At 41.9% G+C, this 72,089-nt stretch overlaps 4 protein-coding genes and 1 pseudogene across 4 annotated transcripts; 2 read left to right on the forward strand and 3 right to left on the reverse strand.

Moving 5' to 3' along the window:
- Positions 1–303, reverse strand: part of LOC115790111 (olfactory receptor 142-like) — a 929-nt pseudogene extending 626 nt beyond the window's left edge.
- A 22,542-nt stretch (positions 304–22,845) lies between these two features.
- LOC115790112 (olfactory receptor 142-like) lies at positions 22,846–23,778 on the forward strand. Its single transcript, XM_030743780.1, has one exon. It carries the CDS (start codon positions 22,846–22,848, stop codon positions 23,776–23,778), a length of 933 nt encoding a protein of 310 aa, XP_030599640.1.
- A 12,339-nt stretch (positions 23,779–36,117) lies between these two features.
- LOC115790113 (olfactory receptor 4D1-like) lies at positions 36,118–42,148 on the reverse strand. Its single transcript, XM_030743782.1, has 2 exons — positions 42,131–42,148; positions 36,118–37,074 (listed from the first exon to the last, which is right to left on the reverse strand). Exons 1-2 carry the CDS (start codon positions 42,131–42,133, stop codon positions 36,118–36,120), a joined length of 960 nt encoding a protein of 319 aa, XP_030599642.1. The 5' UTR covers positions 42,134–42,148.
- An 11,098-nt stretch (positions 42,149–53,246) lies between these two features.
- On the forward strand, positions 53,247–54,188 carry LOC115790114 (olfactory receptor 142-like). The gene has a single exon (XM_030743783.1). The coding sequence runs from the start codon at positions 53,247–53,249 to the stop codon at positions 54,186–54,188; it is 942 nt and encodes a 313-aa protein (XP_030599643.1).
- A 13,224-nt stretch (positions 54,189–67,412) lies between these two features.
- On the reverse strand, positions 67,413–68,766 carry LOC115790995 (olfactory receptor 52N2-like). The gene is made up of 2 exons (XM_030745053.1): positions 67,854–68,766; positions 67,413–67,453 (listed from the first exon to the last, which is right to left on the reverse strand). The coding sequence occupies exons 1-2, from the start codon at positions 68,764–68,766 to the stop codon at positions 67,413–67,415; spliced, it is 954 nt and encodes a 317-aa protein (XP_030600913.1).
- Positions 68,767–72,089: the final 3,323 nt, after the last annotated feature.

A 72,089-nucleotide genomic window follows, 5' to 3' on the forward strand; every position in this document is an offset into this window, starting at 1 on the left:
ACAGAAAACCTGCAGCAAGCACAGAGGAGCAGAAACAGTGTGAACGTCAGAGAGGATCTGAATCAGGAGGGATGGAAACAGCCCTGTACTACCATACAGCTCATTTACAAACAGGCTGCACAGAAACATGTACATAGGTTCATGTAAGCTTCTGTTCATACAGATAACCACAATCAGCAAGACATTGGAAACAATAATGAAAATATACAAAGTCAGAATAATAACGAAACATAAGTAAGTTACACGTCCTGTGTCAAAATAGCCAGCAAGAGTGAAATATGAAACCTGTGTGATGTTTATCATCATTGTTCTTTAGATTTACAACAATAAACTGGTTCACATCAATAAATTATTTGTTATCTCTTGTTATAGGAATGTAAAAAATGTATTTGTTTAAACTTGGACTGGATTGGCACGTCTTGCAACCTATACATCAGACACACTGGGAGATGAATAAGTGTGCTGATACTGAAGAGATTCATATCAGGCAGACAGCTTAACTCAATAACAAGCTTAGTTCAGAAATAATCATGTTTGTGAATTTCATCACCAACCTGTTGTGCTGTGGAGTTTGTCTCAACTGAGCTGAAAACTGAGCTTCAGCGTCTTTGAAGGTTTCCCAGAGAGAGAGAGAGTGTGTGTGTGTGTGTGTGTGTGTGTGTGTGTGTGTGTGTGTGTGTGTGGGGGGGGGGGGGGGGGGGGGGGGGGGGGTGGGGGGTACATGCCAGTCGTTACTGTATATTTTTAAAATTTAATGCAGAAGGCTCTCATAATCATGGGGAAAAAAGACATGTTTATAGGTTTTCCTCTGTACACCACCACAGGGGATTGTAACTTAAAAAAACAATATGTGATTGAGTTCAGACTTTGTTGTTTAAGACTGTTTAACAACTAAAGTTTTTTTAAACACAGTCCCCCCATTTTCAGAGGTCAAAATAATGAGACAAACTAATAAATTTTAAATATAAAGACTCTTTTCAATACTTGGATGAAAAAACAAGTCTTCCTGAAGTCTAGAAAACAATGAACATAACCAAATGTTGTTTCCTCTTTTGAGTTGCAACTGATAGACTTTATTTACAGAGCTGTTTCTTTCTCCCCACTTTTCTCTTCCCAACATTGTAGTACAAGTTAATCTTGGTTTCATCTGCCCAAGCTTTTTCTTTCTTTTTTTTTTTTTAAAGAACTGTGCTGGCTCTTTAGAGGTTTTCTGGCAAAGTCTAATGACCCTCCTGGTCTTAAGTGTAAGTGGTTTGTACCTTGTTGTATATCCTCTGTATTTCCATTCATGAAAGCACCTGCAGCATGTAGACTGACAGTGACACTCCTGTGTCCTCAAGACTGTTCTTAACTTGGTTAGATGTTAAGAAGCTGTTTTTCTTATCTGTGGATACAATTCTGTCATCATGAACTCTCCTGGGCTTCTGTGCTCTTTCAGGCCTTTTGTGTGTTGCTAATCTTGTCAGTGCATTTATTCACCAGATTGTTTATCTGGCCATTTTAAAGTTTTGTTGTCTCTCAAAAAGGTTCCCCTCACTTGCACTAACATCTAAGCCCTTTTTATTGGGCTTAAATGTCCATGTTTAACCCCTTTGGCCATAAGACAAAGAGGCTGATGTATCTACTGATAGATCGCATGATTTGTTTGTGAAGGAAGACACCTGAAACACTTTATTTAAAAAAGATAACATTTAATCTATTAGAAAATCAGAAGAAATCACATGTGGACAAATCTGGTTGAGGGAGAGACAGCAGCTGCCTGTGGCTCCCTCCCCAGGAAGAGCACTGCTCTAAGCTTAACATAACAGTTTTATACTGCCACTATCTACATGTAAACAGAGTCTGGGTGCTGTGAGTTGGCCTTCATCATTGGGTCTTGTCCAAGCTGTTTTTCATGACCCAGACTCCTCTCATCAGCGATAAAGGCAAAAGCACATCTTCTGTCCTGATGTTTCAATTACAGAGCAATCTTGTCTAGATTAATAACAGAACATGGTGACATTGGTGATGTTTTAATTGAACATACTGTGGCCTAACCTCCAAGATAAGATGCACTGAGACTGAAAAGTTAGTCAGGTATCTGTTGCTCTCTGTCTAATGTATTATTTAATTGTTTATTATTTGGTTGATCCACTGTTTATTAATTAATTTCCTGGAATTTACCTTTAAACATTTGTCCATTGTCATTTTATTCTTTGGGTAAAAAATAAAACCCCAGCACTGCACTCAGAGGGGTTTTTCAATGCACAATGAGTTGTGTATTTAACCACCTGTTTTGGGTAGAAGCGTGAACATTTTTAACCGTCTGTCACTGTACTTCAACTGCCTGGAAGCCTGCCAGGCAATATAAAACCACACATAGAGTTTATCTCTCTGATTGATCAAGTTCTACCATTAATTGATGCTTCAGTCTTAAATATGATCATAAACAGCATTAGTGAAGGTTACAAATGATCTTCTTACAGCCTCTGACAGTGGACTCATCTCTGTTCTTGACCTGCAAGACTTCAGTGCAGCTTTGATACTGTTGACCATAATATTTTATTACAGAGATTAGAGCTTGCTATAGGTATTAAAGGTACTTCACTGCAGTGGTTTGAATCATATCGATCTAATAGACTCCAGTTTGTTCATGTAAACGGGGAGTCTTAAAGACATCAAGGCCTGGATGACCTCTAATTTCCTTCTTCTAAATTCAGATAAAACTGAAATTCATGTACTCGGCCCCACAAATCTTAGAAACATGGTGTCAAACCAGATTCTTACTCTGGATGGCATTACTTTGGCCTCCAGTAACACTGTGAGAAATCTTGGAGTCATTTTTGACCAGGATATGTCCTTCAATGCACATATTAAACAAAATTGTAGGACCGCTTTTTTTGCATTAGTGCAATATTTCTAAAATTAGAAACATCCTTTCTCAGAGTGATGCTGAAAAGCTAATTCATGCATTTATTACTTCTAGGCTGGACTATTGTAATTCATTATTATCAGGCTGTCCTTAAAGCTCCCTGAAAAGCCTTCAGCTGATCCAAAATGCTGCAGCTAGAGTACTGACAGGGACTAGAAAGAGAGAGCAGATTTCTCCCATATTGGCTTCTCTTCATTGGCTCCCTGTAAATCTAGAATAGAATTTAATATCCTTCTTCTCACATACAAGGTCTTGAATAATCAGGCACCATCTTATCTCAAAGACCTCATAGTACCATATCACCAATATAAGATAAGGCTAAAAAGCTTATAAATCAAGCTTATAGTTAGGGCTGGATCAGGTGACCCTGAACCCTCTCTTAGTTATGCTACTATAGGCCTAGGATGCTGGGGGGGTTTCCATGATGCACTGAGTATTTCTTTTCATCGACCAATTTTCACTCTGTTTATAGACCACTTTGGATTTAATCATTGATTATTATTACTGTATTTTCCGGACTATAAGTGGCACTTTTTTTCATAGTTTGGCTGGGGTGCGACCTATACCACTGGCAAAGATGGAGGGTTAGTATCGATATTTAAATCCGAAGGTTCACTGCTGGCAACTGTCACCCGTCACCGGTCTTCTACCCCAGCTTTGAGGTGCAGCTTTTGGAAATGAACTCTTCTCCCTCAGTCCTCTGCGCATTGTTGAATCATCTACCTAAATGCATTAAGGAATTTATCCAGGACTTTGGTGACTTACTGGGGAGTCTCATGTCAAAATATGATCGTGTTTTAATTATCGGTGATTTTAACATCCATGTATGTTGTGAGTCTGGACCACTGGTAAATGATTTCCTCACCCTAACTAACTCTTTTAAATACATTTCACTGTGCAAATACATTTCACTGTGCATTGTACTGTGTATAACTGTGCATGTGACAAATAAACACTATCTTATCTTATCTTATCTTTTCATTTCACACAGTGGGTGAATGATCCAACTCATGAAAAAGGACATACGCTAGACCTGGTGCTTTCATATGGCCTGGACGTCTGTATCGTGATATTAAGGACTGTGGGATATCAGACCATTTTATAGTAATTTTTAATATTGTGGTTTGTAACCATGGGTTGAACAGTGAGAGACCTGTGCAGTGTTTGTGCACGATAAATTCTGCGACCGCTGCTCAGTTTTCCTCCGCTTTTATTAAATCTGTCCTTTGTGATGCCAACCTCGATGCTGATCTACACATTGATGAGTTAATTAGTCTTTTAACTCAACATGTTCTGGTATCCTGGATTCTGTAGCTACATTCAGGATCAAAAAAACAAATCATCACATCAGCCCTGGCTGAGTGACACCACTTGCGCTCTGAGATGTGAATGTTGGCGCGCCAAAATAAAGTGGAAGGACAAACTCCAGGTGTCTTTAGGGATCCTGTGTGACTGTTTATCAGAATATCAGAGGACTGTTAAAGCTGCAAAATCTGCTTTTCTGTCTAACCTGATTTCCAGGAAGAGTCACAAACCTCGAGTTCTTTTAAATATTTTAACTCTGTTATTAACCCCTGTGATGCTGTTCCTATGGAGGCTTCATCTGCACTTTGTGATCAGTTCTGGAATCACTTTTTGATAAAATCTCCTCTTTACGTTCTTCATATTCACAGGCTGTTTTAGACCAAGATTCACCATCTAAATGCTGAGCTGTTTTTCAGCAGTGTGAGCCCGTGACTTTTTTAGTTTTTTTTTTTTTTTAAACTTATTTTAGACAGTTTTATAGTCTTACAAAGGTGAACACAACATAAGAATTGAATAACATATAGAACATTGAACAAATGGGTCACCGAGGGGAGAGAGACAGTGGTGTATCACAAAAAAAGAAGAAAGAAAAAAAAAAAAAAAAAAGGGCAAATAATGTTCCAAATAGCACCGGGTTACAGTAAACTTATTGAGGTCCCAAGGGGAATGATGGGGTTGTAGGTTGGACGCAACCTGCTAAGAACGTGGAGACCCCTGTGTGAAAATATTCAGTAATGTCTTATTATCTGATATCAAGTCACCTTTATCACAAAGTATAGCAGAGGGAAAATAGAGCGAGAGAGAGAGAGGTAAGAGAAAAAAACCAAAAAAAAAACCCAAAAAATAAATAATTACTTCACAGTATTTTTACATTTGCATATATTAACCATTTTGACCAGTATTTTTCAGCCTTGTTGCTTTGAAGTCTCAGGGAGTAGGTGAGCATCTCCATATCACATATTTCTTTTACAAGTGGCAGACCATTCTTTCAGTGTTGGTGGGCTCCCACTAAGCCATTTCCTTGTTATTGCTTTTTTCCCTGCTATCAGTAGTATTTTCAGAAGGTATTTATCTGGAGAGTTTGAGTTCAGTTGATAAATTACATAAATATATAGTTTGAAAGTTAAAGTCAATTCCAAATCCAAGAATTATTCTTATCTCTTTGGCTATCTTTGACCAGTAGGATGAATCAGTGGGCATCCCAGAAAACATGAAAATGGTCTGGCATCACATTGTTACATTGTCTCCAACAATGCCCAGAATCAGTTCTGCAGTCTGAGAGTATGTTATTTTGGGGGTTATAAAAAACCTAATGATATTTTCCATGAATATTCCCTCCATAGCCCTGAGCTGGTGGTGGTGGAATTAATTTGGCATATGTTTAGCCACTCATTGTCTGTCAAGTGTTATTTTGGCCTCCTTCTCCCACTTATTTTTAATGTGTAGTGTTGATGTTTTATTGTATGCTTCTAGGCATGCATATATTCTGGATAGTCTCTTCTTATTGGATTTACCCTTATAAGCGTCAATAAAAATATTAGCTAAATCTTATCGTTTCTTTCTAGTATTTTAACATTTTATTAAAGTGATGCCTGAGCTGTAAGTATCTGAAAAGTCACACTTGTCAAGGTCAAATTTTTCTTGTAAATGTTGGAAGCTTTCCAGTCGGTTCCAGAAGAGATCACACCGTATGACGTAATACCTTTTCTGGTCAATTCCTTGAATCTGGAATCAAGCTGTGCGGGTCTAAAGTCCTTATCATATTCAATCCATCTAAATAGCCATGTTCACTCCTCTCTGTGAGGGGGTTGCGGAATTCTCTAAACCAGGTGTTGAGAGGGGCTTTTGTAAAAACACACAACTTTTCTGAATATGTATTCCTTGAGGTGCTTATCTCCCAGCAGGGCTTGAAGGGGGATGTCTGTTTGATTTACTTCTAGTTCTTTCCATTTTGCATCATACCCCTCTTCACACCAATAAGCAGCATACTGGCAGTTGCGCTGCTTGTAGTAATTTTCCAGACATGGGAGTGACATTCCTCCTTTATCTTTTGGTAACTGTAAAGTTTTGTAGCGTACCCTCGGTTTCTTGTTCTGCCATATAAACCTAGAGATGGATCGGTTTCCACTTATTAACTGCTTGGTAGGGATTTCCACTGATAAGGATTGAAAAAGAATAATAGTTGGGGTAATACAATCATCTTTATTATTCTATGCGTTATATAAGTCAAGTGTCAAAGGGGCCCACCTGTCCAGATCATTTTTAATTTTATTAGTCATGGTACCATAATTTGTTTTATATATTTTGTTTAGATTTTGGTAATGTTAATGCCTAGGTATTTCAGGATCTTTGTTTTCCATTTAAATTTGAGCATTTACTTATATCTTCTTGGGGTGAGTAGTTAAAGGAGAGGGTCTGGGTTTTTTCTATATTCAGCTTATAGCCCGAGTGGAGTCCAATTGGTGGAGGCAGGACATGAGGTTGGGTAAACTAAAATCTGGGTCAGATAAGGTCACCAGAATATCATCGGCATATAGACATTGTTTGTATTCTTTCCCTTAAATAGGATTCCCTTGATTTCTGGGTCTTCCCTAATTTTTTGAGCAAGTGGTTCTATAAAAAGTGCGAAGAGAATGGGGCTCAGTGGGCACCCCTGCCGGCAGCCTCGTTCCAGAGGGATTGTATTTGTAAGGCTGCCATTTATTTAATCCGAGCCACCGGCAGATTGTATATTGACTTCAGACAACTTATGATTGTATTACTGAAGCCAAACGTAGTAAGACCAGATATAAGTATTCCCAGCGTACAGAATCAAAGGCTTTTTCTGCATCGAACTAATTGCCAGGGATTTCATATTATTCTTATTCACAATGTCAATAAGGTGTAGTGCCCGCCTCACATTGTCCTGTGTACGTCTATTTTGATGAAGCCTGTCTGGTCTGTATCGATCAGATCAGGGATAATATTTTCCAGTCTGTTAACAATTATTGAAGTGAATATTTTATAATCGGTGTTCAAGACAGAGATGGGGCCGATATGAATTACACTCCGTTTTATCTTTTCCGGGTTTTGTTATTATAGAAATTATTGCTTGTTTCCAGGATGGTGGGTCTCGCCCCCTTTAAGCACGTGGTTAAAAGATTTTAACAGCAAAGGTGTTATAGACTTCCTAAGGTCTTATACCATTCAGCTGGTAGTCCATCTCCGCCTGGTGGTCTTGTTTGCCTTCAGTTTGAGATGGCTTTATCAATATCGTTTGTGTTATTTCTGCAGTTATCCTCTTATTTTTGATCTAGGCCGATTGAGGGCAGGTCCAAAGAATCTAGATATTGCTTTACCGATGAAGCTCGGTTAGTTCGGGTTGACTATAAAATTCTTATAATATATTTCAAAAGACTTATTAATTTCATCCTGGTGTGAAGCACATCTGATTGGTAAACGGGTTTGTTTAATTTTATAAATGGATCTGTCTAATTGTTGCCTTTTTTTGAGTCGCCAGGCCAATGTTTTTTTGCTCTCGGGTCCATTTTGTAGTAGGTGTTGTTTAATATATTGAGTTTAAGTTCCCACTTTGTCATCAAGTTTTCTTATTTAATTCCTCTTTATGGTTGCAATTTGGCTCTAGTAAGGTAGGGTCTTGGTCTCAAATGCTTCTGCTCTATGTGTCTAGTTGTTTAGTCAGGTAATTGAATTGCTCGGATTTTTCCTTTTTCTTCCTTGATGCCCACATTATGCTTTTTCCTCGCAGTACTGCTTTGCAGCGTCCCATAGGGTACTCGGAGACACTTCTGTGTTATCATTAAATTCTACATATTTCTGCGAGTTCTTTTGTTAATGAATTCCTTAAATTTATTGTCATTTAACAGAGCTGTGTTAAGTCTCCATATTGTTGTCTTAGGTTGAACTTCTAAATGTAGTTTCCAGGTATACTCCAGAATGGTCGGAATACATCCCTAGTGCCAATATTACAATCTAGGATTCTGTGTCTGTCTGCTCGGAATAAGAAGAAATAGTCGATTCGTGAGTAGACGGCGTGGGGGGGTGAGAAAAAAAGGTGAACTCCCTTTGGTTGATGGGTGGCATTCCCTCCATACATCAATTAGGCCTATCTTTTGGATCATTTTTTAATATACAATGATTCAGAGTTAATTTTTTTAATTGGGTTTGAGGAGTCCAGGGAGGGATGCAGTTGTATGTTCCAATCCCCTCCGCATATCAAAACACCTGAGGTTTCTGCCACTATGAGATCAAATATTCTGTCAATTAGTGTTTTGTCGTGACCTGGTGGCCTGTATAAGTTGAGTAGAGTTTACTTCCTTGAGTCTAATGTCCCCCTCACCAAAACAAAACGCCCTTCCTTGTCCGTGATCTGTTTAGATAACCTAAAGTCTATCCTATTTGCAATTAGTATTGCAACACCCCTCGTATGTCCATTTGTATGAAAAGAGTAAAATGTCTTTTTAAACCCCATTTTTTAAAAGGTCTCATGGTCTTCTTTTGTTAGGTGGGTTTCTTGCCAGAAGATAATGTGTTGCTGTTCTCTCTTCATCTTAGCTATGAGCTTTCCTCTTTTGATTGGGTTTTGTAACCCATGCACATTAAGAGTTATTATTTTATATTGTTGGTGAAACATAAATCTTTAAATCAAATAGTTCCCTCTATCTTACACATCCAGGGTGACCTTAACATTTGAACATGGATAAAAAATAAAACCAATGAACTTGTAACTTGTGAATGTCCCAAATAAAGATAGTGAAAAAGCGACTTCCAAGACAAAATGACTCGTATGAGAGTCTTGTTGGAGAGAAAAGTCCCCGGAAAATGGGGGGTCTCTCCAGTGCAAACTGGCATTGCTCGGTAATGAGTATAAGCTCAGTGCACAATCAGAGCCTTTAAACAAGCACCCAAAACAACGGTCTAATCTTGTAATCTGTGTGTAACGGTAACTGGCGTCTATCTTGTTAACATTAGCAAAGACAGGGTGAGAGATGGTTAAGGTGAAATCTGACAGTGTCTCTTTATGCAAATATTCCGTTTTTTTTTTTGCCGGCGGTGGGGTTTGAAAGCGGAGACCTTTTTCTTTCAGAAATTTTCTGATGGGGGCATAAGCTTTCCACTTCTTTTGGGTCTCTGCCGGGTAGTCATGGTCAAAGTATACACGTTGCTGATTGAGGCGAATCTCTCCTTTCTTCCATGCAGAGCGGAGCACTAAATCCTTAGTTCTGTATGCCAAAAAATAAATCACGACGGAGCGGGGGTTGGCATTCTGCGGTGGTTTGGGGCCCAAAGCACGGTGGCAACGTTGTATAGCCAGATCGTTATCCTGAAGTGACAGCTCAGCCTTGATAAAACTTTCAATAAACTCCAATAAATTCTCACCCTCTGTGTCTTCAGGAATCCCGTATATACGGATGTTATTTCTTCGTGAGCGTGCTTCTAACTCAGTCAGCTTGGCTTGAATTTTATCTTGATTGCTTGTGGTTTGGGACAGCACCTGTTTCGCCACCGCAGTCCATTCCTCCATTTCTGCAACTCGTTTTAACGACTCCTCCGCTTTGTCTCTGGTCTCCTTCATGTCGGTCGCAATTGCGTTTAGCTTTTCGTTAACCTCCTCTTTGAAAATGGTTAGATCTCTCTTCATGTCGCCGGAGAGGTTGTCACGAAAGCAGCTTAGTTCTCTTTCACGTCTGTGCGAATGGCTACAATCTCTTTGTGGATGGCTTCGATGCTAGCTTGGAGGCCTGCCATAGCCATGTGTTGGTCGTTTACGTCTTCGTCGGCTTTCCCTTTAGAGTCTCTCTCGCCTGTTTCTTGTATCTGGTTTGATTTACAGTTACCTTTTAGTGTCTTTCCCCTTCTCATCATAAATTTATGAATTCAAAAATGTCAATACAGCTTTGGCGTAGGGGAGCTAATCAGCCGTGTGGGAGCGCTCGTTCAGTGCGTCTGTTCACCTCGGTGCCATCTTGGGAAGCCGACTTTTTTAGTTTAAAGTCAAGTCAAGTCAAGTCAAGTTTATTTATAAGCACATTTAAAACAACGACGTTGACCAAAGTGCTGTACAAGATCTGTAACCCAAGGACTATACTAAATAAAAATAAAAATATATAAATAAATAAATAAAATAATAAAATAAAAATAAATAAATAAAAACATTAAGAACAATAAATAACATAAGAAAATTAAAATTAAAACGTTTAAAACAAGTACCATAAAAATACCATAAAACAATCATCTAAAAGGAGGTAGCACTGCAGCCAAATGCCAAGGAAAAGAAATGTGTTTTTAATAGAGATTTAAATGTGTGTATCGTCTGAGCTGTGCGGATATGGAGAGGTAGATCGTTCCATAGCTTTGGTGCTGCTGCTGCAAAAGCTCGATCACCTCTCTGTTTTAGTCTAGTTTTAGGCCTCTGTAAGAGCAGCTGGTTCGATGACCTCAGAGCTCTTACAGGGTGTGACAGTGAAGCAGCTCAGACAGATACAAAGGTGCCAGTCCGTTTAAGGCTTAAAGTAAGCAATAAATCTTAAAATCGATTCTAAAACGGACAGGGAGCCAGTGAAGGGATGACAGGACTGGGGTAATGTGTTCATGCTTTTTTAAACCGGTTAAAAGACGAGCTGCCGCATTCTGGACTACCTGCAGGCGGCGCACAGATGATTGATCTATGCCAAAATACAGAGAATTGGCATAAGGAAGTGGTGTCTCATCTAAGGCCTTCTAATTCCCCTCTAGATATTGTCGCCTCTTGCCTGCTCATAGAAACTCTTCACATGATTGGGCCTAGTATTTTGCTCATACTGAATGCCTCACTTTTATCAGGCTGTGTACCAGTTGCCTTCAAGCATGCTGTTGTGCCTATTATTAAAAAGAAAACCTGGAGACAAATGTTCTTTCCATTATAGGCCAATTTTTAAACTACCTTTTATGTCCAAAATATTGGAAAAGGTTTTTTTTTAATCAACTTCAAACCTTTTTAAATACTCATGGTATTTGTGAAGAGTTTCAGTCTGGCTTTAAATCCCATCACAGCACTGAGACAGCACTTTTAAGAGTTTTTTAATGACCTTCTTTTAACTGTTGACTCGGGTTGTTACGCTGTTTTGGGTCTTTTAAACTTGACTGCTGCCTTTGACACGGTGGATCGCATGGTTGTCATGGTTTAGATCATATCTGTGCGAGAGGTCTTTTTCTGTAGTTCTGGGGGAATATTCCTCTTCCTCAGCCCCTATTTGCTGTGGTGTGCCTCAGGGGTCCATTTTAGATCCTGTCTTCTTTTGTATGTGCTGCCTTTGGGAGAGATTTTTAGGAATACAATATTCCCTTTCATTGTTATGCAGAAAGACATCCAAATTTATCCCCTATTAAATGGGTGCTTTTGTTCCACTGCAGCCTCTGTTTAACTGTCTTCATGATGTCAAGGACTGGTTTAACACAGAATTTTCTTAATTTAAATGAAAACAAAACAGAAACTATTGTGCTTGGAAGTCATATCCCTGTGGACAAGTTAGCTGATATTCTTGGCCCGCTTTGACCTTTTGATAGTTCCTTGAAACTTCAGAAGCAAGTGAACACAGTTGTGAAGACTGGTTTCTATCAGTTATGACTAATTGCCAAAGCTAAACCATTTCTTCCTCCACAGGACCTTGAAAAACTTATTCATACTTTGATCACCTCTTGATTGGACTACTGTAATTCTCTGTATTTGGGTCTCGAATGATCATCTCTCTATCATGTGTAGGTAGTCCAAAATGCTGCGGCACGTCTTGACAGGTACTAGAAAGCATGAACACATCACTCCAGTTTAGCAGGTTTACACTGGCTTCCTGTCCAGTCTTGTATTGATTTTAAGATTCTTTTACTTACTATTAAAGTCTTAAATGGAATGGCACCCAGCTATTTGGCTAAGATGCTCAAACTATATAACCCAAAAGATTAGCCAGATGCTCTTAGCGCAACCAAGGTCTCATTTTAAATATAGAGGGGCTCGGGCTTTTGCAGTCGCAGCCCCTAGACTGTGGAATAGGCAGCCTTACTAGAGCCCAATTAACTGCCCAGAAACCAGATATCCCAAGGTCCAATTTGGGAAAAATCCTGGTATCAATATATATGCTACGCCCACACAGTACAGCCAGGAATGTTATCTTCCGTCCCCATGGGAATCCATAACATAGCCAGCCGGGTATGTAGTCGGGCCAGAGGAAAGAGGGTTCCCCTTCTCCCAATCTCCTTGTGATGAGAATTTGATCATCAACATTCTTGAGAGACCAGCTGACCAGATCCTTCACAAACAAATCTGTTCATCTGCCATACCCCAGTGAGTGTGTGACCCTTGAGCAGGTGACTTAAGAGTAAGGTGTAGTGTAACCAAAAGACAATTGGTTGGGATTCAAGTTTCATGGGTTAAGACTTTATGTAAATTAGGAGGGGTCAAAGGCAAGTGGGCAGTTACCATCTTTAAGATATAAATGACGGCCCGCTCTTTGTCTTGGGCTCTCTTCTGTCTTATCACTTCTGGCTTTTCTCTTTCCTGTCCTCTTTTTCTTCCTGTTTCTGCATCTTCCTCTCTCTCTGTGTTTCCCTCTTCTCTTCTTCTCTTTTTTCTCTTCTCTGTGGTATGTGTGTGTGTGTGTGTATTATATCTTAGTCTCAACTATGTTACTGTCTGTATCTTGGTTTTTGTCTGTGTTCTGTGTAACTATATGTCTGATAAACAGCCTGCACCGGAACCTGCTCGCCCCAGTGAGTTTTGGATATTTTGGGCTTAATTGGGTTTGCATTTTCAGTCAAAAGGAACATAGAGACCCTAAAAAATGTCACCAACACTGTTCTTGCTCCTCTTCTTTCTCAGGTTCCTGCTGCCCAAGGTACTCACTAAGTGCATGATCAGGTGTGGCCATCTTTCTGATGTACTCATGAATCTTTGCTGTTTCATCCAGGGTTGTGGTTCTGACACTCACTAGTCCTCGGCTACCTTCCTTCCACCTAGAATACAGTCTCAGGGTGCTGGATTTGGGGTGAAACCCTCCATGTATGGTAAGGAGCTTTCTTGTTTTTATGTCAGCAACTTCTATCGCCTCCTTTGGTCAGGTTATTAGATAAGATAGTGTTTATTTGTCACATGCACAGTTATACACAGTACAATGCACAGTGAAATGTATTTTGTACCTGCAACCTTATATACACACACATATAAATAAGAAGAATAAAAATAAAAAAAAGTAATTCACACTATACACTATACTCTATATACTATACACTATACACACTTTTTAAATTATAATATTTACACTGTGCAATAATGGTGCAGTTAGGGCTCAGAGTTGAGCAGACGGATGGCTTGTGGGTAAAAACTCTTCTTCAACCTTTCAGTCTTAGCCCTCAGGCAGCGGTAATGCCGGCCTGATGGGAGCAGGGAGAAGAGAGAGTGTCCAGGGTGGCTGGGCTGTTTTAGGATCTTCATGGCCCTCAGCCTGCACTGCTTGGTGTAAATGTCCTGCAGGTTGGGGAGGGTGGTTCTGATGGTCCGTTCAGCTGAACGAACCACCCTTTTTAGGGCCATGAAGTCCTGCTTGGTGCAGTTTCCCATCCAGGTGGTGATGCTCCCACGCATGATGCTCTCGATGGTGCAGGTGTAAAAGTTCCTGAGCACCTTGAGTGGGAGCTTGAAGTCTCTCAGCCGCCTGAGGAGGTAGAGACGCTGTCTGGCCTTCTTCACAGTGATGTTTATGTGATGAGTCCAGGACAGGTCCTGTGAGATGGTCACTCCCAGGTATTTGAAAGTGTCCACTCTTTCCACCTCAGCACCACTGATGACAAGTGGATGGTAGTCCCTCTGCTGCTTCCTGCTGAAGTCCACGATCAGTTCCTTTGTTTTGCTGACGTTGAGCAGGAGGTGGTTCTCCTGGCACCAGTTCTCCAGGCAGGAGACCTCTCTCCTGTAGGCTGTCTCCTCATTGTGAGAGATTAGTCCCACAACAGCAGTGTCGTCAGCAAACTTGATGATGACGTTGGACTCTGACGTGGCCTCGCAGTCATGGGTGTACAGTGAGTACAGCAGAGGGCTGAGCACACAGCCTTGGGGGGATCCAGTGTTGAGGGTGAGGGAGGATGAGGTGAGGTGACCCACTCGTACCACCTGTGGTCTGCTGGTCAGGAAGCTGTGAACCCACCTGCACAGGGATGGGCCCAGGCCCAGGTCCAGCAGCTTAGAGACCAGCCTGGAGGGAACTATGGTGTTGAATGCTGAGCTGTAATCTACAAACAGCACTCTCACATAGTTCCCCTTACCAGTGTCTATGTGTGAAAGGGTCTTGTGGAGGAGGAAGGATATGGCGTCGTCTGTGGATCTGTCTGGCCGGTATGCAAACTGTAGTGGGTCGAGGGTGGTGGGCAGTGAGGAGGTGATGAATGTCTTGATGAGTCTCTCAAAACACTTCATCACCACAGAGGTGAGTGCTATGGGCCTGAAGTCATTGGGGCTGCTGGGGTGTGGTTTCTTTGGGACAGGGACTATGATGGACTTTTTAAAGCAGGTGGGAATCACACACAGTTTCAGTGAGAGGTTGAATATCACTGTAAACACAGGTGCCAGCTGGTCAGCGCAGGTCTTAAGGACACGTCCACTAATACCGTCTGGTCCAGGCGCTTTCCTGGTGTTTACACGTCTAAACGCCCTCCTCACGTCGCGCTCCGTCACAGTGAGTGTCTCCGCCCCTCCGGCCGGGAGCGCAGCGGGCTGTCGGCTTCCCGACTCAAAGCGCGCAAAGAAGATGTTGAGTTCATCAGCCAGAGAAGCGTCGGCACTCACCGGGTGTGTGTGTGGTGCTTTGTAGTCCGTGATGGTGCGTAGTCCCTGCCACAGTCCCCTGGGGGCAGACTGTTGTAGTTGCTGTTCCAGTCTGCGGCCGTAGCGATGTTTTGCCTCTTTCACCGCTCTGCGGACGTTGTATGATGCAACCTTGTAGTCCTCCATGTTCCCAGAGGCGAGGCCGGAGTTGTAGGCAACGGTGCGGGACCTCAGGGCGTCGCGGACAGATTTATCCACCCACGGCTTCTGGTTGGGAAAAGTCCTGATGGTCCTCCTAAGTGAAGTGTCTTCAACAACTTTCCCAATAAATCCCACAACAGTTTCCGTAAACTCCTCGATGTCTCCGCCCGCGCTGCTGCGAAACATGTCCCAGTCGGTTGAATCCAACGCACCCTGCAGAGCGGCCTCTGTTTGATCAGACCACCGTGTCACTTCTCTCACAGCAGGGGGTTCCTGCCTGAGCCGTTGTTTGTATTTCGGCATGAGAAGTACAGAGGTGTGGTCAGACTTCCCAAAAGGCGGAAGAGGCTTTGCTTTGTAGCCATCTTTGAATGGAGAATAGCAGTGGTCTAGGGTCCTCTCTCCTCTGGTGGGGCAGTCGATGTGTTGAATCAACTCCGGTATCAGCTTTTTCAAGTTTGCACTGTTAAAGTCCCCGGCTACGATGAGAGCCGCATCACGCTGGTTAGCCTGATAGGTGGAAATAGCCTCATGTAGCTCGGATAGTGCAGTGTTTGTGTCCGCCTGAGGTGGAATATAGACGGCGCTGAAGATGACCGACGTAAACTCGCGGGGCAGGTAGTGGGGACGGCATTTCAGGGTTAGGAGCTCCAGGTTAGGTGAACATGATTGTTTCAGAAGGACAACATTCCTACTGTCACACCAGTTGTTATTAATCATTAGGCACACACCTCCTATTATCCCAGCAGGGTATCTGATGACTGGCAGGGCATAGTTGTTGTTTGCTCTGATCTTGGTTTTCCTATTCAGCTGACTCTTCGGGACTTGCCTTACTCTCTACAGGTACTTGGTGGTTGCAGCTTTCCTAGGACCCTGTTCATGGTTCCCAATTGTCTGAGAGATTCCAAGGCACTTGTAGTTGTCCTCAATGTCTGGTCAATGTATGAGATGTTGCCTTCTGGTAGTGCAACCCCCTCAGTTCTGACTAACTTCCCTCTTTTTGTTACCATTCGACTACACTTCTGCAGTCTGAATGACATTCCAATGTCATTGCTGTAAATCCTAGTGGGGTGGATCAGTGAATCAATGTCTCATTCACTCCTGGCATACGGCTTAATGTCCTCCATGTACAGGAGGCTTTCAGAGTTAACTTGAATAGTTACTTCCTCCAAACCAGCAACATGTTTATTAGATCTCATTCCTACTAGACTGTTCAAAGAAGTTATTCCAGTTATTGATGCTTCAATCTTAAAAATGACCAGTCTTTATAAGATGGCTATTGACAGGTAATAGGTTTGTTTGTGAAGGAAGACGCCTGAAAAGTTTAATATATTAAAGAATCATAAGAAATCACACATGCATGTGAGGACTCAGGAAGAAACAGGCCTGTGTGTGTGTGCACTCTCTCTCCCTGAGCTCTTGTTCCTCTCTAACCATAACATAACATCTTTATACTGCTGCTATCTAAATGTAAACAATCTGGGTGCCGTGAGTTGGCCTTCATCAATCGGTCTTGTCCAAGCTTGTTTTTCACGACCCAGATTAAGATCACTAGTCCTTAATCCTTAAAGGTCGCTAGTCTGTTGCAGGCCTAATACATAGAGACAGACACTCACGTTCATACCCACGAGCAGTGTAATCAATTAACTTAACTCTACTAACATGTCTTTTTTCTGTAGGAGGAATCCAGAGAGAACACATGCATACACGGGGAGAACATGTAAACTCCACACAGGAAGGCCCCGGCCTGGTTTACTGGAACCCAGGACCTTCTTGTGTGGCAACAGTAGTAAGCACCACACTACTCTGCTGCACACCATCTCTAATCTTAATGAGCTGAACCGGCATGTAATGATGACAATTGGTATTTAATATATGTAAATAATACTTCTGTTTTTCACCAAGTTAGCTGCCTTCTTCACCCCTTTATTTTTCATGCTATCTTGTTCCAGAACTTACTGAATTTTACAAGTACCTTGTCTCGTTGCATGTGCATAATCTTGACCTCAGGAAATCCTTCTCTATTTCTGTTTCGTTGACCTTTTGATTCCCAAATGGCCAGAAGCTATGGAGCTGTCTTTCTCGGAATATCGCAAAAGTACATCTTGTGTTTCTTCTACAATCTCTCTTGTGGGGCTTTGTAACAACAGTCACCTTAAGGCACTTTGTACTGTAAGGTAAAGACTGTAAGGTAAAGAACACAGCGAAAACCCAACAATAAAATGAACCCCTATGAGCAAGCACTTGGCGATTGTGGGAAGGAAAAACTCCCAGTCATATGTCGTGACTGGTTGGGGCTGAGGGGAGAGAAACAGGAAAAAAGACACACTGTGGAAGAGAGCCATAGATTAATAATAACTAAATAAATAAATGCAGAGTGGGGTATAAACAGAGAATGCAGTGAGTGAAGAGGAAACACTCAGTGCCCCAGCAGCCTAGGCCTATTGCAGTGTAACAAAGAGAGGATTAACTATAAGCTTGATCAAAAGGGAAAGATTTAAGCTTTCTCGGAATATCGCAAAAGTACATCTTGTGTTTCTTCTACAATCTCTCTTGTGGGGCTTTGTAACAACAGTCACCTTAAGGCACTTTGTACTGTAAGGTAAAGACTGTAAGGTAAAGAACACAGCGAAAACCCAACAATAAAATGAACCCCTATGAGCAAGCACTTGGCGATTGTGGGAAGGAAAAACTCCCAGTCATATGTCGTGACTGGTTGGGGCTGAGGGGAGAGAAACAGGAAAAAAGACACACTGTGGAAGAGAGCCATAGATTAATAATAACTAAATAAATAAATGCAGAGTGGGGTATAAACAGAGAATGCAGTGAGTGAAGAGGAAACACTCAGTGCCCCAGCAGCCTAGGCCTATTGCAGTGTAACAAAGAGAGGATTAACTATAAGCTTGATCAAAAGGGAAAGATTTAAGCTCAATCTGTCATGGGTCAGGCGGTTGTATTCCTGCCTTCGTGGCTGTGGCCAAGGTGCACACCTGTGGCTTGTTATCAATCAAGGCTGGGACTATTTTGGAATGGCTGAGATGCAGACTCATCACCAGATGGCACAACCTGCATGGTTGTAATTCAACAAGCTAGTCTTTCATCTAGTAGTTTCATTTACCTGCCTGTAACCTTGTTTTCTCCTGCTTCACCAGTTTACTCCTTTTTGCTACATCATATCCTCTGAATCACAGACCAAGTCAGCCTCACCACGGAGCCAGTATTCTCGGCCGCCACGTCTCCAGCCTCCACCTGCCAGTCCCTCAGATCACACCAGTTCCCACTCACCCCTGCCACCAGACCCTGGCAACTCCCCGCCAGCCACAACCCTAACCAGTCTTTGCCCCTAGCCTCTCCGAGAAAGCCCATTCATGTCCCCTTAACTTACTACCACCACGCTGTAGAATGACAGCCTCAACACTGCATTTAATCTATTGTTAGATTCAATTGGCTTCTCTCAAAATGTAAAGGAGCCCACCCACCACTTTAATCATACTCTGGATCTTGTCCTGACATATGGCATAGAAACTGAAGACCTAACAGTATTCCCTGAAAGCCCCCTCCTGTCTGATCATTTCTTAGTAACATTTACATTTACTTTAATGGATTACACAGCAGTGGGGAATAAGTTTTATTACAGTAGAAGTCTTTCTGAAAGTGCTGTAACTAAGTTTAAGGATATAATTCCTTCATTGTTATGCTCTTCAGTGCCATGTGCCAACACAGTGCAGAGCAGCTACCTAAACTCTGCTCCCAGTGAGGTTGATTATCTCGTCAATAGTTTTACATCCTCACTGCGTATAACTTTGGATACTGTGGCTCCTCTGAAAAGGAAAGCTTCAAATCAGAAGTGCCTGACTCCGTGGTATAATTCACAAACGCACAGCTTAAAGCAGATAACCCGAAAGCTGGAGAGGGAATGGCGTCTCACTAAATTAGAAGATGCTCATTTAGCCTGGAAAAAGAGTTTGTTGCTCTATAAAAAAGCCCTCCGTAAAGCTAGGACATCTTACTATTCATCATTAATTGAAGAAAATAAGAACAACCCCAGGTTTCCTTTCAGCACTGTAGCCAGGCTGACAAAGAGTCAGAGCTCTGTAGAGCCGAGTATTCCTTTCACGTTAACTAGTAGTGACTTCATGGATTTCTTTACAAATAAAATTTTAGACATTCGAGAAAAAATTATTCATAACCATCTCAAAGATTATTCTTCATGTTCGGCTGCTTTCAGCACTGCTGGTATTTGTTTTGACTCTTTTGCTCCAGTTGATCTTTCAGAGTTAACTTCAATAGTTACTTCCTCCAAACCAGCAACATGTTTGTTAGATCCCATTCCTACTAGACTGTTCAAAGAAGTCTTTCCAATTATTGATGCTTTGATCTTAAAAATGATCAATCAGTCTTTATTAGTTGGCTATGTACCACAGACCTTCAAGGTGGCTGTAATTAAACCTCTGCTTAAAAAGCCATCACTGACCCAGCTGTCTTAGCTAATTATAGGCCAATCTCCAACCTTCCTTTTCTCTCAAAGATTCGTGAAAGAGTAGTTGTAAAACAGCTAACTGATCATCTGCAGAGGAACGGTTTATTTGAAGAGTTTCAGTCAGGTTTCAGAATTCATCACAGTACAGAAACAGCATTAGTGAAGGTTACAAATGATCTTCTTAGAGCCTCTGACAGTGGACTCATCTCTGTGCTTGTCCTGTTGGACCTCAGTGCAGCTTTTGATACTGTTGACCATAACATTTTATTACAGAGATTAGAGCTTCCTATAGGTATTAAAGGTACTGCACTGCAGTGGTTTGAATCATATTTATCTCATAGACTCCAATTTGTTCATGTAAATGGGGAGTCTTCTTCACACACTAAGGTTAATTATGGAGTTCCACAGGGTTCTGTGCTAGGACCAATTTTATTTACATTATACATGCTTCCCTTAGGCAGTATTATTAGAAAGCACTGCATCAATTTTCATTGTTATGCAGATGATACTCAGCTTTACCTATCAATGAAGCCAGATGACACACATCAATTAGTTAAACTGCAGGAATGTCTTAAACACATTAAGGCCTGGATGACCTCTAATTTCCTGCTTCTAAATCCAGATAAAACTGAAATTCTTGTTCTCGGCCCCACAAATCTTAGAAACATGGTGTCTAACCAGATACTTACTCTGGATGGCATTACTTTGGCCTCCAGTAACACTGTGAGAAATCTTGGAGTCATTTTTGACCAGGATTTGTCCTTCAATGCACATATTAAACAAATATGCAGGACCGCTTTTTTGCATTTGCGCAATATTTCTAAAATTAGAAACATCCTTTCTCAGAGTGATGCTGAAAAGCTCATTCATGCATTTATTACTTCTAGGCTGGATTATTGTAATTCATTATTATCAGGCTGTCCTAAAAGCTCCCTGAAAAGCCTTCAGCTGATCCAAAATGCTGCAGCTAGAGTACTGACAGGGACTAGAAAGAGAGAGCAGATTTCTCCCATATTGGCTTCTCTTCATTGGCTCCCTGTTAAATCTAGAATAGGATTTAAAATTCTTCTCCTCACATACAAGGTCTTGAATAATCAGGCACCATCTTATCTCAAAGACCTCATAGTACCATATCACCCCAACAGAGCACTTCGCTCTCAGACTGCTGGCTTACTTGTGGTTCCTCGGATACTTAAGAGTAGAATGGGAGGCAGAGCCTTCAGCTTTCAGGCCCCTCTTCTGTGGAACCAGCTTCCAGCTTGGATTCAGGAGACAGACACCCTCTCTATTTTTAAGATTAGGCTTAAAACTTTCCTTTATGATAAAGCTTATAGTTAGAGCTGGATCAGGTGATCCTGAACCATCCCTTAGTTATGCTGCTATAGGCCTAGTCTGCTGGGGGGTTCACATAATGCACTGTTTCTCATTCACCTTATTTACTTTGTTTATACTCCACTCTGCATTTAATCATTAATTGATATTAATCTCTGGCTCTCTTCCACAGCATGTCTTTTCTCTCCCCTCAGCCCAACCGGTCGCGGCAGATGACCCCCCCTCCCTGAGCCTGGTTCTGCTGGAGGTTTCTTCCTGTTAAAAGGGAGTTTTTCCTTTCCACTGTCGCCAAGTGCTGCTCATAGGGGGTCGTTTTGACTGTTGGGTTTTCTCTGTATTATTGTAGGGTCTTTACCCACAATACAAAGCGCCTTGAGGCGACAGTTTGTTGTGATTTGGCGCTATATAAATAAAATTGAATTGAAAATTGAATTGAATTGAATCTCCTGCCTTACACCGTCTCTCTTTTCCACAGATCCTCCGTGTTTGCCAGACAGACATTCTGCACTCCCACCAGTATTTACTCCCACTTGTGTTTTGACTGTTTTTGATAAAAAATTTGTTAAACGAGAACTGTCTCCTCTCCATCTTGGGTCCAACCTGCCTGGCCATCATGACACAACAATCTGGCCATACTCTGGACCCAGCAGATTTGACAGTTCTCGTGCAATCATAGGTGAGCACAGCCAGGCGTTATCCATTTTAGTTCAACAAACCGGACAAGTTTCTCACTATCTTTGGCAATTACTGTAGATGCTTCTTTGCAGAAAATTCTTTCAAAGAAATTCTCTCACTCTCACTTCCGCGCCAGCCGCCAAAGCTGTGGCACCAGCCGCTCCTCCCCCAGGTTCCTCTGCCTCTGTAGGGGCGGCTGCCGCCGCGATCCCCAACCTTTCTTCCCCAACCCACAATCATTCTGGGATGAGCCAGGGTCCTGCCAAGATTTTCTGTTGCAATGCTCCCTTCTGTTTAAATGAGCTCGGGGAGAGTCGCCAACAGCTACGTTAAAATATCGCACTTCATTAGTTTATTCTGCGACCGGGCTCTGACGGGGGCATGGGCTTATCTTTCCATAAACCCTATTGAATTGGTTTCTCTCGATAATTTCATCCGAGACTTCAGGTCTGTTTTTGATCATCCTCTCAGAGGCCCATTCCCGTCCCCTTAACTTACTCCCAACAACATGATCCTGAATCCAAACTGGGAGCTGGTTCCACAGGAGAGGGGCCTGAAAGCTGAAGGCTCTGCCTCCCATTCTACTCTAACCTAGGAACCACAAGTAAGCCAGCAGTCTGACAGTGAAGTGCTCTAGTGGGATGAGACGGTACTATGAGGTCTTTAAGACAAGATAAGGCCTGATTATTCAAGATGTTGTACATGAGGAGAAAGATTAAAATTTGGATTCTGGATTTAAAATATCTATCTTGGACTATTGGGGTCTCTTTCATGGAGGAGGGGAACGTGGACATATTGATTTTCTCTCTCTCTCTCTCTCTCTCTCTCTCTCTCTCTCTCTCTCTCTCTCTCTCTCTCATGAAAAGCTTTTAAAGAAGCTAAAGCTCAGTTGGGAAAGGGCTGACAGCGCAGCAGGTTAATGCTCAAAATCACACACCATAAAAGATTTGTTAATTATCCCTGAACTACTGTAAGCTTGTTATTCATTTTGTTGTTTCCCTGATAATGAATCTCTTCAGTATTTTTACACTCATTCATCTTCCAGTGAGCTCAATATGTAGGTTGCAAGTGGTGTCAGTGCAGTCCTGTTTTAAAAAAAAGGTAAACTAGTGATTGATGTGAACCAAAAAAATGTTGTAAATCTAAAGAACAATGATGATAAACACCACACAGGTTTCATATTTCACTCTTGCTGGCTATTTTGACACAGGACGTGTAACTTACTTATGTTTCGTTATTATTCTGACTTTGTATATGTTCATTATTGTTTCCAATGTCTTGCTGATTGTGGTTATCTGTATGAACAGAAGCTTACATGAACCTATGTACATGTTTCTGTGCAGCCTGTTTGTAAATGAGCTGTATGGTAGTACAGGGCTGTTTCCATCCCTCCTGATTCAGATCCTCTCTGATGTTCACACTGTTTCTGCTCCTCTGTGCTTGCTGCAGGTTTTCTGTGTACATTCATATGGGGCTGTAGAATATTTGAACTTAGCTATCATGTCTTATGACAGGTACCTTGCTATCTGTTATCCTTTGCAATACAACACATGTATGACATCTAAAAAAATTGTCATACTTACAGCTATAACATGGTTGTATCCCTGTTTTGCAATGGTTGTCTTGTTATCTTTAACTTCACCTTTGCAGCTGTGTGGAAACATCATTAACAAAGTTTACTGTGACACACACTCTGTTGTCAAGCTGGCATGCTCAGACACCATTGTGATTAACATGTATGGCCTCCTTGCTACTTTTAGCACAATCTTTGGTGCCTTACTTTTTATTCTTTACACCTACATGAAGATTCTGCTGGTTTGTTTTTCTGGTTCTGATCAGACCAGACAGAAAGCTGTCAGTACCTGCACACCTCACCTGGCTTCCATTTTGAACTTTTCCTTTGGCGCGAGCTTTGAAATCTTACAGAGCAGATTTAATATGAATAATGTGCCCAACATGCTGCGCATCTTTTTATCAGTATATTTTCTTACATGCCAGCCGCTCTTCAATCCTGTGATGTACGGCCTGAAAATGAAAAAAATCCGGAACATTTGTAAACGACTCATATTAAATGCAGAGCTTTGAAATGAAGTTTCCCCATCACTGTCCTTATTTCATGAACATTTACTGAAATATTTCAGAACATTAATCCAACTTCTCAGCCTGTTTTAATCTGTAAATACAGGTATCCATAATGCTTATGAAAAGGCAATAAGAAATAGTTGTGTGCACCTTGTCATCTCAGATTAAGACCAAGATGTACTTTATTTATCCAGTATTATTGTTACAGCAGTGGAAATGATAATCAAGATAGCAAGCAATAAGAATATTTATTATTATTATTATTATTATTATTATTATTATTAGCTGTTGGAGGACTCTCATGGCAGTGGAGCTGAATCAGTTTCTTAGACAAAGTGCTCTGGTGCTGTGATGCAGAGGCTGGTCAGGATGAATCATTTACTACCTTCTTCCCAGTCATGCTTTATTTTATTTTATTTTATTTTATTTCCTTTTATTTTTTTAACCTGTCCTGTCTGGCAGCTTAAGCAAGAAAAAATTTTGTCTGCATGCTCTGTTGTGCCAAATATCTTGGTGGGCCAAGAGGAGCTGTATTGTAGGCTCCTCTTGTTGTTATTATGTAGTTATTTTTTCTTTTTATCTTCTTTTCTTTATTTAGCTTTAAATGTATGGCCCAACTACATCAGAACTGACAGGTGAAAGTACTGGTGTGTGTGTGTGTGTGTGTGTGTGTGTGTGTGTGTGTGTGTGTGTGTGTGTGTGTGTGTGTGTGTATGTATGTATGTATGTATATGTATAAATATGTGGATGTGTGGATGTATGTATATCATTCTTTGATTGTTCTTTTCTCCCCTTTGTTTTTTTTCCTTTTGTTTTTCTCTTTCTCACTCTTTTTTCCTACCCTTTCCTTCCTACCTGTCAGGCCTGGTGTAAATAAATTAAATAAAATTAAAATACAAACATTAACAAGAGTAGCCTATTGGAAAACTTACAGAGCTATTCTTGGAAAAGCAAATATGTTTGGTACACCAGAGCATTCGGGTCATATTCTGATTGCAAAAAAAAAAAAGAAAAAAAAGAAAAGGAGAGAAGCACACACTTGTTTACACAATAATGTAAATGATAGAGTGGAGGTAAGATAGAAAGAGGAGAAGGGAGAGTGTGCCTCTAGCTTTATTTTTTATCAGCTCACTCCGTTACGTCTGCAAGGGTGTGTGTTGTGGTATGCTAGGTAAGACTATGTTATTTATTTTGTTACCTTTTTGTTTAGGTCAGATGCCGGATCATGGTAGATTTTAGTTCCTGTTTTGTTTATTGTTTTGGCCTTGGCTCACTTGTTTTCTTGTCTTGTTTATTTTCAATAAACCAACATTAAGTTTGAGTTTTTGTCTGCTGTGTCCTGCATTCCGGGTCCAACCCCCCTGGCCACCAGTGCTGTCAGTAACGCATTACTAAAAAAAAAAAAAAAGTAACGCATTACTTAGTAACAACGTTACTCTAATCTGAGTACTTTTTCTCGGTAACGAGTAATCTAACGCACTACTATTTGCAGTCAAGTAATCAGATTAAAGTTACTTATCCACGTGATTGTATTACTATTTTTGCCATTTTCCTCAGTACAAAGAGATATTTTTACTTTCTTCTTGCATCTCGGGGAGTGACGTCTGGCCGCTGCGGCAATTCAGTCCCGTTTTCAGCACAAACACAATAACAGCACACAGTGAGACAAACATAAATAATGGAAGGAGGAGAGCGATGTGCATTTTCCAGCTGAAATACAGGCACTATTCTGAGTCGGTGTCAGCTAAAGATGACAATATCAATGTTTGTTGTGCACTCTGTGCTGCAACAAAGAGCTATCTAACTTCAAGAACACTACGTCAAATATGAGGAAACATCTGGAGTCATGGCGCAGTCACACTTACAGAGCGAGTCGCAACAGGTGGAGCGAAGCAGAGCTGCGACTAATGTGTGTATGTACCTCTGTCATGGAATGTACTCACCAATGGGGGCAAGAAACTGCAACAATACCCCCGTGATCCAGAGGCGAACAGGGAAGGACCTAGGGGATGCAGCCTGTCCACGGCCCACTAGGAGCTCAGAAGACAGGAGGCCACACATGGCAACTGCTCATACACCCCAGAGGAGGAGGGAGGGAGACCCCAGACGGTCCCCCCCAAGGTCAAATGACAAGAGTCCAGAGAGCCAGAGGCAATGAGCAGCCAACCCCCACCCCCGCAGGCCGGCATCCACTGCACGAGCCGAGAATGCGGCCCCAAGGCCCCAGGCATACGTGTGTGCATGGCTGGACCTGAGTCTGGGCCTTCTTGTGCTTTGCTTCCCAGCTGCTTCTCGTTGGTTGCTCCTGCATCCCCCGCCTCCCCGGGGTGTGGGCGCCTTGGGGTTCCTGGGCCGGGCTGGATGTTCTGGCGTGGGTGTCGACCTGTTCTCCTGCGGACTGTGGGCTGGAGCGGCTTAGGCTTCTCCGGCGTGGGGGGGGGCTCTGTGGTATGTTGGGCGATTCTTGGGCACCTGGGCCCTGCCGCCGGCCTGCATGGCGGAGTAGCCTCTGGTGGGGCTGGTTTCCTGTTGCCTGGAATTCCCTAGGGCCCTTGCTCCTCGACTGGAGGGGCTCTGTCTGGGACCTCCCTCTCCCCTCTGCTGGGGTGGGCATGTGGTTGTCGCTGGACTGTGCGACCACAGGTTTTCGTGGCTCTTGATGGGCTGCGGATGTCTTGGATTTCCTGGGTCCCTCTCTGCCTGCCTCTGGCTCCTTATGGGCAGAGCAGCGGCTTTCCGCCCTCGTTGGTAAGTGCATTTCATGACTTGCCTCTTCTCTTCCTGCTCTTGTCGGAGACGGTCGCACTATCTCTCTCTCCCTGCCCTCCCCATCTCTCCGCTTGCTGCTTGCTGTGAGAGCGTCTTTTTACACACTGTCCGAATAAGAACAAGATTGAACCATGGATCTGGCAAACTGGGCATTCTCCATCATTGATCGAATTTTTTCCACTATGAGATCCGGGACAGGGGAGCCTGCGTGTCCGAGTGGAACAGACCCGGTTGGATACGTCATCGACTCTTGGAGCTCGTGGAGACCGGTGTGCTTCTCGGCCCTTGGAGTGGAAGACGTGGAAGACGCCTACATATTCGGCTTTTTGGTAGCAGTATCTTCTCTGTTTGGGCTCGGTGGATACCTGCTTTACTGGCAAATTAAGAAAATCTGGACGGTGGTTCGACATCTGCAGAGGCTGCCGATCCAGGTGGAAGGGCTGAGCAGAGCCGTACAAACTCAGACTCAAAGCCTGGTGGACCTGAGCCGCAAGATTAGCGAGCTCGCAGGCGAGAGGGGTTAGATCAGGAGATATAGTTCGGTTCTGCACAGTGAGGACGGCAATCAACTAATTTGGAATATTGGATTTTCGAATGGTTTCCCAGTAAGACTGAAGGCTGTTGGAAAAACAAGCAGCCTGTTCCAAAACAACATTTGTTATCAGGAATTCGGCTCCCCTGCCGGCCTTGGGTTGGCAACCATATCACTCTCCAGGGCTCTGTGTGCGGCTGCTCTCTCCCCCACTCCGCGTTGTGATTTGTGAAGCTGGGGCTGGTGTATCACTGGTACAGTGCTCTTTGCGATGAGCACTGTACCAGATGACTTTTTTTTTAACCTAACTTCCCCATGATGTGTTGTTTTCTCCTCCTGCCAAAGGTAGCGCCGCAAGAAACGGCTGCATGACCCAAGGACACATATCCCCCTATGTGTGTTGTGTTTGTGTATTTGGATGGTGTTCTGTAACTGCAATTTCCAATGTGTGAACTTGTTCACCCACATGGCAATAAAACTTCATTCATTCATTCATTCATTCACATAGACACAGACACTAACGTAATCACAGCATAACGAAATTGTTGTTCTTATACAACCATGCTTCATTTTGTTGTGCCTTTTCCGCATAGTTTTGTTGTTTTGTTTTTGTTTGGTATGTTGTCTTTTTTCTTTCTTTTGTAGTTGCAGCATTTGAATTGTTTTGGTTAGTTTAGTGGTGCTCTGTCCCCTTTTTCTGTCTTCTCCCCTTTCTCTTGCTCCTTTTTTTTTTCTCTTTTTTTCCTCAGTCTGTCAAGTGGAATTAAATGTATATGTACACAAATAAATAAAATAAAAACACAAACAACAAGAAAAGCTTATAGAAACTCTATAGAGCTTATTGATGGTTTCGTGGCCCGACACCCTCGTTACCCTTTTAGCAGGAGAAAAATAATCCCAATGGAGCGAAAATGTTCCTCAACAGAAGAACAAGACTCCTTAAAAAAAAAAATCACTGGAGATGAGCAGGTTTTGTTACCAAGGTTTATTAACAGACAAAGTTACAAAAAGCAACAGCAAGCAGAAGCCTCCTGGGAGTTTGTGCCTTAGCAGTTAGCAAGAGAAAAACGAACAACAGCACCCACACCACACGTACACTGCCCCAACTACTGCTACACACCATCTTATATACTCTTTGCCTCTCTTTGTCTAAGCTTTTGTGCATAGTCAGTTATTTATAAGCATACACTAGAAACTGTCATTAATTCTACTGACATTATCTAAAAAGGCACAAACATCCCGGAGCATCTTCAATACATTAACAAGACAGTAAGAAAAATTCATCACAATAAATGTCAAAAACAACCTCCTTGTGGCCATCCTATGGTACTCCTGGAGAAGGATTTACAACTGTCCACACTTACACTGACCAGATGTAGGGGAGAAAGTGGGTCAAAGCTACATGTCCCAAATGTCACACAGACACTTTTATTAACATTCAGCTGCAGATATACATGAGAAATTGCTCAAAAATAAACCACTGGCATTTAAATAATAATGCTCCTCAAATAAATTAATGCTTTTTTCCTCATAACAAAATACTCACGGCTGTGCTATTAAAATGTAACCAGAAAAGATCCAGAGCAAAAATAGCAAAGGCTGACTGATTCTTTAAAAAGCCAGTCTGCAGTGAAGTACACTTCCCCAAAGTGCTTCCTCCTGTGTAAGATAACAAACATGTAAACAGACTGAATAAACAAACTTCCGTCCTTCAGTCAGCAGGATTTGTGAATCCATAGACTTATTTGCTGACGTATCACAGCAACGGCCCCACCCGCCCAATGCGACGTCGTATCCGCTGCCTGCATCACGAGGACAGGCACAGACATATGAGGACATGAACAGACCCACTTCCGCTATTAAGGTCATGTGACTTACGGTACATACCAACAGCCAGGTACTATTGGGGGTCTGGGCGATGCCAAAGGCTCTGAACAGACGCAGTACGAAGGATGTATGTACACAAAACCTGGCGACAGTGGAGGATTTCAGGTTAACAACAAACTCTCCAAACGTCACCAATGTCACCGTGAAAACTCGCTAAATTTGTCGCTAGACACTTTTTGGAAAAAAACTCACTAGGGGGATTTGACAATCTGCTAAATCTAGCTACAGTCACCAAGTTGGCAACAGTGGTGAGGGGAAGAGGGAGGGGTAAAGCTACACAGGTTAGGAAGGGCTACGGAAGACCAAGAGGCACAAACAAGGCAGAGTGCAGAAAGGCATTTCCCCCAAGCAAAATCAATAAACCAATGACAAAATAAAAATAGCTCAGTGAGATAAAATTCACATATACTCAACATAACATGAATTAGAAATAATATATAATAAAGTTAATTTTTAACTCTGTTACATAAGGAGCCAGATAACCCTCCTTTAGACCCAGCTGATGCTGCCATCTTCCTGGACAGGGAGCTTGGGGAGGAGGTTCGGAGGTTCTTCCTGATCTTATCCCGGATCCATGCCTCCACTGACCCTAAGGTTTTTTTGGTTGGATTTTCTGCTGTGCTCGGGATAATAAATAGTGACCCTCGCTTGCTGCAGTCACCTACCATTAACGGCTGGGTTGTTTCAGCTGTCCATATGGAGGCACAGATTAAGGAACTGAATTCATTGTTACCTGGTCTCCCCCACTCTTATCCCTCACCTGCTTGTTTGCCCCGATATGCTGGCACTGAGCTGTGCCTGCAGTGACCGAAAAAGACCTTTTTCCTAGTCAGCAGCTAAGAACTGTGGAAAAGACTGTGGTTACAGAGGTTACAGATACTCCAAAAACTGTTTCTAATAAATCAGCATATGAAGAGACTGTGGGTTGAAAGATTGTAAGTTGTGCTCCTGTGAGGCACGTTGCCTCAGCTCTGCCTGCACCGCAGCCCTCAGAGCCACCTCAGCCTGCAGTAAGGCGTTACTCTAATCTGACTACTTTTTCTCAGTAACGAATAATCTAAGGCGTTAGTCCTGCATTCCGAGTCCAACCCCCCCTGGCCACACAGCACATGTGACTGTACGCACTTTGTGTCATTTTATCTATGATATGAACTGATACAAAGCAGCAAATTCAGCCTTAAGACCCAATCTTATTCACAGCTGTGAAAATTGCTTTGTTTTTCTCATGCGATACACATGTAATATGGTAGAAAACTTTACATTGAGATGGCAGAGTCACGCCCTTCTGCCGCTTTCATTACGCGTTCTTGGTTTGAGACCAGCTAGCCTGCGGGGCCCGAGTTGAACCTGTTTTCCGGCCAAGAGCATTCAGTGAAATGGTTCAAATACTGGCACCGGCACCGGAACCCAGGAAAAGTGGCCTGTACGTGTCTGTCCATTGTAGATGCACATGTGGCACCTACACACCAAACTGACTTTTATCCTGCCTAGTTGGTCTGCTCACATCATGCTCACACATGTTCAATTGTGAGTTGCTCTGTGTAACAGATGACAGTGGTGTTGGAGTTGTATTTGCATTCTGCTGCCAGTGTTTATGGTTTTGCAACACAGGTGTGAAATGACCGAGACTGTATTTTAAGGTTTAACATCAGGTGTGTAGTCTGTTTAGTGACCGAGAATGTGTTTGCTGTTTCACAAAAAAGGGTGGTTGAGTTGCACCAGATGTGTCTTTGTGCCTGATCTTTGTTAGCAGTTTTGCCAAAAGAATGCGTTGAGTTTTCTCTGGAATCATTGTAGGGTCTTTATATTACAATATAAAGTACCTTGAGGGGACTGTTTGTTGGGATTTGGCACTATATAAATACAAGTGAACTGAATTGAACTGAATTGAATGTTATGCATGTGGCAGTGGTGCAATGAACTCAGAAGTCTGCAGAAACATTTTGTCTGTCAGCGTAAAGAAAGATGCAACCAAACTGATTGGGTGATCCTTCATCATGCAGGAAGATAATGACCCAAACCACACAATCAAAAATTCAAAGGAGTTTTGTCAGGGGCAGGAAGTTGAAGGTTTTTAGTAATTGGCTATGTACCACAGGCCTTCAAAGTGCCTGTAATTAAACTGTTACTTAAAAAGCCATCACTTGACCCAACTGTCTTAGCTAATTATAGGCCAGTCTCCAACATCCATCCATCCATCCATCCATCCATCCATCCATCCATGCATCCATCCATTCTCTTCTGCTTATCTGGGGCCGGGTCGCAGGGGCAGGAGCCTAAGCAGAGAAACCCAGGCTTCCCTCTCCCCAGCCACCTCCTCCAGCTCATCTGGAGGGACCCCAAGAAGTTCCCAGGCCAGCCGAGAGATATAATCTCCCCAGCATGTCCTGGGTCTACCACGGGGCCTCCTCCCGGTGGGACATGCCCGGCACACCCGCAGGAGGCGTCGTAGGGGTTGGGTGCAGTGTGTGTCGGGCGGTGGCCAAAGGAGGAGGCCCTGGGGGACTGATCCCGGGCTATCAAGACTGCCTATTGGGACCTTCATTTTCTCTCAAAAATCCTTTAAAAGACAAGTTGTGAAACAGCTAACTGATCATCTGCAGAGGAACGGTTTATTTGAAGAGTTTCAGTCAGGTTTGAGAATTCATCACAGCACAGAAACAGCATTATTGAAGGTTACAAATTATCTTCTTACAGCCTCTGACAGTGGACTCATCTCTGTTCTTGTCCTATTTGACCTCAGTGCAGCTTTTGATACTACTGACTATAACATATTATTACAGAAAGTAGAGCATGCTATAGGTATTAAAGGTACTGCACTGGAGTTGTTTGAATCATATGTAGCTAATAGACTTCAATTTGTTCATTTAAATGGGAAGTCATCTTCAGACATGAAGCTTCTTTATGGAGTTCCACAGGGTTCTGTGCTAGGACGAATTCTATTTACATTATACATGCTTCCCTTAGGCAGTATTATTAGAAACCATTGCATACATTTTCATTGTTATGCAGTAATCAGCTTTATCTATCCATGAAGCCAGATGACACACATCAATTAGTTAAACTGCAGGAATATCTTAAATACATAAAAGCCTGAATGACCTCTAATTTCCTGCTTCTAAATTGAGATAAAAATGAAATTTTTGAACCGGGCCCCAAAAATCTTGGAAACATGGTGTCAACATGGTGCCCAAGCCAACTCAACTGGCTCCTTTTGATGTGGAGGAGCAGCGGCTCTACTCTGAGCCCCTACCAGATGGCCACACTCCTCACCTTATCTAGAAGGGAGAGGCCAGCCACCCTTCGAAGGAAACTCATTTCTGCCGCTTGTATTCGTGATCTTATTCTTTCGGTCACTACCCAAAGCTCATGACAATTGGTGAGGCTAGAACATAGATTGACCGGTAAAGTGCTTTATAAATAAACTTGGCTTGGCTCTGCTTGGCTTGGAGCAGGAGCTTGTCCCTGAGCTGGCGAGAGGGCACTCCACCCTTTTCCAGCTGAAGACCATGGCCTCAGACTTAGAGATGCTGATTCTTGTGCCGGCCGCTTCATACTTGGCTGTGAACTGTTCCACTGTGAGCTGGAGGCCACCACCCGATGAAGCCAACAGGGCCACTCCATTTGTAAAGAGCAGAGACGGGACTCTGAGGCCATCAAGGAAGAAGCCTCCCGTCACCTGGCTACGACTAGAAATTCTGTACATAAAATGTATGAACAGAATCGGTGCCAATGGGCAGCCCTGACAGAGTCCAACACCCACAGGAAATGAGTCTGACTTATTACCGGCTATATGGACCAAGCTCTCACTGCGGTTGTACAGAGACTGAATGGCCTGCAACAACGGGCCAGACACCCCATACTCCTGCAGGACCTCCCATAGGACACCTCATGGGACACGGTCGAATGCCTTCTCCAAGTCCACAAAGCACATGTAGTCTGGTTGTGTGTCAACCAATCCCTACAACATCTAGAACCTTCAGGAACTCAGGGTGAATCTCATCCCCCCCCAGGGGCCCTCCCACCAAGGAGTTGTTTAACCACCTCAGTGATCTCACCCCCGGTGATGGGCAAGTCATCCCTCTCGCTCCCAGACTCTGCTTCCACTAAAGAAGGCGTCAGTGGGATTCTGGAGGTCCTTCCTTCCACCATCCCACTATAGCCTCAGTTGAAGTCAGCTCCACCCATCTGCACTATAAACCATGTGAATGGAGGCTCCCTCGGAATGCTGTCGACGTTCTGCCGGAGGTGGGAGTTGAAGATCTCCCCGACTTGGGCTTCTGCCAGATATTCCCAGCACACCCTCACAATATGTTTAGGTGTGCCAGGTCTGTCCAGCATCTTCCCTCACCACCTGATCCAACTCACCACCAGGTGGTGATCAGTTGACAGCTCAGCTCCTCTCTTCACCCACGCGTCCAGAACATACGGCCGCAGATCTGGTGATGCGATTACAAAATTGATCATCGACCTGCGGCCTAGGGTGTCCTGGTGCCATATGCACTTATGGACATCCTTATGATCGATCATGGTGTTTGTTATTGCCCACATGAGCGTTGAAGTCTCCCAGCAAGACAATGGAGTCACCGGACAGAGCACCTTTGAGCACTCCACCCAGCGACTTCAAAAAATGTTGGGTACTCTGAACTGTCATTCGGTGCATAAGCGCAAACAACAGTCAGGACCCATTCCCCGGCCCAAAGGTGCAGGGAAACACCCCTCTCATCCACCAGTGAAAACTCTGTTGTACAGGCAGCAAGCTGGGGGGATACAAGAATACCCACCCCAGCTCGCCGACTCTCACCGAGGGCAACTCCAGACTGGAACAGAGTCCAGCCCCTCTCTAGGAGACTGGTTCCAGAGCCCAGGCCATGCGTTGAGGTGAGCCCAATTATATCTAGCTGGTGTCTCTCAACTTCACGCACTAGCTCAGGCTCCTTCCTCACCGGAGAGGTGACATTCCATATCACAATAGCTGGTCTCGACAGCTGGAGATCGGTCCACCAGGGCCTCTGCCCTTGGCCACCAGCCGACACACACTTCACCCGACCCCTACGATGCCACCTGTGGATGGTGGGCCTACAGGAGGGCGGGCCCATGTAACCTCTTCTGGCCACCAGATGCTCTCCCTCGAGTTCCCTCCCCAAGCCTGGCTCCAGGGTGGGGTCCCGGTAACCCTATCCCAGGCTAGGTAAACTGTTCCCTCGTTGTTGTACACATAGAGGTCTTCTGAACTGCTCTTTTTCTGGACCCTCACCCGGGATCAATTTGCCATAGGAGACCCTACCAGGGGGCAAAGCCCTCAAACAACATAGCTCCTGGGATGCACAATACCCTCCACGTGGTGATTCACGCAATATTTCTAAAATCAGAAACATTCTTTCTCAGACTGATGCTGAAATGCTAATTCATGCATTTATTACTTCTATGCTGGACTATTGTAATTCATTATTATCAGGCTGGCCTAAAAGCTCCCTGAAAATCCTTAAGCTGATTGAAAATGCTGCAGCTAGAGTACTGACAGGGACTAAAAAGAGAGACCATATTTTTCCTGTATTGGCTTGTCTTCATTGGCTCCCTATTAAATCTAGAAGAGAATTTAAAATGCTTCTCCTCACATACAAGGTCTTAAATGATCAGGCCCTAGCTTATCTCAAAGACCTTAGTCAAGGTTAATTAAGGAGTTCCAGAGGGTTCTGTGCTGGGACCAGTTCTATTTACACTGTAAAAGCTTCCCTTAGGTCGTATTATTAGAAAGCACTGGATATTTGCAAAATATCTCTAAAATTAGAAAAAAAATACTTTTCAATTTTCAAAATGAAAGTTTAATGATACATTTTCTCCATCTTTAGTCAGCAATTTCATGTTAAAAAGTATTTTATATGTTATATTTTTACATTATTGTGAAATACAGCTATATACCATTTAGAAATGTTCATTATAATGGTCTCATATTGAATCTACTTCGTTGAATTTCAAAGAGGGCACCACAGGAGAAGTTGAGCAGATTGAGGTGAGGTGTGCAGGTACTGACAGCTTTCTGTCGGGTCTGTTTGGATCCAGAAAAACAGACTTTAAGGATTAATGATTAATGTTAATGATCCCATTCAGCTCCAGAGGAGCATTCAGAGAAATCTAAACAATTATCCCAAGAAATGGAAAAAATAGGTATATTTAAGGAGCAAGTACATTCTCATTCATGGGTCAAGTCTAAACCTGTCACGGTGAGGGGCTGTGTGTGGAGGGAAGGACCCAAGTGCAGGACATACGCAGACATAAACTAAAACTTCTTTATTTGCAGGGACTCGAAAAATACAAAATACCAAAACCAGAAATCTCAACCAGGGCAAGAAACAAACGGAAGCCTGGGAGAAAACCAAAAACCAAAACACACAGCTAGGAGGGGAACACTGGGGGGAAACAATGACGACGACGCAACAATGAACAAAGGAAGACTCAGGGCTTAAAAACACACAAGGGGATTAGGGCAAGTGGAAACAACTGGGGAAGACAGGTGAACCACATGAGACTAATGACAAAGGGGAAGCAAAACTAAACACCAAACACAGGGAACACGAGACTGTCAAAATAAAACAGGAACTGACTACACATAACAGACGCAGACCTAACACTGAAAACTTGACAAAGAGAACATGCACAAAACAACAAGGGAAACTAAACCTCATACTCAAACAATATAACTATAAGAAACATAACCTCAAAAGTATAACAAAGAAAGCGACACAAAAGAAACTCAAAACGCTGGGCCACCGGCCCAGGACCATGACAAAACCAAGGCTAAAAGAAATACTCAATGAAGATCTCTCTTTGAACAAAAAAACAAAGGTTAATAGTCTATGACTAGGTGTCAGGACACTGAGCTTTAAAGATCCAAATCATTTTCAAACCTGCGAATATCTGAAGAAAGTCATCAAAGAGCAGTTCAAGTACAAACCAAGGATTTTCCTAAGTGGTCTCAAACTGTAAGATATGGAAAAACTCTCATCAAAATCTTAAATTCATAAACAACAGAAACATATAATTATTTACAGACTTGGAAAACAATTAATTGCATTATAATAAATTAATAGAGTACAGAAATGTCATCATAAACAACAAATACATGTTAGTGTCACAGTGTAAAAACTAGCATTTTAATAGAACGTATGTGTTTTAGTTTTAAGCATTTTACCAAAAATTAAAATTTTACAACTGACTCGGATTTTGGTCAGATTCAGTCCATAGAGTACAGGATTAAAGAGCGGTGGGCATATGAGCCAATATAATGATAAAAAAATACGGAACATAATTGGGACGTGTCTCATGTTGAATCTACTTTGTACAATTTCAAAGAAGGACCCACAGGAAAAGTTGAGCAGAGAAACAAAGTGAGGTGTGCAGGTACTGACGGCTTTCTGTCGGGTCTGTTTGGATCCAGAAAAACACACTTTCAGGATCCTCATGTAGGTGTAAAAAATCAAAGACACAAAGCATATTGTTGTGAGAGAAGTGGAAATAAGCCCATAGATGTTGACTGTGGTGTCAGAACAGGCCAGTTTAACAATGGAGTAATTGTCACAGTACACTTTGTTAATGATGTTCCCACACAGCTGCAGAGGAGCACTCAGAGAAATCAAAACTATTATCCCAAAAAATGGAAATACCCAAATTAGAGCAATAAGCAACAATATCTTGCTAGGGTTCATATGTGTGTGATATTGAAGAGGACAGCAGATGGCAAGATATCTGTCATAAGACATGACGGCTAAGTTAGTGAACTCTACAGTTAGATATGTGTGCAAACAGAAAATCTGCAGGAAGCACAGAGGAGCAGAAACAGTGTGAACATCAGAGAGGATCTGAATCAGGAGGAATGGAAACAGCCCTGTACTACCATGCAGCTCATTTACAAACAGGCTGCACAGAAACATGTACATAGGTTCATGTAAGCTTCTGTTCACACAGATAACCACAATCAGCAAGACATTGGCAACAATAATAAAAACATATAAAAACACAAAAACTGGGAACAATAAATATTTCAAAGCCCCGCTGTCAAGGTAGGCAGTGAGTGTGAAATATGAAACCTGTGATGAGTTCATCATGATCCTCTTTGTACTTTTACAGCACATAACTTAAACTGTGCTCAGAATGAACTGCATTTAAGGATCAGGATCACTCTGATGTAACCTGAAAGTAAGTCCCTCCAACTGCACTGAATCACTCCTTGTTTTATCCTTATCACTGCAGCACCATAACGTCATTATCAGGGGACAGACTCCATGATACTGACTGAGAAAACAAACTGGCAGTTTTAGAAACCAGTGGAATTACTGAGTCTTTTTCTTTTGTTTGAAGAACATGTTTTTATAATATATATATATATATATATATATATATATATATATATATATATATATATATATATATATATATATATATATATGGGGAAAATAACGAATTAAAAATTTTAACGCATTTTAATCGCACTTTGCACCGTGGAACGTTTCTCAGTGCACGAGTTCCAGGCATACAGATTATATCGATGCACAATGTCCAAATTCAGGAGCCGCATTCTTTGAAGGACACGGCCTACGCAGACCGGGTCCATCGCAGCCCATAAAGACCGCAAAGGCTGGAAGTGAGCGGCTGTGAAATTGGACGGTCTAGCCTTCATATCTGCGTCACCTGCCCTCACCTCAGCGTAACTCATGTCACCTAGCAACCGCCACAGTGCGAAGCACAGCTGGTTAAACGGAGAACAAACTTTTGCTGCTTTTTGTGGTTTAATTTTAATTCTTTAATTCAAAATAAGCTGTTAAAACAAGCATAACACATTTGAACATCAAGGAATACAGCTGAGAGAATGATTAATATCCAACTATATTAAGTGAGACATTAATGTTGAATAAAACTATCCAGTTATGATGCTTAACTTTAATTTCAGGTGTTTGCTTATCACAGGAGCACTTCCGCCCTTCATTGGTCTGTGTAGTAGACTGGTGGGAAAATAAACTAAATTTTGAAGTTTAAGCTTATGTATATTGATTCATTCATCAACCAAACTTAAATTAATATTTCTTATCTTAAATATTTAAATGTGATTAAAATGCGATTAATTTCAATTAATTAATTACAAAGCTTGTAATTATTTAGATTAATTGTTTTAATCGAGTCCCACCCCTAATATATATATATATATATATATATAAAGCCCATGCAAAATATAAAAATGATGCAGATGCAATAACTACAGTTAATGTACACGATGATCTGATCATTTTGTAATTTTGATTATGTAATTGCACTGTACATACAGTAATCTGCATACTGTGCTTACAGCCACAACACATCTCTATATAAGGAAACCCGTTTACCTGGAGTTGAAGAGAGCAGTGATGATTTTCTAAAAGAAAAGGCTGCAGCACCAAAAGAAGAAGAAATTTAAATATGAGAAATGCTTGGGCTGAATAATGTTTTCCCCTCCTTCCTCACTGTGGCTCAAGTTATAAAAAGTATTGTGAACAAAGCTGATATGGAAAAAGACAACTGGCTACAAGAAAAAAAACAGGTGGAGGACAAGGAGCAGATGTGTCGGTACACTCATGTTCTGTTAGCTGTGAGGAGTTTCATTTCCCATGAGTTAGGTACCGGGTTTAAATCCAGTTGTTCTTTCATGAGAGGCTGTTGTTCAGCTAAAGATGGCCTTTAGTGTGAGACAGATTTTTCAATGATGCTAACAATCAGGCCTCTAAAACAGCGGATGACCATCATGTCGGACGGGGTGAACGGGCAGAATAGGACCCAAATGCAGGACTCCTTAGGCATAGATCAACTTGTTCTGAAATCAAAAGGCAATAATACGGGGCGCTGGTGAGCAAGATATGGTTTAAGACGCCTTTTCTAGGGCTCCTGCAAAACCCACAATATTTACATAAAAAACAGCATTAACTAAATCAAAACCAGGCGATAAACTGAAGAAGATACCATAAGGATACAAACAACTGGACAAATTGAAGAAAAACCAACTCGAATGGCAGAAAAACTACAAAAGTATAAGTACGGAAGCGACGCTAACGCTGCGCGGCCTGCTAGGAGTATGAGACAGCGGGCAACAGGCGACTTGGATCCACCGATATCTACTGGGACTGAAGCGCCAAACATGAGTATTGAAGAAATGAAAGCAGACATTTTATCCTCATTGAGAGGAGAAGTCGCCAAAGTGATAAGAGACGAACTCAAAGGTGCACTAGCGGAAGACTTTCAAGCTCTCAGATCTGAGCTACAGGCGGTACGCTCCGAAATTGCCAATAGTACGAAGGCTATACGAGCTGAGGTGGATACTATAAAAGCGGACATCCTAGACGTAAAGGGTGGTCTATCATTGTGGTCAGACGAGGTCACCTCACTACAGTCTACTGTAATAAGCCTGCAAAAAGAAATGTCAGCGCTCAAAGACAAATGTGAAGACATGGAGGGGAGAATGAGAAGGTCCAATATCCGCATCGCGGGCATTGAAGAGCGCCCGGGCTCAAGCTCACCACAAGCTGTTGCAAAAGTCATCAGAGAAGTCCTACAGATGGACCGAGACATAAAAGTGGATCGCTCACACCGTACACTCACCATGAGAAGGCCGAGGGACCGGGAGACACCACGAGTTATAGTCGCTAAATTACACTATGACGGGGACGCGGCGGAGATCCTGAGGAGGGCCCGAGAGAGAGCTCCGCTGACTTACAACGGGCACCGCGTCGCCTTCTTTCCCGACTACACGGCCAGTGTGGCCAAAGCAAGAGCCACTTTCACGGAGGTACGTAAGATGCTACGGAGCCGTAAAGGGATCCGCTACGGCCTCCTATACCCGGCCAGACTGCGAATTACATACCAGAATGAAGAAAAAGAGTTCCTCGACCCCAAAAAGGCCATGGAATACGTCCAGAACATTATTGTACCAACAGAAACGAACGAATAAAGGTACTGACCGCTAATATTAACATAATAATATCAGGAATTATCCCACTGTGTTAGCTAAGTCACACACAGCTCTCCTAGCAATTTTTCTGTTAAGATAAACCTATAGCCTGGAACAATATGTGCAAATATGCTGTTTTATTTTAGATTTTCTCTTCCCCTTGTATGGGGAGGTTGCAGGAGCCCGAACAGTACATTTTGAAGTCTACTTACATTGTTTACATTACATGTTATTGTTTCTCTCTCCTTCTCTCTTCTCTACACATATCTAAGCGCACCTTCTGTGCAGTCTCACTCCACCTTGGCTGTGCACTTTAACTGCTTATTTTAGCAGCTAGGGACCATGTCCCAACTACTTAAGCTTAGTGTTCACATGTTCTGTGTTCTTTTGGTTCTGACCCCACTGTCCCCCGGGGATCCTACGCGAACCATGTTTACAAGGTTCCTGTCTCTCTGTTACTATTTTGCATTAACACCTGTTTATATTTATCCTGCTGAGACTAAAAATGTTTGTTATAGTCAGCGAAAACTTGTTTTACTCCTCTCTGGTTGGTTCTGTCTATATTGTATAGCCATACTTCCTCAATACCACACAGATAACCCAGCGTCATGCACAAGGGGCCTACTATCATCCATGATATATTCTGATATGTCAAAACGTAACTCATATAGAGATAATGGGTGACCCACTGAAAATTGTAACTTATAATGTAAAAGGGCTCCACAACCCAGTCAAAAAGAAGAAAATATTGAATCAATTAAGGCAAATTAATTGTCATATAGCATTTCTGCAAGAAACCCATTTATCTGACACAGAACATGAAAAACTAAAAAAATCCTGGGCAGATAAAGTTTTCTACTCATCCCACCAGTCAAGGAAAAAGAAGGGTGTTGCCATACTCATGCACAAGCAGATAAACTTTACACAAACGTTGCTTCACAGAGATACAGAGGGGAGATACATACTAGTTAACGGAACAATTGATGGTATAGAAGTGTCATTTGTTAATGTGTATGCACCCAACATAGATGCTCCTGGATTTATTAAGTCGCTGTTTAACGTAATATTAAAATACAGCACCGGACTGTTGCTGCTGGGTGGGGATCTCAATTGTGTGTTGTCACAGATGATGGACCGACTGCCTGCGCCAAAAACTCCACTTTCTAGAATGAGTAAGATGCTCAAATGCCAAGACATAGAGACAGGACTTGTAGATATATGGAGAAGTAAGTTTCCCAGAACAAAAGACTTTACTTTCTATTCAAGCAGGCATGGATCGTATTCAAGGATTGACTATTTCTTTACGCCAAAGCCAGAGCTACATAGAATAATAGATATAGAGATATTATCTATTACTATTTCTGACCATGCACCTGTGTTATTAAAATGAGACATAGGACATAGGCCAACAACTAAACAATGGAGGCTCAATACATCGCTGCTCAATGACGAAGCTTTCACTGCAATGGTTACAGAAGAGTTAAAGACATACTTGGAAACTAATATATCTGCAGAAACAACACCGTTGATAATATGGGATTGTGCTAAAGCATTTCTTCGGGGTCGCATTATTTCTTTCACATCGATGAGGAAAAAACAGAGGCATGCTAAACAACGAGACTTAGAGGACAAAATTAAAGAATTAGAATTTACACATAAACAACACCCTTCAGCCAACATCATGAAGGACTTAAATGCAACTCGCAGACAATTAAACAGTCTACTGTCAGATAAAGTGGAGGGCAACCTGAGATTCACTAAACAAAAATATTATGAATATGGCCAGAAGGCTAGCAGACTACTAGCATTTAGACTGAGAAAACAACAATCCTCTAACATTATTCATAAAATAAGATTCCAAGAAACTATTGCAACAAAACCTGACAAAATAGCAGAATCCTTTGCAAATTTTTACAAATTACTATATAAGAACACTGATACTTGCCGTGACGACCAAGAACTTACAGAATTTTTAAACAATATAAAGCTGAGCCAATTGACAGAAGCAGCAGCTCTAAAGTTAGACCAACCGATTGAGGAGTGGGAAGTCAAGCAGGTAATTAAATCACTTAAGAATAATAAAAGCCCAGGCCCAGATGGCTATGTCAATGAATTTTATAAAACTTTTATGGACCTTTTAGCTCCCCTACTATTAAAAGCATATCATCATGCTCTAGAATCCAAAACTATGGCACCATCTTGGTCTGAAGCCACCATAGTAGTAATTCATAAAGAGGGTAAGGACCCCACTGACTGCCAGTCCTATAGACCCATATCATTGCTGAATACAGATCTACGCATACTTACATCAATCCTAGCAACACGACTTAACAAATTTACCACCCAAATCATACACCCTGATCAGACGGGATTTATCACAGGGAGATATTATGCTGATAACCTAAGACGCTTACTAAATATAATAAATGTTCAAAAAGAAAGAAAGATTGAATCAGCAATCATATCCTTAGATGCCCAAAAGGCGTTTGACAGAGTGTCCTGGAAATATCTATTTCATACACTGAAACGCCTTGGATTTGGCCCACACTTTGTTGACTGGGTACAAACACTTTACTCTTTTCCACAGGCAGCGGTCAAAGTGAACGGCTATAGGTCTGACAGATTTCCATTAGAACGGGGGTGCAGACAGGGGTGCTCACTTTCACCCCTTCTGTTTGCCATTAGTATTGAACCATTCGCCCAACTCATCAGAGACGATGTTAATATTAAAGGTACAGTAATAAATAAGGAAGTACACAAAATCTCATTATATGCTGATGACATACTACTGTATTTAACAGAACCTCCATCAACAATTCCCCATTTAAAAGAAATCATTTCACAGTATGGATTCTACTCAGGCTACAAGGTAAATATAGAAAAAACAGAAGCTATGGATGTAAACTGCACAATTTCAGATACCACAAAATCACAGAGTGGATTTAAGTGGCCCAAGGATGGTATCAGATATCTGGGTATACATATACCTCCATCTTTATATGACCTCTATGAGACAAATTATGGCAAATTACTCCGAGTCATTAAAAAAGATCTGGAGCAATGGGCTACACTCCCTCTCTCTCTAGTAGGCCGTGCCGAAAGCATCCGTATGAATGTCTTACCAAGATTGCTTTATTTATTTCAGATGTTGCCAGTGGAAATTCCCAAATCTACCTTTGATAACTTAGACAAAATGATGTCTGCATTCATCTGGCAAAAAAAACGCCCTAGAATTAGACTAAAAACCTTGCAGTTATCTAAATCCAATGCGGGCCTTAAACTCCCAAATTTAAAATATTATTACTGGGCCGCACAACTTAAACCCCTATTAGTATGGATACAGAATAGTACAGACACGCGATGGCTTGAAATAGAGGAAAGTATGTGCTCAGAGCCTCTGCAAATATTACCCTTCTCAGATGTCCCTGCAAAAGAAATGTCAATCTGGACAAAAAACACTCTAAAACTTTGGAACAAAATACAGTTGGTTTTTAAGTTACCAAAACAGATTTCACTTTTAACAAATATAGGATTTATGAAGACTTTTATACCAAATAAATTAGACACTGGGTTCAGAAACTGGTCCAACTATGGACTATCTCATATTCATCAATTAATTGAAGAGGGAAATTTTAAAACCTTTGAGCAGGTGAAGAGTGAATTTGACCTCCCTAAGACAGACTTCTATAGATATTTACAACTTAGAACCTTTGTGACAACGCACAAAAATTGGACTAAATTCCATGGACCTGCACCTATAGAAAATTATTTAATGGACATACAAAGGGGAAAGGGAAACCATAAAGTAATTAGCAAACTGTATGATGTATTCCTGTCTATGAACATGCATGACTCCATAAACATAAAGCAGAAATGGGAGACTGAAATGAAGGAGACAATAGCAGAGGACACATGGGAGGAAATCTGTACGGGAGCACATTTGGCCACAAACTCTAATACATGGAGAGAATTCAAATGGAAAGTAATAATCAGATTCTTCAGAACACCAGCAATAACTGGTAAAATGGGTCCAACACAACCCAGCTCATGCTGGAGAAATTGTGGGACACAGAGTGCTAACCATACTCATATCTTCTGGTCTTGTCCTAAATTAAGTTTATTCTGGGAGGAGATATTTGATGCTCTTAAAGCAATTTTTAGAAGAGATGTTCCAAAAAAACCCCTAGTGGCAATATTGGGAGAAATACCTGAGGGAATGAATAGGAAGGCTGACAGATATCTTCTAAATATATTGCTCACAGCAGCATTGAAATGCATAACCATTAGATGGCTAAAACCAGAGCCCCCCACATATAACATATGGATCCAAAAAGTTTGGGATATTTATTTAATGGAGGAAATCACATATTCTCTAAGGCTTCAAAAAACAAATTTTAATACACGGTGGAGCCCTGTCATGCCCCTACTAATACAGTAATATACCCAGAGGCCTGCCCCTTGCATGCACCGTACACTTTTGGAAAATACCATTGAGAACAAGAATGCATGACCCAACCTACCCCAGAGGAATTCAAAAAATTATCTTTTACTGTTGTTTTGTTTCTTCCTGCTCTGCTTTGTTTTTTATCTCTCGTCACTTTACCTTTATTATTGTATTGTGTTCATTGCCATAATCTTTGACAACTCTATTGTTACCTTGCCTTCCCTCGCCAATTTCTAACGTGGAATGTTTGCAACTGCAAGAGAAGAATGTAACTATGGAACAATGTCATTATTTGTGGCTAAAAATAAATAAAAATTAAGTTTAAAAAAAAAAAAAAAAAAAAGGCAATAATACAAAATCCACTTGGGCGCAAGACAAGGCACATAATCAGACACGAGTCATGACACACCACCATGACAAAACAATGACCTGACAACAAACGCAGAACGCAGACATTATATAGACACTAGGTAATGAGGCAATGAGAAACAGCTGGGAAGGAAAACAGGTGAACACAATCATGTGAAGGAGACCAGGGGAAGCAAAACTGAACACACTGCACAAGAAACAAGACGCTACCAAAATAAGACAGGAAGTGGAACACAGACCAAGACAAACACAAAAACAGAGGGTCAACAGTAAAGGCACAGAAACCCACAACCAAAATATAAACCATGAATCAAAACCCAGAGCTTAATAAGAAACACAATGTAATCCATTAACCAGAATGCTAAAGAACAAAAAACACAAAACACTGGGCCAACAGCCCAGGACCATGACAGTGACACAGATCCACACAGTGTTAAGAGAGCTAAAGCTCCAATGGCTCCTGTCATGAGTGACAATAACAAATCTTTCTATTTACCAAAGATTCTGTCATACCATTAAACCTAGAACTTTCTGTGACTTCTAATGCATTTGAATTTTTCCATGTCATGAGTCTAGTCTCATGCACCTGTTCTCCTAAAGCCTTATGTGCATCTCTAATCAAATCAACAAATCTCATCTGGTTGTAATAAATGATCCACTCTGTGTTTTTGATGGTCTCTGAGACGTCCAAAGAATGGATGATGTAAATCCTGCAGCAATTTGATTTTGTGCTTTATACTCATCAGGGACCCCTTGAGGGACACCTATGGTGTCTATATACACTTTAGAATCAGAGTTGAGGATGTCCTTGGAATGTTTAAACCTACCTTGAGGAGCTAACAACTGTGATTGAACCTGTTGGTAAATCATAGTTTGTTTCCCAAATCACACACTCTTTTGGACAAACCGTGAACACAGTTCAGGCACTTAGACACATCCGGTGCAACTCAACCACTCTCTTTTGTGAAACACAAACACAATCTCTGTCACTAAACACACTTCACATGTGTTGTTAAACCTTAAACACAGTCTCAGTCATTTCACACCTGCGTTGCAAAACCGTAAGCACTGGCAGCAGAATGCAAACAACTCCAACACCACTGTCAGCTGTTACACACAGTAACTCACAATTGAACACATTTGTCCAATGATGTGAGCAGAACAATGGACAGACACATACAGAGAGGCAGAGGAGGAAGAGTGTGTGTGAGAGGTGGCAGACGAGGAGGAAGAGGATGAGGACGTCCGAGAAAAAGTCATGTACACCATGTCCTCGTCCACGGGATGACCATGAGGGAAGCAGGACAGAGGGTCCAACCCAATCTGAGCAGATTCTCTGTGTCAGCATCATCAGGACATTCACTGTTCCATGCTGTACAACATGTGACACACAGTATGCCACACTGCAGGTACTGTGATGTTCATTACAGTGGGATGTCCACTCGCAATATACATTCATAAATGCACTCACAGAATTGAACAATGACCACATGCGGTTGGCAGGAGCACCATTTTCACGCAACAAATGGAAGTCCCTGACCAGCGGGGTGGCAATGTCACCCTCTGTGCAGCCACTGGTAACTGGGGGGTCCTCCACCATCATGCTAACCTGGGGCCATACAACACCAGACATCTCCTCACATTCCTGGGTGGTCTACAGGATTGCATGGCTGTGCATGAACAGCTGGATCAGCAAGCAATGCCTCCTGTATATGTCATAGTTTGGAACAATGTGAACTTTCACCGTTCTGTCCAGATATGCAAATGGTTCACACAAAATCAGAGCTACATAAATGTGTTCCATCCACCTTCCAGCCCCTTCCTATAGAGGAGTTTTTCTCTGCTTGGAGGTGGAAGGTGTTCGACCGACAGCCCTACACCAGGGAGAATATACTGGAGGCAATGGAACATGCATGTGACAATGTTACTGTAGAGTCCTGTCAAGGCTTGTTTCTGTACACAAGGGGGGTTTTCCCACTTTGCTTGGCAAGGGGACACATTGCCTGTGACGTGGATCCTCTGACCAGACCACGCACACAGACGTGATGGTGCAGAATGAATCTGTGTCCTACAGTGCTGTGCTTTTCATTTGTTTATTTTAATTTTTATTTCTTTTTTGTTAACATTCAGCACTGTCATGTCTCTCTGACTATGGCTGTGTTTTTGTGTTCACACTTGAAATAAACATTTTCTGTTGACTACATGCCCTGGATGCTGTGTCTTATATTATTGATGTAGTGTGTAAGAGATGGTCTTTGTGAATAGATGCATTACTTGCTGTGTGTGACTTGACCACAGTGTTTGGTTTTGCACACAGGTAACTGCTTTTTGCAGAGATGGTTTGATTTTGACGGGAAAGTCTGGGGTTTTGTGGATTTAGCTTGAGTTTTTGGAATAAAGTCATTTGCACACAGCAACAGGTTGAAACTTTCATCAAGGGAGCTCCTTGAATGATTCATACAAGGCCTACCTGTGTCTGTGATGCTTGTTGAGTTGTGTATGTTTATTGTGTGCAAAGATGACTAGACACATCATAAAAATAGCTGCCACAACCAAAAGACATACGGAACCTCTGTAGCCATACCATCCTAATTGTTTTAGCAGGTGTCTGCGTTTCATCACTGATCTCTCGTGGGTGACATAGAGTCTTGATCTGCACATCACTTTTTTTGGAGCTCGGCATGCTCATGTCGTAAACCCTTGTTGCATTCCTCAGCATCAACCTCTCTAACCCTATGGGTTATTACTGTGGTTCTGGGATCTTCTTGCAAAGGCTGGTATGAACCCAAGAGGCGCAACCTTCAACCTTAATTGCTGTCTGTGTTGTCAGTAGTACATGAAATGGTTTCTGCCACCGTTTTTGCTTCCAGATGGTTCTCCTGAGAACTTTGATCAGCACCAAGTCTCCTGGTGTGAGAGGGTGTAGGTTTGTTTGGGGTAGGTGTGGAAGGGCTGGTTTAATCTGTCTATGGAGAGAGGACAGAGCAGATGAGAGATTTATACAGTAGTGTAACATTTCATCCTCACAGTGTTCTGTGGTGGTAAGAGGATGTCCTGGGGTCCCTATCCCTGTATTTGGTGGATGTCCAAACCAAATTTAGAACAGACTGAGGCCACGTTTAACTCTTAACCTTGTCCTTATGTCCATTAACACTAAGGGTAAGGCTTGCTCAGTATGATTTTTATAGAAGCGTTCTCTCTTTCTATCGCCCTGGTGCTAGCTAGATGATAAGCGCAGTGATGTCTAATGTCTATTTCAAGATTGGTGCTTACCTGTACTGACAAAAGCTGCTTCATTATCACCGCTGAGTTTACCTGGAATTCCCCACCTCGGGATAATTTCTTGCAGTAAGACTTTGGCCACTGCACCTGCATCTTGTTTGCTAGAAGAGAAAATATCTACCCATGAGAATATGTGAACAATCGCCAAGCAATACTTTTTACCTTCACATGATGTGAGTTCAATGACGTCCATTTGCAGATGATCAAAAGGCTGCGGGTGAATGTGCTTCCTGTGAAGTTTTAATGCCTCTGTATTATTATTAGTTGCACAGATCATACAAGACTTACAACATTTTCGAAGGTAAATTTGGAATCCCTTTGTGAACCAGTGTTGCTGTATTTGTTGTACCATCCCTCCTTTTGACACATGGTGGCATGTGTCAACTTAGCATAATGCAGAAACGATGTATGGGTAGACATAGTTAGTTATTGGGACCATACCAAACTTCACCTGTTATGTAAGCCTGCTGTTTTCCATACCTGTTTCTCCTCTGGGTTTGCCATACTTTGGATAGCTTGTAAATCTGTGTTAGGAGATGGAGTTAGTATGGTTTTGATGTAAATGCTGTGGTCTGGTTTCACATTCTGTTTAGCTGCTGTCTTTGCTGCTGCATCTACTCTGGAGTTGCCTAGAGAAATGGAGTCTTTTGAGTTAATGTGAGCTTCACATTTACAAACAGCTGCAGCTTTTTGGAGCAATAAGGCATCCAGCAATGCAATGCCACTGGTCACTGGTCTTTGCCACCCTCCATACTCCTGCAATAAAATAAATGTTATGTATCCACCCTTCACATCGACTGCCTAGCTGAATGGTTTATCAGGATTTGGTAAACCTAAAGTCAGTTTTAAGTCAGTGAAAGCTTTGCCAGCATCTTCACTCCACTTTAGTCTGTCATGTGCAGTCAGTCCCCTCCCATGTATCATTGCTGACAGTGGAGCCTCTCGCGCAGCATAGCTGAGGATCCACTGATGGCAGCATGACATCACATCTAGAAAACTCATCATTTGTTTTTTTGTTTGTGGTTTTGGAATGGATTGAATAGCTGCAATCCTTTTTGGAGAGAGGGACTTACCGGCTGACGAGATCACGTGTCCCAGATAGGTGACCTTCTCTGAAGCCCACTGTAATTTGGAGAGACTCGCCCTGTGACTGTTCTCAGTGAGGTATTTCTACAGTGCTTTTGTGTTTTTGTCTTGCAGGCCTGATAAGAAGGGGAACAAATCATCAACTCATTGACATATTGCAACAATGTGGAACCCTCTGAAGGGGTGAAACCTGACAGGTTTTCTTTTAGTACACTATTAAAAACTGTGGGGGCCTCATTTAGGCCCATGAGGCAAGAAAAAGCAAACCAAAACTGAGTGGCAGGATCAACCTTTAGACTGAAAAATGCATTAGCCAGATCAATCACAGAAATATATTTGCTTCCTGGTGGAACTTAAGCTTGTATGGTGTGGGGGTTGGGAGCTTCAGGCGCCCTGGGGTGTATTGCTGCATTCATTGCTTGAAGATCTTGCACAAAGCATCATTCTTCAGGCTGCCCTTTATCCCTTGTTTTATTACAGGAAATATTGGCATGCAGACTGAGCTACCTTCACATGGGATGATTCTGCCTTCACTAAAGAGTTGAACACAGGAGTAATACCCTTCACAGCTTCTGGCATTAATCGATATTGATGCTTACATGGTCTGAAGTCAGACTTGGGAGTCACCACCAGAGGAGGAGCACCTTTCATTTCCCCCACATAATTTTTACTGGTTGCCCACAAGTGGATATCATGCAATTCTGGAGATTCTGGGGTCAACTGGCATGGTGCCACCTGCTGGGCATAAAGAGAAGTTTTTGTTAGCAACTGCACAGCTCTTACAATATGTACAATTGCTGTCAGATGCTTCTTAAACAACCCATTGCAGTGTTTTACCCCTGCAGTGTCAGTTTCTTCCCATTGTTTATACTGGTGCACTCATTTTATCCAAGGCCCCAAATGTTTTTGCTCAGCATTTGAAAGAGAAATATGTGGAACACTGTTATGGATTCTGTAAAAAATGTTTTTGCTAACAGGTAGAATTATTTCGGCTGCACACTTATCTTTTGTCCCAAATACACTGTCTATTCATACTTTTTCAGTGTTCTGTCTCTCTCTATGCCATTTTTCCTCAGATTGTTTATCAGTTCCCTCAAACACATGCACTGTGACATGTAACAAGTCTGCTTCCCTGTAGTCAGATTTGTGTGTGTGTGTTGTTGTGCAAGCTTCACCACTTCATTACAAGCAGGAAACACAACAGTCTGTTGGAGTCTCCACTCATATGCATATTTAACCATCTGCAACATTCTGTTCACCTGTGTTATGATCAAGCCATTTTTCCCTGACACAATGACAGTCAATGTCTTCACACTGTAACTCTATTGTATATGCTTCAATTATTGTAAAGCCTCCTGCTCCTACAGTTTTAATTTATCTACCACTAAGTTTTGGTTTTGGTTTTAAATCTTCCTGTCTAATCACTGATTCAGTAGCACTACAGTCTACTCATGAATTAACCTTTTGTCCTACAACTTGGTCAGTTAGTTGTGGCAAGTGTTTGTAAGCAGTAGACAAGCTCAGCATTTGGTAATAGGTGTGTTTGTTAGGTCTTTAGGCTTTAGCAGTGATATGAGATATGGTCATGTTTATTTGTGTAAGCTGGTCTTCACTGGATGTGTGTGTGTCTGTCTTGTTTTCATTGTGTGTGTGTGTGTGTGTGTGTCTGTCTTATTTCCATTGTTTACCTTTTGTTGCAATATCTGGGCACCCTTCCCCTTCTCAGCCTCCACCCCGAGTCAGTCGGCCTCAGTTTTCTGCTTTTCAGGACAATCCTTAACCCAATGTTCAGTGGCACCACACTGTAAACAGCTTTCTCTCTTTCTCCCCCCACCTTGTTTGTAATTGTATCATCTGTGATGTATATTCTGGACACTCGAGTGGAGAGAGGAGCTGTTCTGGTGGTCGAGGCCAAGTGCAATGAGACGTGGGTGGTGGCCAAAGCAAAAACTTGGGTGTGACGGGAGTTTGGTGAGGCCATGGAGAAAGACTTTTGGACAGCCTTGAAGCAATTCTGGCAAACCGTCAGGTGATGCAGGAGATGAAAGCAGTGCTCTACTCCTATGGTTAATAGTTCAGGTGGGGCACTGCTGACTTCAACTGAGACTATAGTCGGACTGTAGAAGGAATACTTCAAGGACCTGCTTAATCCCACTGACAGGCCATGTAGCGGAATCAGATCAATCAACACTGGAGTATGTTGGAGCATGGACTATGTCTGAAAATCTGGGCCTGGAAGAGAACACACAAACTGTGCTTTCATGCACAGCTTTGGATGAACAGTCAAGCGCAATTCCTGATTATAGAATGCAAAACCATCTTCAGAGCAGGAGACAAAGCACAGTACACCACTGCCAGGCCAAACCTGAAAAAAGGGCACCAAAGGAGTCATACAAACAGAAAATTGAGGCCCATCTCACTGACAACAATCTAAGATGGGTATGACAGGGAATAAACCACATCACCAACTACAGGAGCACCATCTCAACTGTTAAAGCTGATGCTTCACTGGCTGAGGAACTGGACAGTTTTTTTTTCACAAGATTTGATATCAGTAGGCCAGCAACCCCTCCCCAAGCCTACAGCAGCATCTCACTGACCCTTCACCCGCACCAGGTGAGGCATGAACTCAGGCCAATAAACCCAAGGAAAGCTGCTGGTCTGGATAGAAGACCTGGAAAGGTAAAGGTGTCATGTGCTTATGAAAACCATCACCAGATTGTTCAATCTGTCCCTGAGCCCGGCCACCATTGCCACCTGCCTCAAATCAGCCACCATCATCCCCATTCCCAAAACACCCACAAAAAGCATTCTGAACAACTTCAGGCCCATCATGCTCATGTTGTTGAAAGTGAAGTGCTTTGAGAGGCTAGTCTCACGCCACATCAAAGACTGCTTCCCAACAGCATTTGATCTCCATCAGTTTGCCTCCAGGGCAAACTGCTCCACCGTGGACACCATCACCCTCAACCTCCAATCGATGCTAAGCCACCTGAAACAACCTACAGGATGTTCTCATTAAAAAACTGCTCATTAAAAAACAGATGAAATGAAACATCTTTCCACGTGGTGTTTAGCCAACAACCTGCTGCTGAATGCCTCATACACCAAGGAAATCACTGTAGACTTCTGAAAGACCAGAGTGGACCACACCCCTCTTTACATCAACGGGGATGTGGTGGAGACAGTGATCTCCTCCAGATTCCTGGGTGTCCATACAGCACTAGTCAAAAGTTTGGACATGCTCAGTGTGTCAAAACAGCCAGATAGCAAAGATATAGATGTCTTTAGTTTGAAACAGTGAGCTCAGAGCTGAAAGTCACAGACACAGGAGGGGAGTGTGAAAGTTAATATTCTGTTATTGAATATAGATATATATTGAAGTTAAACTGTGGCACTTTTTTGAATGCAGATATTTTTGTTCTTTTCCACACTTTGAAGCAGGAAGAGAACAAGGAACACCGAACACTTCAAGTTTTCGTCACAGGATAACGGGGTTTACAGGAACTTATCAAAGATATCATCTGCTTCAGATGCTCAAAAAAAATCATTTTGAAGGGGAGCTCAGTTAAGGTTGATTTTCTTGGGCCCCTTCCTGAAATGTCCTAAATCCCCTTTGTATTTTCAAAAATAGTAACAGTAGGCAGTCTTAAACATGAGTATCATGAGTATCAGATAATAAGCTCAGCCTTCTGCTGTGGGTGTCAGCTGAGGTTAGAAAGTGCAGTATCAGATTTTTAGCTCAGTGAGGACCAATTCTCAATAAGAAGTAAAGATTTAAACTTAAGACTCTGTTTTGATCAATATAAATACTTTTGAAAAGGGAACGACAGGTTTGGGTTATGTTTAATATTTGTTGTCTGTATTTTATTCTAAGCATATACTCACACTGATCTTGATCTGTGCTGTTTAACAGATTTTTGAGCTATCTTGCTCGAGCTCCTTGCTGAAAATATATATCATATAATTTTAAAGCCTTTTTCTTTGGGACTCATTTATCATTGGATTTGATGATCATGTAGCTGCAGAATTCTTTCTGACTGTACAACCAGCAGATCTGTGAGATGTTTGATGGAAACATAAAGAAAATGTGATTTCTGCACTCGGTTCATTCCTGTACAAAGAGGATCATGAAAAACTCTACACAGTTTTCATATTTCACTCTTGGTGCCTACTTTGAGGCTGGAGCTTTCAAGTATGTATATTTTCTCATTATTATGTTATATATTTCTATTATTAGTTCCAATGTCTTGCTGATTGTGGTTATCTGTGTGAACAGAAGCTTACATGAACCTATGTACATGTTTCTGTGCAGCCTGTTTGTAAATGAGCTGTATGGTAGTACAGGGCTGTTTCCATTCCTTCTGATTCAGATCCTCTCTGATGTTCACACTGTTTCTGCTCCTCTGTGTTTCCTGCAGATTTTTTGTGTGTACTCTTATGCAAGTGTGGAGTTTTTAAACCTGGCCGTCATGTCTTATGACAGATATCTTGCCATCTGCTGTCCTCTTCAGTATCATACACGTATGACTTCTAGAAAGATTGTCATGATCATTGCTCTAACGTGGTTGTACCCTTTTCTTGGAGTAAATGTTTTGATTTCTTTGAGTGTTCCTCTGCAGCTGTGTGGGAACATCATTAACAAAGTGTACTGTGACAACTACTCCATTGTTAAACTGGCCTGTTCAGACACCACAGTCAACAACATCTGTGGAATTGTTTACACTTTCACAGGAGTTCTTCTTGTAATTTTAATTCTTTATTCTTACATGAGGATCCTTAAAGTGTGTTTTTCTGGATCCAAACAGACCCGACAGAAAGCCGTCAGTACCTGCACACCTCACCTTGCTTCTCTGCTCAACTTCTCCTGCGGTGCCTTCTTTGAAATTATACAAAACAGATTTGATATGAGACACGTCCCAAATATGTTGCGTATTTTTTTATCATTATATTGGCTCACGTGCCAACCACTCTTCAGTCCTGTAATCTATGGACTGACTCTGACCAAAATCCGAACTGTGTGTAAAAGTGTCATTGGTAAAATCCATCTTTTTACACTTTGTCACAACTGAACTTTTACCATGTAATATCCAGTTAAATTATCTTTGTGCTTTAAGTATCTTAGCCTCTGCATGTGTTTTACAGGTTATGCAGTTTGTAAAGACCTCTGAGAAAGAATTTGAGCTGCTAGTCCTAACATTTGATGCATTTCTTCAGACTTTATCTTGAAACAGAATGGGTTTAAATCTTTCACCATTAGAATTCTTCTTTGTTTAAAAATCACATGTGTCTATATTATAAAACTATTAAATGGCTTTAAAATGATCTAATAAATTAAATAAAAAAAATGGTCAAAAGTAGTATTTTTTTAAATCTTAGTTTTAGAGCCTCTTACAGTTTTTCTCGATTGTTTACACATATTTTCTGAAAGCATGCCTCATACTCTCAGAACTCTACACCCAAATCAAAAACAGACACACAATTGGCAAAACCCTTCAATTCTCCCCCAAAATTACTCATTCATACATTCAAAACAATGTTATCTCTTCTTAAAATTGTAGTTTATTTTCAGATGACACATACAAACCATCATATGAATAGACATTGATACATTTTTTTCTCAATTGTTTACACACAAATAGTGGTACTTGAGACACAATGACCACAACATATAGCTCATGCACCAACCCCCTGAACTGATTCTGCTAAACTACAAGCACAATTCAAGCTTTACACTGAAACACTGGACCATGTCTTGTGCAGAAATAATCTGAGGATGAAGCAGGTCTGCAGGGTGCCATTTGAATGCAATTCAGAAAGAGTCAAAGAGTTGGGATATAACTATGTGCAAGTCCTACACAATGCCACCATTGATGCATCTTCTCAACACTGTATGAATTATACATATTTCAGTACTGTAATCATAATGATTGTGCTTCACAGTAGTGACCACTCCATGTCTATTTCTGATATTGTCATGTGTGGTTCAGAGAGTCCTTGAGCTAGAGGTGGCTGCAGTGGAGCACCAGTTCATCTTCATTGATGAGGTTGGATTCAACCTCACAAACAGACGAAGGAGGGGAAGGAATATTATCGGCCAGCGTGCCATTGTTGAAGTCCCAGCGTGGAGGGAACATCACAATGTGTGCAGCGATTACCCAATACGGCGTCAAGCATCACCATGCTGCCCTTGGCCCCTACAGTACAACACTGCCCATCTGATCACACTCCTGGACACCCTACACAACACACTTATTCCACCAGATCAGAGAGACGGTCCAACGCAGTTCGGGTACGTTGTAATTTGCGACAACGTAAGTTTCCACCGGGCTGCTCTGATTCATGACTGGTTCACTGCCCACCCACGCTTTTCAGTTATTTATCTCCCTCCATTTTCTCCATTCCTCAATCCTGATGAGGAATTTTTTTCTGCCTGGAGATGGAAAGTGTATGACCTAAATCCACAAATGCGTATACCTCTTCTCCAAGGTATGGAAGATGCATGTGGAGATATAGCAGTTGATGCTATTGCTTCTGATGTGGATGAGGTGCTGTAGCCAGTACGAGAGAGAAGAGAGGATACAGCACAATTTTTTTTTTTTTTTTTTTTTACTGTAATTGTATACAGTAAATTCTTCTGTTTTGTATGTAGACCACTGTATGTGCACCTTTGTGTTGGTTGGGATGTACAGTGTGTACATTGTTTTTGTGGTGAAAATAAAATATATTTGTTACAGTGTATTTGTGTGTTCTGAGTATAAAAACAATATTCTAAAATATTTTACAACACACTTATGTACTGTCTGTAGTAAGTGTGACACTGAACAAAAAAATGCCTAAGTCATTATCATCATAGTGTTTTACATTGAGCACATCAGTGTTCTGATTTCCTCTGCTTTTTTCTGAGGTTTTTTCTCTTTCTTTTCTCTTTTCACTGCACCATTCAAAATGTATAATAGGATCATTAACGCTGGATTAATCAGCATAGTGCTGTGATCATTAGTTTTTGTTTTTCTCTCTTTTTGTAGAGGTATTTTGGTGGTTGCACCCTCTTATGTCACTTAGATCACTTTTTTTCACATCTTTTCTTTTTCTGCACTCAGAAATATGTTTACATCACTTTCAGTGGTGCAATTTACCACACTAACATACAGTGCAGACACACACACACACACGCACGCACACACACACACACACACACACACACACACACACACACACACACACACACACACACACACACACACACACACACCCATCTTTAGTGAACACACAACACTAACACCTGTTAGTTTAAATATGAGCACACTCAGATTGGTCTCATGGAATATACACGGAGCTGGTTCGAGGGAAAAGAGACTACAAATTTTTAAACGGTTAAAGGACTTAAAAGCAGATGTTGTTCTTCTACAGGAGACACATGTGTCCAAAATATCTGCACACACTCTCTCCTCTCCACAGTTCCCTCACATGTACTCAGCCTGCTATAACTCCAAACAAAGAGGTATATTGATTAACAGGAAGATAAACTTTAACATTAGCAACACTACAATAGACCCTGAAGGTAGATTTACAATACTTAATTTATCTATTCAGAATATAGGTCTATGTATTGCTAGCATATATGGAGCAAATGTTGATGACCCCTCCTTCTTTCATACCTTCTTCACTTCACTATCCAATCACTCTGACACCACACTTATAATATGAGGAGACTTCAACCTGGTACTTAATGCAGACATTGACAGGCTCAGTACAGCAGTGAGTCAAAGGAACTGGCAGTCTGCAGACATTCTTAAACAGTACATGAAGGATTTTGGTCTTTGTGGTGCTTGGTGTTCACATCACCCCACTCTGAGGGATTATACGTTTTTTTCTCACCAGTACATCACTCTTACTCCTGCTTAGATTACTTTTAGTTAGCAGCTCCATGATGATGGATATCACAGACACTCAGATTCATCCTATCACTATCAGTGATCATGCACCAGTGTCTATGTCTCTGACACAGAAAAGAGTCACACCACCAATCAGGAACTGGAGGTTTAATACATCGTTTCTTAAAGAACAAGATTTTATTAATTATTTCAAAAAGGAGTGGTCATCATATTTAGAACATAATGATCTACCAGGAATATCACCATGTGTTCTTTGGGAAGCAGGAAAGGCAGTAATGAGGGGCAAAATAATATCTTACTGCTCGCATAAGAAAAATAAAGAAAAAACACTAGAATTAGAACAGAAAATTAAATCTTTAGAAACTGCCTATGCTGCTTCACCACAAGAACATATAATTAACAACCTGAGGAAACTAAAACTGGAGTTAAATGAAATAATTGATAAGAAGACGCAATTTATGTTACAGAGAAAACTTTGAACATGGAAATAAATCTGGAAAATTCCTGGCCAACCAGTTAAAAATAAATAAAGAAAAAAACAGCCATTTTAAAAAAACAGCTCTCCATTTATCTACTCCCCTCCCCCTCACCGCATGTGCCCCTGTGGTGCAGGCTTGTCGTCTGCCCTGCGGGCCTGGTGCCCTGCCCCTCTGCCTGGCTCTCTGGGGAGGGGTGGGCGCCCTTTGCTCTGTCGGGGGGTGGCAGGGGCGGTGGGTGTGGGGGGCTTGGGTGGGCGTCTTGTGGGCTGGGTTGTCCTGTGCTGCTGAGGCTGTGCCTGGCTGCCTGGGTTGTCCTGGCTGGTGTGCCTCCTGGGTCTTGGGTCTGTTCACTGTCCCTCGGCTCGTGTGATGCTTTGGGCTCCTTTTCTGGGTGCCCGTGCTGCCTGGGTGGGACCAGGTTGTGCTCTCGGCCTCTGTTGGCTTTGTGGAGGGCCTCAGACACTGATGTAGACCTTCCACTGCTTCTTGGCCTTTGATGCAGGTTGCTGACACTTGGGTTCTTGTTGCCATCCTGTGTTGTGATGTTTGGACTCACCACACTGACTGATTTGGTTTCTGATCTCTCTTTGTCCTTGCTTAGAGGTCTGGATGCTGGTCATCACTGAGGTGCTTTCATTCCTGATTTTATTCTTGTTTATTTTTTTTGTAAAGGGGAAGAAAAAAAAATCTTGTGACTAGTTGGGCTTACTACGTTAAATTTGGAAGGGATCACATGCATGTCTTCACAAGTATATGTACATGGGCACGTATGCGCACAGGGACATGCACGCATGAGCATGCGCACACACACACACAAAATAAAACAGTAAGTGTGTCTGTGTAGATTCTCAGTCATCCAGGTCATAGCAGTCTCTGGAGCTTGAAAAAAGGCGACTGGACTTCTTTTTTTTTTTTTCTTGGAGACGTTTCACCTCTCATCTGAAAGGCTACTTCAGTTCTCAACCAAATGGTGGAGAGACCCAGGTATTTGAACCCCTGAGGGGGAAGGGAGCAGATAAATGGAGAGCTGTTTTTTTAAAACAGGAAGTGACTAAACAAGGCACACGCGGACTTGACACAGGGACTGGCACACAGAAAACTAAATGGGGACCACGACACAGGGAAACAGACAAAGAGAGACACAGACATGGGACAGCAATGCAGACCAGTCACAACACTGGGAATCAAACTCAATATGAAAACATAGGAGGCCAGGGTCAAGACAAAAGGACGAAACAGACACAAGACCACAGATGAAGGGGAGACAGGAACCAAGGAAACAAAATAGGAATTAACAAAACTCAATGAAAACAAAGCTAAACACAAAATGCTGGGCAGACGTCCCAGGACCATGATACTTTACCCCTTTTACTCAGGCTTTTAAGATCATTTTCTTTAATCCAGCTGTTTCTCAATTTAACCAAAACAAATGTCTCACCACCCTGTTTACATTTACCTATTAGTTTTTCCACATGATAGAGTTTGTCTTTGCAGATCTTATTCCTCTGTAGCTCTTGTTCATAAAAGGATCCAGTGGTATCATCACCGTCATGATCTTTAATTTTATAGACAGGCGGTGTAGCCAGAATACATTTGGTCACAGAAAAGATTTCACTAGTCCAGGCCTGTTCATATTTCTTGTTGAATACACCCCATACTTTGGACAGCCTGACTAAATCCCCCTCTTTAAATTCCATCTTCGTCTTCACCATCTTCATGTCTTTCTTTATATACTTCTGGAAAGTGGTGTTAAAAAATTCATCACCCTTATCAGTCTGGAACTTTTCAGGAATACCACTCTGCTCCAAAACACTGGCAAAATCATGAGCAACCTCAACATCTGTTTTTGTTTTTAAAGAAACAGCGTATGCTTTCTTGGAAAAAAAAATATCAATAACTGTTAATAGATATTTAAACCCCTTATTGTGTTTAGCCAAGCTTTGCATGTCGCAAAGATCTGCTTGGAATTGATTCATAGGACGTGGAACAAAAACTCTATTTCTGGGGAACTTAATTCTTGCAGGTTTATGCAGGGTGTAGGCATCCTCACCTAAGAGGAAGTCTTGCACCTGCTTCTTGTTAAAATGAGAACCTGATTCCGTCTGTGCCCTGCGGAGCAGTTTCTCGACACCTCCGAACTTGCAGAATGTGACTGTCGTGGTCCTGGGCCATCTGCCCAGTGTTTTGTGTTTAGTTTTATTTTTCCTGAGTTTTGTTAATTCCCAGTTTCTTTTTCTTGTTCCCTGTGTCCCTGTCTCCCCTGCATCCATGGTCTTGTCTGTTTTGTCATTTTGTCTTGACCCTGACCTCCTGTGCTTTCATATTGAGTTTTATTCCTAGTGCTGTGACTAGTCTGCGTCTCCGTCCCGTGTCTGTGTGCCAGACCCCTGTGTCTCATCTGCGTGTACCTTGGTTAGTCACTTCCTGTTTTATTTTGCCAGTCTTGTGTTCCCTGTGCTTTGTGTTTAGTTTTGCATCCCCTGTGTTATTAGTTTCATTTGCTTCACCTGCTGTGCCCTGCTGTCTCCTCTTGCCCTGATTACCTATTGCGTATTTAAGCTCTCAGTTTTCATCTGTTCTTTGTTGTGTTGTCTTCAGTGTTCCCTTGCTGTGTGTGTGTCCCAGCACCATTGTTTTCTAGTTAGTTCTGGCACCTGTCCAGCTCCAGTGTAGCTGAGTTTGTTTCTTCTGTTTATGTAAAAAAGTTCTATTTTTGTCTGAGTCTGCATCCTGGGGTCCAATCCTGCCTGCCACACACACAAGCCATGACAGTGATGGGTCATAATACACTTTTTTTCAGTGTGGCGATCTCACACATCTGTGTTTTTGAATGTTCTGATAAAGTATGAAAACATTTTAGATGTGATACTATAATTTATCTAGTAAATGAACTTCAAGTTTTGTTTTTAATATTTCAATAGAATAGAACTTTGTCATTATACATACAACGAAATTAATCATTATACAACGAATTATATAACGTCATTCCTTCATAATATAATGAACTTGCATTCAGAACAACCATCCAGAGAAGGACAGACAAGACTAACATAGGGAGGTGGGTGACTGCAGCCGCTGCCACTACTGGCGCCATCAGCACAATCAATCAAGGAAAGGAAACACACATCATGGGGTAGTTAGGTTAGAAAAAATTCATCCAAAAAAAAAAAAAAAACACCTTAAGCAAAGCATATTTGCACATTTAAAGCCAGGATAGCAATATGGCAGGGTAGGGAGGTCATTGGGGGGATGCAGACGGAGATGAGAGGGTGGGGGCATTGTGGAGCCAGATGCCAGCTCCTAGCCAAAATAGTTCGCTGATAGTGATGGAAGTTCATCAGCGGCCGTGGTACACCAGATCCAGCTTGCACAAATCACAGAGAGGGCAGAGGGGAAGAGCGTCCATGACACATTGTCCCGGAGAGATATGATTACCAGCCCAAGGCCAGCTAGGGAGCCGAATTCCTGATAATGCAGATGTTGTTTTGGAACAGGCTTCTTGTTTCACTGGGGAGCCCATTCAGTATTCCAAATTCATTTAGTTACCGTCGTCGCCGTGCAGAAACCGAACTTTATCTCCAGATCTAATCCCTCTCACCTACGAGCACGTTCTCAGCTGGACTATGCATCCAGCTTGCGGCTCAGGTCCAACAGGCTTTGAGTCTGAGTCTGTACGGCTCTGCATAGCCCATCCATCTGGTTATGCAGCCTCGGCAAATGCCGAACTGCTGCCCAGATTTTCTTAATTTCCTGGTAAATCAGGTAACTTCTGAGCCTAAACAGAAGAGATCCCGTTACCAAGTAGCCGAATATGTAGACGTCTTCCACGTCCTCAACTGCCAGAGTTGAGAGGCACACAGGTCTCCACGAGCTCCAAGAATCGAAGATGTATCCAACCGGGTCTGTTCCACTTGGACACGCAGGCTCCCCTTTCCCTAATCTCATGCTGGAGAAAATTCGATCAGTGGTGTTGAGGGCCAAGTTTGCCAGATCGATGTTGCTTCTTAATATTATTCTTATTTGGTCAGTGTGTAAAAGATGCTCTTATGGCAAGCAGCAAGCAGGAGAGATGGGGAGGGCAGGAAGGCAGGAGAGAGATAGAATGCGACCGTCCCCGTCAGAGAGCAGGAGGGAAAAACGCACGTAGAAAGATTACATCAAATATTTACTAAATCAATCAAAAACAAATACACATTGCTTTTGAAAATTTGAAAAAAAAAAAAAACAGAGCTTTTTTACAAGTTGAATTAAGAGAATAAAAATCACATTTAAAATATCACATTTAAAAAAATCAAATCAAATTTCAAAAATCACATTTGTAAACAACAAACAGACATGATGGCCCCTGTTCAAACCCACAGCTGATACTTCTGATTTAACATCTGGTGAACAGATGTTCATGTGACACCAATAACATTGGACTCCATTTCAAAAACAGCATGTTCAATATCTCTGGCTTCTTTTAATTTGTGCAGATAAGCCTCCGCAGTGCCCATAAGCCAGTATGCATCTGGGGTGAAGCCTTCCAAACACTGGATTTCCAGCAAAATGGGGATGAAGTGTCCATTCCAAAATCTTTTTGACAGCTGTTCATAATACCTGAAAAGTAGTGTTTCTCCAAAGGAAAGATGCAGCTATGCCTTCTTTGTAAAGGGGTTCAAGATTTCACAACCTTTGCAAACCTCTCCTCTGTGCTTTTGAATAAGCATGTTAAGAATGAATTTTATGGTGAGCTTCAGGAATGACATGTCTCCACAGGCAGGTTGCGCAGCCCCACTGCTTTGTACTTCTCTGACAACCTTCAAATCTTCAGGCTGTGGAGGCATGAACGGCACAGTGTTGTCAGAGAAATCAGCAGGACTCCACCAGCTGTTCCAGCACTGCGGAGACCGTGCTTCCGTCCCTGCAACGGCAGTTTCTGGCTCTGGTTGCAGGGCTGCAGAGGCTGCGGTCGGGCTCGTTCTCTGTGCGCTGCTGATGGTCTCATTGAAGTGAGTCATGGTTGTGTCTATTGAAGGTCAAATGCTTTCAAAAATGATGCACTGTGGTCTTTTTAAAGGGTTAAAGCAGCGGCGCAGCTCACACACACCTTATCAGCCAGATGGTCTGAGTTGCGGACGAGGGAAGGGGATGACCACAAAGCACCCTGGACTGAGGGAAGGGGGTTTTTGGAGAGCCCTCTGGCCACTCCTGATTGGTCAGTCTTAGGCCTCCCATGGGAATCACCTTGGGGAATGGCATCGGCTTTTCATTCTGCTTTCATTTGGATTTTCATCGTCAGAGTGCCAACACAAATTGCCCATTACAATCGCGTTTGTGAGGCAGCCCGAAAATGGTTCAGATGGATTTTGATTTCTGTTATTTTTTTTAGAAGGAATAAAACATAAACAAATCTAAATAGCGATTTGCACCACGGTCTGCAGCAACACATTTTTGCCATGTGGATGATAAAATCTACACCTGCACTGAGTCAATTGGGGTAAAAACAGCTGGTCTTATTTTTCATTGAAAATAAAATAAAAGCACCCTGATCACTGTATAGAAAAGCACTCCTTTTTCTATAAAAAGAGGCTATTTTCATGAAAAAAGTTCACAATTTCATCTACACGATGGTGGCACAGAAGCACGGTCATTCCCGACATACATTTTCACCTCCCATTTATGATATATGCATTATGAATTATGAAATATATTTCCGGTCCTAGAAATATGACATGTCATAACTCATATTTTATTACCCCCCCTCCCCTTAACCTGTTACCTGGCCGCTCCAAAATCTCCAAAAATGCCTGAAAAAGCATACCCAAATTAAATCAGCTGCTGTTCTTGAACTCTTTGGAGTACATGCAAAAGCTTGGGCTCTTTGTGAAGAAGACAACCTATATTTTTAATTTTTGCAGTCATAAATGCTGTAACTGTAATGAGTATGTAGCTATTATGTTTGGAACACAGAAAAATTTAAAAATTTTTGCCTTGCCTAGATTTTTCCTGTTTGTTTTCATGTAACTACATGTAGAAGGTATGGATTGGAAAATATAATGAAGCTGTAGAATGAAGTCTTTTTACCGTGTATTTCAAATTGTATCAAGATAGCACAAAAACCTACTGTTTTGTAAAGGTTTTTGTGTGTTGATGTCCAGGCGTGGTCTTTCACGTGCCATTTGGAGTGCCACATGTTAGCAGCCCTTGATATACAAACTTCAAATGGCTGTAACTCCTCAACATACAGTCATCAATATGGGCTCTAATCAAAGATACTACCCTGAGGAATCCTCTGATATATACAAAGTTACTAATAGTACAAATTAATTGTAATTATAGACATATAAATCAGAGGTTGATCTAATTTGTAAAAGAAGGAAAATGTTAGGCCTTCATTCCCCAAAACTCCAGTCTATTTTCAGTGATTCCTTCACACACACAAAATAAATAAATTGCATACTGATCTTAAGTTACAGGAAATGTAAACACTACATATTCACATAAAATATAAAACCACAATCCTCTAAATAGTCCTTCTCTGATACACAACTTACAACCCCCTCCCAAACAAATACCCCCACCCCCACAAACAAAACGTACACAAAGCCCACCACAAAGGATAAAGCTTTCTGTAAAACTTTAGACACTTACTGGTCAGAAAAAGCTCTGAGCCATTGAACTCTTCGTCCTGCCGTAATAAAGACCCCAGTGAAAGTCTTATCGAGACCTGTAAAAACCTTCCCTGCCCCCAACACTGCTCTTGTAAATTTCCATATGTAAAGCACACGCACAATATAAGTGGCGTAACAACAGTGTATGGTGATATTTTCTGTGTAATGGTGCATGTCAAGCTCACCATTACATACATATTTACATCTAAACGGCATATAATACAAGGACGAGCTGAGAATAAAACGTAACACGTAGCATGAATCGCCGCGAGTACAGCTGCTCGTTTGTGAGATTCCGTAAAACCGGTCGAATCACTGACGAAATCTTCTAATAAACAATAATCCAGTCTCGTGAGTCATTTAGTCACTTCGTTGAATAAATATAGCCTGTTTTTGATGCATTCTGACCATCCGTTGGTGAGAAAAAGTATTGTAACCACTGTTTACGCACGACGGTGCACACTTGCTTACTTCCTGCTCAGTTTCACGCACGGAGGACGCACTGAATACGCAGTGAGTTTATGGTTTCATGTGAAAACCCACCCCATAGTGTCATATACCCATGTGTCAGGAATTTTATTGGCTATACAGCTGTGGTTTTGGATTTTGGGTCAGACTCGACCAATCAGAATGATTGGACAACATTTGGGGCATGTCCAGAAAAGTCACATGACGCTGTCTGCTTATTATTGGCTCTGGAAAACCCATTTCATAACATGATTGGCCAAATGAGGTGTCAATCCAATTCTGAGGGTCTAGTCGGTCATATAAAAGCATCGTAAGGGTGGACTGCAGCGTTACTGTGACGCTATGAGGCTTCAAAGTCGGAGAGCGCTACAAACGTCCTGCGGGCGGGACACTGCCAGTTAACAGGTTAAATCACTTGTTGGTACCAGTCTCCTCCATGGGTCCCTTTCACCCGGGGTTGCCCGTTTCCTGGTGGGGGTCCCTTCCTGCGCTGGGGGGTCTGCGCCTCCGCGGGCGCACCACCATGTTGGGTGGACTGGGCTGTGTCGGGATGTCTGGTTGGTGGGTGGGGCTGCTGAGGTGACCTCACTTGAAGCGGGGGGGGGGGGGGTGCAGTTGGTCAGCGTTCATGTCTGTGTCTCTCCAATTTTACCAACACTGTAGTCTTCACACAGTCATAATCATTCTTCCCACTACATCCACTCACACACAGGTGTGGGAGGAGGGGAAGGGCGCGTCTTCCCACACTTTCCAGCACCCTGCATGGGGTGGGGTCTGGCAAGTGGTTCGGGACTGGGTCAGCTGCTTTCCCGGGTTACCGCTGGCTCTTCATGTTCATGTAAGGTCTGTGAGTGTGTGCAAGAGCATGTGACTGGTGTGTATTAGTGAGCACATGTACAGTTGGGCCTGGGCCTGTGGCTTACTGAGCCTTGGCCATTGTGGGACATGACACCTGGGAGTTACCCCTCCCTACCGCTCGCCACTGATCATTGCTATCTCTCCTGGGATGTGGGTGCCTGTGGGCTCTGGGGTGTGTGGCCAGATGTCTTGGTCTGGCCAGATGTCTTGGTCTGGCCCGCTCCCTTGGGGGTTGTGACGTGGGGGTGGCCCGGGCCTCTACGGCTTGGGGGGTATTCTGCTCGGGGTTGGGCAGCTCTCGGACACTTGGGGCCCCTGGGCCGCGTTCTCGGCTCGTGCTGGGGCCGCCAGCCTAAGTGCTCATTGCCTCTGGCTCTCTGGGGCCCTTGCCTTTTGACTGTGGGAGCTCCGTCTAGGGTCTTCCTCCTTCCTCCTCTGGGGTGTGCTTGCGGATGTCATTGAGATGTGTGGCTACAGGTCTCCTGACTTCCGGGTGGGCTGTGGATGGCTCAGGTCCCCTGGGTCTTTCCCTGTTTACCTCTAGCTCCCGGGGGGCGTGGTTGCGGCTTGTCACCCTCATTACTAAGTATGTTTCATGACAGAGACACACACACATACATTAATACATAACAAAGCAAGATTGTGTGTGTGTGTGTGTATACATGTGTGTGTATATATGTATACCTAGGTCTGTCCCCTTATTTGTTCTGTTTTTTTCTGCTAAAAAAACCAAAACAAGAATACCCAAACATAATGTTTGATGTGGAATGTGGGGACTATATGTAACTGTATTTTGTCCTAAATACCTGTTGGGTTTATTTTTTACCCAATGAATAAAATGTCAGATGTTTAAAAGTAAACTTCAGTAAATTAATTAATAAATAGTGGCTGAACCAAATAATAGACAATTAAATAATACATTAGACAGAGAGCGGCAGATAGATAGTGCCAGACCAACTTCACGGCTTTTGGGCGAAATGTATATCTGATTTATGGCCTTCTGTGTCTCAGAGAAGAATATCTTCATCTTATCCTTAAAGGTTTTGCTGAAACATAAACATCTGTGTCTAAGGAGGGAAGTTGTGTGTGTAGGTTATCATACTCGGCTGCTAAGGAGAATAAAACTGCTAAGTCATGATTAGGAATATGTGAGAGGGGAAGGTGTGTGTTTCTTTTATGGAGCTTTTATTGCTGATTGGAGAAGCTTGTGCTATCATGCAGGAACCAACTACTGCATGAACCAATCTGAGAAGTCCAAGTCTAAACCACGGCTCTCTCCGACTGTTTTTGAATTGACATTGCTTGTAGATAGCGATTGTAGTATAACTTGTGTCACTTGCTGTTGGCTCTCACTGCAGTATTGTATCACTTCCTGTTCCTGTTTTGGAGCACAGTGGTGTTTTGTGTTACATGCAGATAAAACTGAAATTCATGTACTCGGCCCCACAAATCTTAGAAACATGGTGTCAAACCAGATTCTTACTCTGGATGGCATTACTTTGGCCTCCAGTAACACTGTGAGAATCTTGGAGTCATTTTTGACCAGGATATGTCCTTCAATGCACATATTAAACAAATATGTAGGACCCCTTTTTTGCATTTGCGCAATATTTCTGAAATTAGAAACATACTTTCTCAGAGTGATGCTGAAAAGCTAATTCATGCATTTATTACTTCTAGGCTGGACTATTGTAATTCATTATTATCAGGCTGTCCTAAAAGCTCCCTGAAAAGCCTTCAGCTGATCCAAAATGCTGCAGCTAGAGTACTGACAGGGACTAGAAAGAGAGAGCTGATTATATATATATATATATATATATATATATATATATATATATATATATATATATATATATATATATATATATATATATATATATATATAATCTCACACACACACTATTGCCTGATTGCCTGCCTGGATAAGGCAAAAATTAGAATCATTTGATAATGTGGAATATATTTTTGTTGTTAAGGAACTGAGATGTTTGCACATAACTGATGACCACCTCCATGCATTCTGGCTCTCTCCACCAATACAAAACTTCTGGAAAGAAATAATTACCAAACTTTCTCAAACCTCAGTCCCCTTGGCAACCACTGTATTTTGGAGGTGAACGCGCTCTCATGTAGCGTAAATGAAATCTCTGGTCATAAGGAGTGTTTTCGAGCTGTGCTGTGTTGTTGAAACTGAGCAGAATAACATGAAACACAATTAGTTAATCTCTATTTGCTTTTAATTGAGATATTTTGTAACAAGCAGACCGACATTAAACTTAGCAGTGAATCTTTTAATCTGTTAACTGGCTGAACCTAAATCACCTGAAAAAACTACGCCCTCTGGTTATTATTCTTAAGAAAAGTTCAGATTTTCAGTGTATTCAGGATGTGCTTTCGGATTTCTGCGGTTCTGATGCCGTAGATGATCGGGTTGAAACAACTTGGAAAGAACAGGTACATTATGCTGAAGAAAATCCTAACGCCTGCAGGGAGGTTGTTTCTTATTCGATATGACAGGAAAGCTGTGAGTACGATGATCAGACTAACAGTCATGACCACGATGTGGGTCACACAGGTGTGAAGAGCTTTGGCTCTTGATTTTCCTGAACTCAGCACAGAACTGAATATAACAATGTAAGAGGCAGTGATGAGGAAGAAGTCAGTCACAGGGACTAAGAACACTAAAATCAAAGCAACCACACTATTGATGGTGGTGCTTCCACAGGCCAGCTCCACCAAGGCCATGTGCTCACAGAAACAATGGTTTATCACATTTCTGGAACAGAACGATACCTTTCCAGCCAGAATCACCACCACCAAGACAGTGATCAGATTTCTGATGAAAAGTGGGATGACAAATTTGAGAAATCTTGGTAAAGCCATTTGTTTGTGATAGTAGAGAGGGGTGCAGATGGCAAAGTAACGATCCAGAGCCATCCACAGCAGCAGACTGCACTGAAAGGCTCCTAACAAATGAACAAAATACATCTGAACAAGGCAGCCGGTCAAAGAGATTCCTCTCCAATCAAACAGGAAGCTCAGCAGCATGTGGGGAAGAAAGAACAGAGGCAGGCTCAGGTCAATGCACGACATAGCAGCAATGAGGATGTACATCGGTGAGTGGAGGCTTTTCTGTGAAATGATGACGTACAGCAGCAGGAAGTTGGCAAACAGTGACACAGCAAACATGAAGGAGAACGGGATGAAGAGGAAAGGCCTCAATGCTCCAAGTTCACCAAATCCATCCAGAAAGAAATATGTGTGTGAGGAGATGTTCTCCTTCAATGCCTCCATCCTCCTCTCTTCCTAAACACACCCAGTTTTAGAAGAATCAGCCTGAAAAGAGACACAAAGATCTGAATCATTTTAAATAATTGAGAAGAAATTAAAATTTAATTTTTAGGTCTTTGATGGGGAAATGTTCCCATCAAACACCTTCATACACACAGCTGGAGCTGCAGACACACACACGGCTCTCCATCTCCTGTAAAAGGCCTCCTGACTGGTTGTGAGCCTCAGTGACATCATAACAATCATCCTGGGTTGGCTAGCATAACATTAATGTTTTTTAATTCTGATCTTTACACACATTTACCTCTTCTAAACAATGACAGTGTGTCATGTTTTGTGTGTCCACTGATCATTATCAAACTGTCCATTGATGACCCTGTTCCTCAGGTTTCATACATTCTGAAATCCACAAATGTTTCTCAAGGCCTTTCTAAAATTAACATTCAAAACTGTTCCTGTCACATACATATTCAATCAAGCAGCTGCTTTACAGTATTCACATGGAATCTTTTCATATTCAGAACTAATTACATGACATAAATGATGAAAACTGAACCTATAAAGGTTCGAAGGACTTATGAAATCAAACAGCAGAAAGCTTCATTAGACAGTCGTATTCTTTCACCTTATTATTTCCCTGCTCTGTAGTCAGTGTGTTTTTTACATTATCATGGTCCGGTCTCTTAGTGATTACATGTCACTGTATCCCAGTGGAGCCATCCCTACTGTGTTTGCTACTCACCAATCTTGTAATTTCTTTTCAACCTCGTGTTTGACTCTAAGGTTGATTTTTGTAGGTTTCAGATTAAAATAACAACCAAAAATATGACAAAAACAAGAGACACCGATGGTGTGACGTGTGCTGAGAAATCACGTCTCTTTTAGTAGCACAGCATTGAAAGTTTGAATTGGCCAACATCAGCTGTGTGTGAAAAGCACAAGAGCAGCACAAATGATCACAGCAAACAAACTCCACACAGAGCAGAGAGGGCTCATGTTTCCTCACGGAGTTTGGTTTCACATCGAAGACGACACTGAAAGATCACAGGGTTTAGTAATAAATCAGTTTGTACAGGTTAGTACTTTTTAATTTTCTAGAGAGGATATTTACAAGAAAATCTAGAGTACAGGTACTCTCTGTAACATATCAAGAAGAATCAAGACAATCATGATGAAAGTTGTTTATGAAAATGTGAGAGAAACCTGCTGACTCCGTGCAGGCTGATGGTGTCAAACATGATCCACCTCCATCCGTCTGTCCCTGCTGATCTGACAGAGCACTTTAATACCTCCAGCTGACGCAACCAAATTGCAACTTGTTCATGTGAGGAAATGAATATCACAGAACATATAACCATATATATGTCTCCGACACCAGCTTCATTACAAAACTGTAAATTTGAGGAGTGAGGAAACAGGTATTGGTTAGGGTTTAATATTTTTCCCGAAAATTACATGAATCAAATCCCGGGAAAAGATGAGCCATTTTCCGGGAATCCCGGGAAAAAGTTTATTTTCTTTTTTTTATTTTAATTAGGCCTTCTGTAGCCTGTGTCGGCCTTAACCTATTCTGATATTGTAGAGGTAGCTTTCCAGCTATGTCCTGTTATGCCCTGTAGGGGGTAACGTCGGCTTGATTAATGCAATAAAACCTACATGTTGCCATTTGAGTGCTTGAGCTATGCGGTGTTGTATCGTTCCTCAACACTCCCTTAACAAATATAATTCGAATATTCCTCCATTGTACATGGAATTATAACAAGCTATTTTACAACTGCTGGTGCAAAACAATACGGTTCATCTCCACAGCATTGATAAAGGCTCAGCCACGCTGTCGTGGCGACATCTGTTGCACTATATCTCCACCAGTGGAACGCTGTAATGGTCATTGAAATGTAACTACCGTACTACACTATAATATGACATAACACAGGGCCTTGAGTAATGCACTACGACTTGGTCATTGCCATTCTGGCAACAGCAAATTTATAACACCGTGTCTGAGGGTTAAAGTAGGTTCATTGTGAATCGTCTTTTGAAAAACTGGCCAATCCTTATAGCCTAAAAAATATACATTTTACTCAACTCCATTTTAAAAGCGAAATATGTTAAAGTAATCTATTTCATGATACTTTCTTCACACATTAGGCCCGCATCCTAATTCATGATTGTTAGTAAGCGGCTGCAAACGAGGAAAAGAAACACTCGAAGTTAAACAGATATTTCTTTATTGTTCAGGGCAGGCATATTTTATAGGCTATATAATGCGATATAACAATATATAATAATATAAAATTATATAATACAAAATACCTTAAGCTAAACACATTGCCTACGATTTCAACAAATTAAAGAGGAAAAAAGTACAACTGTGTAATACCTCTATTAAAACACTTGAGATGAAGGCTGAAGCCTTAAACGGAGGCTGAACGTGCCTGAAATGAAGAGTAATGCTTTTCGCATTAAACGAACCCTTCTCTCAATATTTCCTTAAATTTAACATTCTGAAGCTTTCTTTTCTTTCTGAAAGTCAAATCGACGCACGCAACTTTTTCCCTGGTTTCCCGTCTTAACATTTCCCGGGAAACGGGAAATGGTTCTGATCGCATTTCCCGGGAAACCCGGGTACCGGGATTAAACCCTAGTATTGGTGTATTAAACTGATTTGTTTCTGTATTATATTACAATAATAATAATATTATGTATCTGTATTTTCTTCTGTGGAACCAGCTCCCAGTTTGAATTAGGAAGATAGACACCCTATCTATTTTTAAGATTCCACTTAAGACTTACTTTTTCATCAAGCTTAGTTGGATCAAGTGAGCCTGAACCAGTTCCGGCTCTGGGCATTGGCAATATAGGCGATTGCCTAAGGCACCATCTGCCTGAGGGGGCGCTGCTGCTTCAGCAAAAAAAAAGAAAAACAATACTAGTAATTATTTGTAACCCTGCCTGGTGCCGCTTCTTTGTGCTCTGTCTTGAAATTCAATAATGAATAGATACAGGAAAAAAGAAATAATCGAACCATTGCCTCCTATACCCCAACACCACAATTGCCCCCCTCTCTTATTTGATTGATCTTGCCCTGACTCGCTCCTGTACCCTGCACTCTGTGGGTAATATAGTATATTACTTACTTTAATCATGAAAAGGCCCTCTGAGCTTTCTGAAAGCAAAGAAAAAAGGTGGTGTAAAAGGTATGTGTGAGCTAGAGGTTAGCTAACTTAAATTAAAGTTGCCTAGTATTGCTACTGTGGACACTGTAGCATTGTAACAACCACTTATTTTAGTAATACATAATCACAACTACATAATATTTTAGTAGT

This window comes from Archocentrus centrarchus, chromosome 13, assembly GCF_007364275.1.
Source record: "Archocentrus centrarchus isolate MPI-CPG fArcCen1 chromosome 13, fArcCen1, whole genome shotgun sequence".
Classification (NCBI taxonomy): Eukaryota; Metazoa; Chordata; class Actinopteri; order Cichliformes; family Cichlidae; genus Archocentrus; species Archocentrus centrarchus.

What these genes read in the sequence shown, in the direction of transcription:
- LOC115790995 (XM_030745053.1), bottom strand. Translation starts at nt 68,766, where the DNA reads ATGGAGGCATTGAAGGAGAACATCTCCTCACACACATATTTCTTTCTG. An exon ending in AATCCGAAAGCACATCCTGA is followed by an intron (nt 67,454 to 67,853) that starts ATACACTGAAAA and finishes TGCAAACATCTC; the next exon opens with AGTTCCTTAACAACAAAAAT.
- LOC115790114 (XM_030743783.1), top strand. Translation starts at nt 53,247, where the DNA reads ATGAAAAACTCTACACAGTTTTCATATTTCACTCTTGGTGCCTACTTT.
- LOC115790112 (XM_030743780.1), top strand. Translation starts at nt 22,846, where the DNA reads ATGATGATAAACACCACACAGGTTTCATATTTCACTCTTGCTGGCTAT.